The 61,302-nt window shown below is 45.9% G+C and overlaps 4 non-coding genes across 4 annotated transcripts; 3 read left to right on the forward strand and 1 right to left on the reverse strand.

Moving 5' to 3' along the window:
* The first annotated feature begins 47,880 nt into the window (after positions 1 to 47,880).
* Positions 47,881 to 47,953, forward strand: trnak-uuu (transfer RNA lysine (anticodon UUU)). The gene has a single exon. It is a non-coding gene; the product is annotated as a tRNA-Lys (tRNA).
* A 479-nt stretch (positions 47,954 to 48,432) lies between these two features.
* trnap-agg (transfer RNA proline (anticodon AGG)) lies at positions 48,433 to 48,504 on the forward strand. Its single transcript has one exon. It is a non-coding gene; the product is annotated as a tRNA-Pro (tRNA).
* Positions 48,505 to 49,877: 1,373 nt separating this feature from the next.
* On the forward strand, positions 49,878 to 49,949 carry trnap-ugg (transfer RNA proline (anticodon UGG)). The gene has a single exon. It is a non-coding gene; the product is annotated as a tRNA-Pro (tRNA).
* An 840-nt stretch (positions 49,950 to 50,789) lies between these two features.
* Positions 50,790 to 50,861, reverse strand: trnaa-ugc (transfer RNA alanine (anticodon UGC)). Its single transcript has one exon. It is a non-coding gene; the product is annotated as a tRNA-Ala (tRNA).
* Between the last annotated feature and the right edge of the window lie 10,441 nt (positions 50,862 to 61,302).

Raw genomic sequence — 61,302 nt, forward strand, 5'->3', positions numbered from 1 at the left:
GCGGGGAACCGGCGGCAGCGGCCGGCGGAGAACTGGCGGCCGACTGGGGGCCGGCGGCGGCCGGCGGAGAACTGGCGGCGGCCGGCGGAGAACTGGCGGCGGCCGGCGGAGAACTGGCGGCGGCCGGCGGAGAACTGGCGGCGGCCGGCGGAGAACTGGCGGCCGGCCGGGGGCCGGCGGCGGACGGAGGAGAACTGGCGGCCGGCCGGGGGCCGGCGGCGGCCAGAGGAGAACTGGCGGCCGGCCGGGGGCCGGCGGCGGCCGGCGGAGAACTGGCGGCCGGCGGAGAAATGGCGGCCGGCCGGGGGCCGGCGGCGGCCGGCTGGCAACTGCACCGTAAACTGCCCACCGTAACACTCCAGGGAGATCGGTTCCTCACCAAACAGTCTGCCAGGAAATGCCCTAGCTGGCCGCAGTAAAAACACCTTCCCTCACAGAAACGTCGCTCTCTCTCCTCAGGAGTCAGGTGTGGCCGCCTGACCTGTGTGGGCTCAGGAGTTGCCTCCCCTGGGGAGACAATGGAGTCCCCAGCAAGGCTCCCGGGGGTTCTCCACCAGTAGTGGCGACGGCCGGTGTCCCAGGGCCCCTCTGAACTGTGGAGGTGATGGCGTGCCTCCTGGCCTCCCGACAGCGACGACTCCGAGACAGCGTCCTCACCACCAGTGTAAAAGGCCTCACATGCCCGGGATAAGGCCAAGGAGAAACTCTCCAGGCTATCGCACGTTGGGGAGTGACGGTCCCATTCCTCCGTGGCCCAGGTCTCGGCTCTCCCACTCAGGTGCGAGATGATAAAAGCTATACGCGACCGATCGGAGGGGTAGGCGGAGGCCCGGAACTCAAAATGGAGGCTGCACTGGACAAGAAAGGCTTGGCAGCCCTCTGGGTTCCCCAAGAATCTTGTTGGAGCTGCCAACTGGGGCAGGGCAGAGCCGTTCCCAGTGGGAGAGATGGTCGCTGCTGTGGCAGAGTTCACAGGCGTGGGTGAGTCAGCAGATTGAACGAGAATCCGTTCATTGAGGTGGCTCACCTGTGAAGCCAACTTCTTTATAATGGACTGTAGTTGCCCAGTGAATGCCTCCGTCCGACCGGCGACCTGCTGCAGTCTTGTCTCCAGGTTAACGAAGCGAGACTCCCACTCTTCTGGAGCTGCCGGCTCTGGCCCCGATGCTGGTCCGCCATCCGCTGAGCTCATCTTTAGGCGGGATCGTTCTGTCACGGCAGGTGAAACAGAGGCTCAGACGCAGATAGGCAAACCGACACCGTAGGACTGGTTTTAACGGGTTTATTGTCTTGGCCTGGTCCAAGGCCCGAGTCTGAAGCTGTGGCTGCGCCACCGGCAGGCGTGGATGGGTCAGAGGTACAGGAGGCCTGGTGAGCAGGTGGCGGGCGAGGAGGTAAACGAGGTGGTCCAGGCTACAACAGAGAGGGTACGGGGTCAAGGCACAAAAATCCAACCCAGACTAGGGAAACTCACAGACAGGAAAACTGACTGAGGTGGAACAACGATCCCGCATCGGAGAGTGGACTGCAGCCAGCCTAAGTAGGCAGCATCACAGGTGTAACGGATGAGGCCACTCCCCGGACAGGTGATGCCAATGCACTGATGAGCCGCCCACACAACCTGCTCACCTACAGGAGAGAGGAGAGAGAGAGAGAGCAGCAAGGCAGACCCACTCCCTAGTAACAGGAGTGGGCCTGACATGCTCTTTCTCCTTTGTCTCTGTTTTTTTGATATGGATGATGACCTGGATTATATCTTTCCTTTTTTTTTGAGTCTGAGACAGTGGGATGATGATGATACCCCCCTCCTTTTGTTTTTTTGTTTTTTGTTTTTGTTTTTTTTATTCTATTCTAGTCGTCAGACTAAGACTGAAATGCCCTCCCCTTCTGCTTTTATTCATTTTGTTAAGCTATTGTCTGAGGGCTGGTCTGATTTGTTGGACTTAAATAAGGAGAACTATTTCTGTTTTTGGATGTTTTACTATTGGTTTATGCCATTTACTTAACGGTTCGCGGTTTCAGCTAAGTATTGGGTTGGGTCTTGCTGTTTTGTAGCCCTATGTTCATACCACTCACGGATCAACATAAAAGCATTTGTTTTCTTTTTTTTATATGTGTCAATATTATGTTGCGAGTTGTTTCTGTCTTGTCATGGGGTTTTTTGTGCCACCTTGGGGTTTTTAGTAACATTGTGAGGGATGCCTTTGTTTTATTTTTATTTTATTGTATATATATATATTTTTTTTGCTCTGGGGAACTTGCACAGGATCTGATGCTGTTTAATATGGGGAAATCATATTTTAACTTGGTACTTACCATTATGTTTAGAACAGGGAGTGATATTTGGAGTATTCTACAGATCAATGGGTGATTTATCAATTCTAGTATGGAATTGTGATGGTTTGAATATACCCCACAAACGCACTAGCGTTCTAACTCTGCTGAAACGGAGGAGGATAGATCTAGCTTTACTTCAAGAAACACACCTCTTAAAGAAGGACTCAGCTCGCATGGCCAATAAATTCTATCACACCATAGCATCATCTTCTGCGAATTCAAAAAGCAAAGGCGTGGCCATTGTTTGTAGGCGTAATTTGAAGATTAAAATTTTGGACACATGGTCAGATAATAATGGAAGGATTACGATTGCTAAAGTAGAATTGTACGGGAGGAAGATAGCAATTATCTCTGCCTATCAATCAATCAATCAATTTATTTTTGAATAGCCCAGTATCACAACAACAGTTGCCTCAGAGGGCTTCAAGATGTTACATTTGTTGGTAAAAGTAAAAACAGTGAATAAGCATAATGGTAATATGTCAATATTTACAGTAACGAGACAGAACGAAGCAACCACCGCCTTCGACCCTCACATCCGGCAAGAAAAAACTCCAAAAACCCAGTGGGAAAAGAAGAAATCTTGGGGAGAACCACAGTATGGAGGGATCCCTCTCCCAGGGACGGACAGCTTTGGCAACAGCTAGCATGAGACAATAAGAAGTAAAGCCTAGGACTATGTTGAGGACAGTCCGTTGGACGGTCCAGCACAAGAACCACGGATCCCAGCAGTAGAACCGAAGCCAGTCCACGGGCAGGACCGACAGGGGTGTCCTCCCGGTCCGGACGGAGCTTGTTCATAGGCCTTCGTAATAGTGGAGTCAGCAACTGAAACTGGAGAAGACTCCCCCTCGAAGGGGGGGACAACAGGTGAAAAGCAATGAACGGACTAAAGGGAATAACATTCAGACATTAGAGGAGGACAGGGCTCAGTGCACCGTACTTCCCACAGCATTCTAGCTCCTGGGGCAGCTTTGTGGATACTTAACTGTTTAAACTAGTATTTAGTTAGTATAGTTTAGTTTAGTTTAATTTAGTTTGGTTTAGTTTAATTTTGTTTAGTGTAATTTGGTTTGGTTTGGTTTAGTTTAATTTAATTTAATTTAGTTTAGTTTAGTTTAGTTTAGTTTAGTTTTGTTTAGTTTAGTTTGGTTTACTTTAGTTTGGTTTGGTTTGTTTTAGTTTAGTTTTGTTTAGTTTAGTTTGGTTTACTTTAGTTTGGTTTGGTTTGTTTTAGTTTAGTTTAGTTTAGTTTAGTTTAGTTTAGTTTAGTTTGGTTTACTGTAGTTTGGTTTGGTTTGTTTTAGTTTAGTTTAGTTTAGTTTGGTTTACTTTAGTTTGGTTTGGTTTGTTTTAGTTTAGTTTAGTTTAGTTTAGTTTAGTTTAGAATCCCTAGCTGACCTGATCATAGGCTGCATCGAAGAGAAACGTCTTGAGCCTAACCTTAAATGTGGAGACTGTGTCTGCCTCTTTGACACCACTTGGAAGCTGGTTCCATAAAAATGGTGCCTGATAGCTAAAGGCTCTTCCACCTAGTGTCCATTTAGAGACTCTAGGAGTCACCAGTAACCCTGCATTTTGAGAGCGAAGTGCTCTGATTGGTTGATAAGGCGTTAAAGCATCTTGGAGATAGGTTGGAGCCATCCCATTTAGGATTTTGTAAGTGAGGAGAAGGATTTTAAATCTAACTCTAAACTCGACTGGAAGCCAGTGAAGAGATTTTAGAACGGGAGTAATGTGTTCACGTCTTCTAGTTCCAGTTAATAATCTGGCGGCTGCATTTTGAACCAACTGAAAGTTTTTTAATACACTTTTTGGGCAGGCTGCGAGAAGGGAGTTGCAGTAGTCCAATCTCGCAGAAACAAATGCATGGATGAGTTTTTCTGCATCGCTTCTAGGTAAAATGTTTCTTATTTTAGCTATGTTGCGCAAGTGGAAATATGCTGTTTTACAAGCCAGGTTGATGTGTGCTTTAAATGAGATATCCTGATCAAATAAGACCCCGAGGTTCCTCACATTAGAGGAGGAGGATACACTGACGTTATCTAAGGTAATAATCTGTTTGGATAGACACTCTCTCAGTTTATGGGGGCCTAGTATAATGACCTCTGTTTTGCCAGGATTCAGACGGAGATAGTTCGTAGTCATCCAGGTTTTAATTTCTCTGATACAGTCACTGAGTCTGTCTATTTGATTAGTTTGATCAGGTTTCATAGATAAATACAGTTGTGTGTCATCTGCATAGCAATGAAAATTGATATCGTGACTTCTAATTATGTTCCCTAAAGGAAGCATATATAACAGAAATAAAATTGGCCCGAGCACGGACCCTTGAGGAACCCCATAACTGACCTGGGAGCACGGTGAGGACTGTTGGTTAACGTGAACAAATTGGTATCTATTAGATAAATAGGATTTGAACCAGCAGAGGGCTTTTCCTCTGATGCCAACCTCACATTCTAACCTCTGCAGGAGAATATTGTGGTCGATTGTATCAAAAGCTGCACTGAGGTCTAGGAGAACCAGGATTGAGACTAGACCTGCGTCAGCCGCCAATAGCAAGTCATTAGTGACTTTAACTAACGCAGTCTCAGTGCTGTGATAAGCTCTATATCCTGACTGAAATTTCTCAAATAAACTATTGTCCTGTAGGTGGCGGTAAAGCTGTTTAACCACAACTTTTTCCAGGACTTTTGAAATAAAAGGCAGATTTGATATCGGTCTGTAGTTAGCTAGAATATCAGGATCGAGATTAGGTTTTTTCAGCAGTGGTTTGATTACTGCGAATTTAAATGACTGTGGCACATAGCCATTTTCTAGAGAGGTATTTATTATAGTTATGATCGTATTTAAGATAACTGGAAGGATATCTTTGAAAAGCTTAGTTGGAATTGGATCTAGGAGACAGGTTGAGGTTTTAGAAGACATTACAATTGAAGTAATCTCAGCCCCATTTACTAATGAGAAACTATCTAGTATTTCAGGTATTTCAGGTGGAGGCAGTGGCTGGATTCCCTGAGCTTGATCTGAGGAAAGCGCTTCACTGATTTTACCTCTAATGGTTATGATTTTATCATTAAAGAATTTAAGAAAGTCATGGCAGTTTAAAGATTCTGGGATTACTGGTTCCACTACAGTATGACTGGTTGTCAGTCTGGCTACAGTGTTGAATAGAAACCGAGGGTTATTTTTGTTTATTTCTATTAAACGAGAGTAATATAATGTCTTGGCTTTAAAGAGAATTTGTTTATAGCTTAGCAAGCTACATTTCCAGGCCTTCAGAGATTGTTCTGATTTAGATTTACGCCACAGTCTTTCTAATTGCCGAGTTTTTTGTTTGAGAACACGGGTTTCAGAATTAAACCATGGAGCAACGCGCCTGGGTCGATTGGTTTTCAGCTGCAACGGGGCCACTACGTCAAGGGCAGATTTTAGTGAGTGCATAGCACTGTCAACAAACTGATCACTATTATCACCACTGGCCAATAAGCTCATTTCTGTGAGTTCACAAGATAATGCAGCAAATGCAGGCTGGATCAATTCTTTGTACCGAGCCACAGATTTTTCAGATAATGTCCGTATCAGCTTAATTTTATCTTTTTGAGCACAGTAGTCTTCAATCAAAACCTGAAAAGTAATTAAAAAATGGTCTGAGAGAATAGGGTTCTGAGGGAGAACATTTAGGTCACTGACCTCTATCCCATATGTTAAGACCAGATCCAGGGTGTGCTTGTGACTATGAGTGGATTCATCAACATTTTGAGTGAAACCGATACTATCTAATACTGCAATAAACGCATTACTCAAACTATCACCAGAATCATCCACATGGATGTTAAAGTCACCTATTATAAGGATCTTGTTATGAGTCAATACTATATTGCTTAAAAACTCTGAGAACTCAGTTAAAAAGTCAGAGTAAGGACCAGGAGGTCGATACACAATAATTAATAGCACAGCTTTTTGATTCTTCCAATTTGGACAAGTAAGCGTTAGTATTAAGCTTTCAAAAGAGTTGAATTTAACATTAGTTTTGGGTTTAAGAAGAAGACTGGAGTGGGAAATCACTGCCACACCTCCACCTCGACCTGTTGATCTAGCTGTTTGGAAATTAACATAGGTTGGAGGGGTACATTCATTGAGCCTCACATAATCATCTTGCTGGAGCCAAGTTTCTGTTAGAGCAAGGAGATCAATGTTATTGTCACCGATAAGGTCATTAACTAACAGAGATTTAGTGGAGATTGCTCTAATGTTTAGTAGACCACATTTTATGTATTTCCTACTGGAAAAGTTATTTTGTCTTGTACAGATGTTAAGCTTTTTACCCATTGACTTTTTTTTAATGCTTTGAGCACTTTGGACAGACTCAGTCTCTGTTAGCCTAGGTAAACCTCCATGCTTGACTTGTAAAAATCCGGGAGCAGGATTAGTGACGGGATCAACAAGATCAACAGAGGAGTGTTCTACACGACTGCTCTGCGCCCGGGGCTCATAGCTGGATTGTCAATTTAGAGTTCGAAGCCGATCAGCCATATTGTGAGCTAAAAGGGCTGCACCATCCAAAGTTGGGTGGATGCCGTCCCTGCGGATGAGCCCAGGCTTTCCCCAGAAGGTGCACCAGTTGTTTAGAAAAATAACTCCGTTTTCCTCACTCCATCTAGACAACCAGCGATTGAATGATGAAAGTCGGCTATACATTTCATCATTGACCAAATTGGGCAGGGGACCAGAGAATATTACGGCATCAGACATCGACTTAGCCAATTCACACACCGAGGCTACTTGTAATTTGAGCACCTCTGATTGTCTCCGCCGGGCATCATTACCGCCTGCGTGAATCACGACTCGACGGAATCTCCTACCTTCCTGTTTTAAAAGCCTAAGGTTCCCCTCGATGTCCCCCACTCTGGCCCCCGGGTAACACCTAACCTTCACCGCTGGCAGCTTCACGTCTCTAACTATAGAGCTGCCAATCACCAGCGTGTCCAGTTCAGCCGGCGTGTCGTCGCTGAGGGGAGAGAACCTATTGCAGACGTGAAGCGGTTCTTGGAGTGCTACGTGGCGGTGCTTAGCACTAGCCTTCCTCCGGACTGTCACAAACCGGTCCTGGTCTTGTCCCGGCTGCTCGGGACACGCTGCGGGGCTAGGCTTGCTAACACTCCTCTCACTGCGGGAACGGGCTGCGAGCCCTGCCGCTACCTCGCTATAGCTGGCGCTGCCCTGCCCCTCACATCTGCGCAGCCGCTCCTCTAACTCGGTTACCCTAGCCTCCAGCGCTGTCAATACACTGCACTTTACGCAAATACCCCTATCGTCAAGGGAGGCAGGGTTCTGACTCAACATACGGCACACTGAGCAGGAAAGAAAAGAAGACAGAGGGGAGGACGCCATAGCGGTCCCGGCGGACCAAGCTAGTTAGCACGCTAAGCTAGTTAGCACGCCGGTGGCGCTAACGGCGGAGAAGAAATGTAATTCACGAGAGATCGCTTGGTCAATCGGGGGCGAAGTAACCCCGGGGGCGTAAATAACCCCGATTTTTGATTGCTTCGTGAATTAACAGTAATAGCAAGAGAGAGACAGCAATGGGGGGCGCTCGAGAGCAGCAACATGTAAAGACGTGTATTCCCTGAGCTCCGCATGAAAACGACAATTTCACTAAATTATATCCTCTAAAACAATACTAGACCTACTTTAAACAAACGATAAACTTCTTCGGATAATATAGCTGCATTTTTTTTTCTCTCCGAGCGGGTTTTTTTTTCTACTTAATGCCAAGCAACGTCCGTCGTCATGTCTCACAAGGCCAAGTCCAAACAAGCTACAGCAAAAGCCCCGGGCTCCCCTGAGACGGGTCCCCCGAAAGACACGCCGGATCTGGCCGTCGCTACCATCATGGAAGCCATCAAAGCCTCTGAGCAATCGGTCCTGACTAAGATCGAAGGCTCAGTTTCTGCACTGTCGTCGGACCTGCATGCTAAGATAGAAAACCTCTCCAAAGAGCTGCGCGGGGAAATAGCCAAAGTTAGCTCCGAGCTACATGATGCGCTGGATAATGCTAACCAGGAGCTAAAGCTACATGCTACATCGATACGGAGTCTGGAGGACGGGGCCAACCATTACTCCGACCGGGTTGTTGAGCTAGAAACACAGCTCACCTCATTAAGCTCCCAAGTCAAGCAACTGACAGCCAAGGCGGAAGACTTGGAGTCCAGGCAACGCAGAGATAACTGCCGTATTATCGGCGTGGATGAAAGCTTTGGAGATGTTCGTATGGAGCAGCCGGTGGCTAAACTGCTGCAGGACTCACTGGGTCTGGATTACACCCCGACACTCGACCGTGCCCACAGAAGCCTACAGCCGAAGCCGAAACAGGGGGATTCCCCACGGCCGATTGTCATTAAGTTTCACTACTTCCAGGAAAAGATGGATATCCTGAGGAAAGCGTCAAACCAGCGCCCCATCCAGCATAATAACAAACAGATCTTCATTTATCCGGACTACACTGCTGCCGTGAGAAAGCGTCGGGCTGCCTTCAGAGAAGCAAGAGAGCTGCTGAGCCGCTGCCCCAACACCAGGTTTGGCCTCCTGTTTCCTGCGACGTTGAAAATCACTGCTCCAAACGGTGAACAGAGATCATTCGATAACCCGGCCGAAGCAAAGGAGTACATTATCAATCACCTGCAGACCGGAGACTCAGGTAACTGAGAGGATGTAACTCTCACACCTACAGGAAAAGCTGCGATGCTGTCACAGACTTTATTTGCCTATGTAACTCAGACAATTGTGTGAAACTACAGCAGCGCGGAAAGCTGACATTAAAGATGTGAGAATAGTTCCTTTGTCACAGGTCTGTTTATGCCAATCAGTTCGTAAATAATTAATATATTGTCAATCAGCTTTCTCAATCACCATGCTACTCCATTACTCTTTTTCTTCCCCCCCTTTTTTTTTTTTTTTTTTTTTTGGGAACCTCTCAGTTATTTTAATTATCATGTCCTACTATATTCATTATGTTCAACAGTATATCGGACTCATTCAGAGTGGATTTGCAACTTGATCAGCATTTTATCCACCCTTGGCTTATTTGCAGCTCTCTGTATTTTTGTAATGTTTCTAAATTTCCACTGTTCAACTCCCTTGTTCCCCCCCCCTTTTTTTTCCCCTCTTTTTTTTCCCCCCTCTTTTTTTTCTTTTCTTTCCCCCCTCCTGTTTTTGCTTAAATATTTATTTTCGATTTATGGCAGCTTTTAAAGCAATCACTTTTGGGAATTCTAGTTTTGAGGACAGTTACTTTTTTGCATTGTTCAGTTCATGCATAGCTCTCTTAGGGATTAGTTTAGTACGAAGTGTTCGTGTTGATGGTTTGCTCACCTGGAGATGGAGCAACCTACTTTGATGGGCTGATAGCCTGCTGGGATGGGTACCAAAAGTTTGTATTTATTTGCTATTGTTTTGTAGTTTTCTGTATTTGGTTTTTAAGTTGGCTTGAATTGTGCATTTGTATTGCTAGACCCAACTATCTTCTGCAAGGACTTGATGGCATAGCATATCTCTGTAAGCTTAAAAGGATATGACATCACAAAGACAGGTGAACAGAGCTCCGGGCTCTATCTCCTTCATTTCATGGAACATCAGAGGCATGGGCAATGCAATTAAACGGAATAACATTTTTAGCCATTTGAGATCATTTAACCCAGACGTTATTTTTCTACAGGAGACACATTTAAAGGTCAACCATCATTCAAGGCTGAGAAATAGCTGGATCGGTCAGGTTTACCATTCCAACTTTAACCATAACTCCAGGGGTGTTGCAATCCTCTTTAAGAAGGGAGCTCAATTTAACCATACCAAAACGATTACTGACTCCAATGGTAGATTCATTATATTAATAGGTAAACTCTGTAATTCCCCAACCATTCTTGTAAATGTCTATGGCCCCAACTGGGATGATCCGCAGTTCTTTACTAAGCTAATTGCCTCTTTACCTGATGTCAACACCCATCTGCTTATAATAGCTGGAGATCTAAATTGCGTACTACATCCACAACTAGATAGATCCAATCCGAAACCAAACAGTCAGTTATCTAAGTCTGGTGGCGTCCTTGAGTCTTTCATGCACTCTTACTGCCTCACAGACCCCTGGAGGAAACTAAACCCGGATAAGAAACAATTCTCATTCTACTCATCTGTCCACAAAAGTTATTCAAGAATAGACTATTTTTTAATTAACAGCAATCTTTATCCACATGTCACTAATTCACAATATCACAGTATTGTGGTATCAGATCACTGTCCCGTACAACTGGATATTCATTTCCCAGAAAATGTTGAGCCCCAACGAACATGGCAACTTGACCCCTCTCTGTTATTATGTACTGAATTTAAGAAATTTGTTGCAGAGCAAATTGATTTTTTTTTTGAAACAAATGACTGTTCAGGCATCTCAAGACGTGTTCTATGGGAAACACATAAAGCCTACATTAGAGGCCAGATAATTTCATATACCGCCCATCAAAATAAACAACGCAATAAACGTCTTTCAGAAATTGAGCAGTCCATTTTGGACATTGACAAGAAACACTCAGTATCTGCCACATCAGAGTTACAAAAAGAACGTGCTTTGCTTCAGATGGAGTTCAATAACCTATGCACTGATCAAGCAGTAAGAAACTTACTCAAAACTAAGCAAAAATGTTACGAGCATGGCGAGAAAGCAGGTCGACTACTCTCTCATCAACTCCGTCAAACAAACAGTAATTTCCAAATTACAGAAATAAACGTTGGCCCAGATGTAACTACATGTGACCCAAAACTTATTAACAGTCAATTCAGAAAATATTACTCAGACCTATATGCTTCAAACACAGATGCAAGCATATGTTCAATACAATCGTTCTTAGATTCCTTAAATATTCCTACTCTTAATTCAGATGCTCAATTCTCACTTGATCAACCTCTCACCGCTAATGAGATACAAGTTGCAATTAATTCCATGCAGAGTGGACGAGCCCCGGGACCTGATGGGTTTCCCAGCGAATACTACAAGATATTTGCACCCAAATTAGTACCTATTCTGAAAGCAATGTACGAGGAGACTTTAGAAAATGGCTGCCTACCACCAACTCTCACTCAAGCAACTATATCTCTGATATTGAAAAAAGATAAAAATCCGCTTGACTGTTCATCTTACAGACCTATCAGTCTCCTTTGCTGCGATTACAAAATCCTGACTAAAACACTGGCAAATCGACTGAATGATGTGATACCAACACTAATTCATCAAGACCAAACTGGCTTCATTCCAGGTCGACAACCTTTTTTTAATATGAGACGACTCTTTAACGTCATGTACTCCACTCACACATTACAGCTGCCTGAGGTAATCCTATCACTTGATGCCGAAAAGGCCTTTGATAGAATAGAGTGGGTATACCTACACGCAGTCATGAAGAGGTTTGGATTTGGTGAAACATTTTGTAATTGGATCAAAATTCTTTATAGCAACCCAACCTCGGCTGTTAAAACAAATGGTTTAATATCTTCATATTTTCCTATTCTTAAAGGGACACGTCAGGGCTGTTGCTTGTCACCTTTTTTGTTTGACTTAGCCATAGAACCTCTTGCAATAGCGATGAGAGGTGATGAGGGAATTAAGGGCATTCAGAGAGGAGACGTAATTCACAAAGTTGCGCTCTATGCGGATGATTTGCTTCTTTTTATCACCGATCCGTTTCAGTCTATTCCCCACCTTTTAGTTTTATTACAGAAATTTGGGAGTTTTTCAGGCTATAAATTAAATTTAACAAAAAGTTTATTATTCCCTATTAATGACATAAGTAAAACATTAAATTATAGTTTGTTCCCATTTAAAACTGAACATCAGTCATTTAAATACCTAGGTGTGAATGTAACCAGCTCATTTAAAACACTTAGAGCAGTAAACTTTGACAGTTTATTAGAACATACAAAAAAAGAACTAGAAAGGTGGTCACGCCTTCCAATCTCACTAGCTGGCCGTATCAATGCCCTCAAGATGACAGTATTACCAAAATTCCTGTATCTTTTTATGACAATTCCTGTCTGGCTCCCAAAATGTTTCTTTGGTAAATTAGATAAATGTATTTCAGCTTTCATATGGAACCACTCAATACCCCGAATTAAGAAAACTTATCTTGAAAGACCCAAACCTGAAGGAGGGCTCGGTCTCCCAAATTTTCTTTACTATTACTGGGCATCGAATATTTCCAAATTGTCATACTGGATATCAACATTTTCTGACAATGATGGGCCCGCTTGGGCATCAATGGAACTTTCATCACATGCATCAATATCACCAATCTCTTTTGTGACGGCTCCACTCTCATTGTGCACCAATAATAGGATTTTTTCCAATCCTGTTGTTTCAAGTTCCATTAAAATCTGGATACAATTTTGCAAGCACTTTAACCTTGATCAGATGAGTGGCCTTTTTCCTATATCCCATAACCACCTCTTCGCTCCCTCACATACTGACTCAAATTTTGCTGGCTGGCGCAGACATGGTTTGGTCTTTTTTGATGATCTATTTGATGAAAATTCCTTCCTCTCCTTTGAATTCCTTGTAAAAGATCACAATATCCAAAAATCTAATTTCTTCAGATACCTCCAAGTCCGCAGTTTCGCTTCTAAATCTTTTCACTCTTACCCAAAGCCCCCGGACAAAAATGTCTCTCATAATTTGCTAAACCTAAATCCATGGAATAGGGGTCTAATTTCTAGGAGCTATAAAATAATACAAAGCATTGACCCTCCATTGCAAACTAAAACACGAGAAGCTTGGGAACGGGATCTCGGTACCGCAGTTACAGATGATGTTTGGGCTCAATGCATTACTAACATACACTCCTCTTCTATATGTGTTAGGCATGGGTTACTACAATTTAAGGTCCTTAATAGAATTCATTACTCTAACGACAGACTAGCAAAAATATATCCATCCATTCAGCCCATCTGTCCCAGGTGTGCCAACTTAGTATCACTAGGTCATATGTTCTGGTCCTGCCCCCGCCTCACAAATTTCTGGTGCTCTGTATTCCATTGTCTATCAGCTCTATGCAATACATCTCTCAATCCTAACCCATTAACGGCTATCTTTGGAGTCGTACCTATGGTAACACATACTACAAACTCTCAAAAGAGAGCAATAGCGTTTGGTAGCCTTATAGCACGCAGGTTGATCTTAATTAATTGGAAGTCCAACAAATGTCCACCCTTTAGGAGATGGATTCAGGAGGTGCTGTCTTTACTCCAACTAGAAAAAATCAGGCATACATTAAATGGGTCAGATGACAAATTTGTGAGAGTGTGGTCTCCATTTATTGAGTTTGTGAAGAAGTCACATTTTTCCTAGATTATGTCATCCGAACGACAGGCTTAGCTGACCTGTTTGAATAGTCCACCGAGATTATAGTTCGACACTGACAGCTTTAACAGTGATGCTAGTCACCCCTTCTCTTAAATTATGCCATGCTCTGCCCATGCCTTATTGATCGTCATTATCACTCTTCCAAGATCATTATGGCCTTGCACGTCTGAAATTTCACCAGATATCAATGGGTCTCTTCTTTTTTTTTTTTTTTTTTTTTTTCTGTTCTCTCTCTCTTCCTTTAGTGTACTTTTGGTCCCACGGGAGGGTATATGGGGAGGGTTATGGGATTATGTTCTTCTTTGCCATTTTGTATGTCTGTTTGCTTACTTGTTTATATAACTGAAAACCTGTTTAAATAAAGTTATAAAAAAAAAAAAAAGAGAGAGACAGCAAGCACTTCAGTCGCTCGCAGGCTTCAGCAAGCTTCACCAACACGGAAAACACTCACCGGAGTGACGTCAGACGCTCAGCCTATGCCCCCAACAAATTTGATAAAGAATTTTACAGTACCCTCACCCAAGAAATGTTACAACTGACTGAATATTCATTTATTGTTGGTGCAGACATGAATGCTGTCTGGCAGGCATCTGAAAGATCGAGTGCAGTTGCTAATAAGGACCAGGAGATGGCAACAGCAGCTTTACAAGCCTGGGTGAAGAGTTTAGGATTGACTGACATCTGGCGTGTTTTTAACCCTATTTTGATAGATTACAGTTTCTTCTCAGCCAGACATAAAACTTCTTCTAGGATAGATTTTCTTTTCTCTTCACCTCAGCTATTTCAGAATATCCATAATGCCACTCTTCTTCCCATGGCACTTTCGGATCATAAAGGGGTTTTTGGTAACGTGTTAATTAGTGGTCTATCTAAAAAAGCAACTCGATGGCGCTTCAACTCATCTTTATTGGGGAATGAAGCTTATAAAATGCAATTTAGCGCTAAGTTACAGGACTTTCTGGATATTAATACAGGCTCAGTGGATGATCCCCGAATTCTATGGAATGCGGTAAAGGGATTCATCAGGAGTAATGCGATACTTTTTTCTTCAAACATGCGCAAAGCTAGAGCTGCTACATTACAAAATTTAGAAGCAGACTTTACTAGATTAGATTCAATATTGCAAAAAAAATATTCTAAACAGGTTGAAACGCAGCGTAATATTGTCACGAGGGAAGTAAATAATATTCTTAAACAACAGTCAGAGTTCTTGATACATAGAACTAGACAAAAGTACTATTTCCATGGCTCAAGGCCTAGTCATCTTTTGGCTTCCAGAATTAGAACCAATGAGTCCTTTGCAGACATTCCATCCATTAGGTCACATACGGGTAATATTACAACTGATCCTAAAGAAATAAATGAAACTTTCAGAACCTTTTACTCTAAGCTATATCAGTCAGAGATCCTCGCAGATAGTGATAGGTGCAATAGCTTCCTTGATCAAATAGACCTTCCTAAGCTTTCAGAAGATGATGCCACAAATATGGATGCTCCAATTTCTTTGGATGAGCTGAAGGATGCAGCAGTTGCTATGCAAAGGAATAAATCTCCAGGCTTTGATGGAATACCTCCTGAGCTTTATATGACTTTTTGGGACAAACTTGGCCCATTAATGCTAGATATGGTGAGAACATCAATAGACAAGGGAGGTTTTTCTAGGGACGTTAACCTTGCATTAATCTCTCTTCTTTTGAAGAAAGACAAGGACCCAGTTGACTGCGCCAGCTACCGACCTGTCAGTCTGTTAAATGCTGACCTTAAGATCTATGCAAAAGTACTCGCTAGACGCATCCAAGATCATATGCCCGAGCTAGTTCATTGCGACCAGACAGGATTTATTAAGGGCAGGATGGCTACTGATAATGTTAGACGCCTCTTACATGTAGTAGATTCCGCAGCAGGTAAGAACACACCATGTGCAGTTCTTTCCTTGGATGCTATGAAAGCCTTTGATAGGCTTGAATGGCCTTTTCTGTGGGCTGTGTTAGAAAAAATGGGGTTTGGTGCAAATTTTATACATATGGTTAAGGTTCTCTATTGTAAGCCTTCTGCCCTGGTTCTTACTGGTCAATTGTCATCTACATTGTTTTCTATCTCCAGGTCCTCCCGGCAAGGTTGCCCCCTGAGTCCAGCACTATTTGCACTTTCTCTAGAACCCTTAGCACAGATGATTCGCCAGTCTGCTAATATGCTTCCCATCTCAGTTGGTCGTACCTCTCATCATCTGGCTTTATATGCTGATGATGTGCTTGTATTTATGGAGAACCCGGTCCAAAGTCTTAACAATCTGCTTAACATCTGCAATGAGTTTGGTGGTCTATCAGGTTTCAAAATTAATTGGGATAAGTCTGCCTTATTACCCCTTAATGACTCAGCTAAAGCACTGCAGTTTCCGGCTTATATTCCGGTCGTACAACAGTTTAAATACCTTGGAGTTCATATTTTCCCAACCCTGAACCGCATTGTCTCCCATAACTATTTAGGTATTTGGAATGCAGTTGAATCAGATCTGAACAGATGGTCCAACCTTCCTAACTCTCTTCAAGCCCGTATTTCCATTGTGAAAATGAATATTTTACCGAGAATTAATTTTGTGTGTTCTATGATTCCCCTAGCACCACCTGCCAATTACTGGAAAAAATTCATTCTAGTGTTTCACAATTTATTTGGAATAAGAAGCGGCCTCGTTTAAAGCTGACAACATTGCAGAGGGGTAGACAGCATGGGGGTCTGGCTGTACCTGATTTTAAGTTGTATTTCTATTCCTTTGTTCTTAGACCTCTTTACGTATGGGCGAATGCTGGAGCATCTGTCTCTTGGCGTGAACTAGAGGACGACATAGTTCAACCATTAACATTGCAAGGGGTGCTCTTTTGTAATATGTCTAATCTGCAGTGCAAACTTCGTTTTGGCCCAATAATCTCTTTTCTTATTCAGACCTGGCGTGAGGTTGAGTCACTATCCAGGATTTCCTGTAAATGGCACACGCTCTCTCCAATTTTCCACAACAAGAGCCTGATGATCGGAGGTAGACCCATTACTGCATCTCCTTGGGGTAACAGAATTCGACATCTTGGTGACATTTTTAATGATTCAGGTTTATGCTCTTTTCAGGATCTGAGAGTCACTTTTGCCTTACCACCCTCCTCATTTTTCTTTTATCTACAACTTAGACATGCTCTTAATTCACATGGTATCCCACTGCAGCAAACCTTATCAATTCATCCTCTCTATAATTTGATTGCTACGCAAAGAAATAATAATGGCTTAGTTTCCAAACTATATTCTTTTTTCCAGAAATCTTCTTACCCTGAGTTAACGCTAGACAGGTTGTGGAGGAACGATCACCCTGCTCTCAATCCTGAGTTTGAGTGGCAACAGGTCTGGAGAAATATCAGTGAGGCTTCCCGCAACCCAGATCACCAGCAGATTCACTTTAATTATATTCACAGAACCTATCTCACTCCACGTAAACTTCATGCTATGAAATTGATCAATAATCCATGTTGCACCCTATGCAATTCAAATTCTCCTGGTTCTTTCATTCACATGATGTGGGAGTGTCCTCCGGTTGAGCAGTTCTGGACCCATGTGGCCTCTCAACTTTCAAATTTAACATCTATGACTATTCCAGCAACTATACCAGTTTTGCTACTGAATGATTTATCTGGGCTGGATATGTCAAGGGCTACGAGGCGATTAATACTGGCTGGTATCACGGCTGCTAAAAAGTTGGTTGCATTGCGTTGGAAGCCCCCGCACTCTCTCGCCCTCAAACACTGGATTTTTACTTTTTTAGATGTTATTTTTATGGAGATTTCAACTGGTAGAATTAATGGTGCAAAGGAATCCACACTGAACAATTGGCGAATGGCGGCCGACTCATTAAAGGTCTTATTACAATGATGGTTATTCTGAACCTGTCCAGCTATTTCTGTCCCCTGTGCAAATGACTGTGCTTAGTGCTGATTCCCTCTATATACCTTAGTGGACAATATTTGGGACTTGGGTGGGTGGGAGGGAGGGAAGGTGGCACACATGTTTTGTTTGTGTTTTTTTTTTTTTTTTTTTTTTTTTTTTTTCCTGTTTTTTGTTTGTGCTTAAGCTTTTACTTTTGTTTGTGTTTTTGGTTAATTCAGCAGCTCTTGTGATCTGAGAAATTTTGCAGGTCAGAGATTTTGTGTAATGTACGCTTGAGATGGACACTACTTTAAATTGTAGCTTCGATTTAGATCTTGAAAGGAGCTGAGGGATTTGCTGAGGCTGGTCCTGGCAACCCTACATACTCTAGCAAATATGTACTTATTTTTACCATATGTTGATATACTGCTGAATATATATTATGTGGGTTCTCTGTCTTTCATATCTTTGTAATGTAAAATATGTGTTGTATCTTGTTTACTTTGAATCATTCAATTAATAAAAATTTGATCACAAAAAAAAAGAAAAAGCACATGATGATAATCTGATGTGGCTCACACACTAAGATCTCCAAAGGGCTCGATGGCATGAAAAAAAACTGATTACTTAGAAATAAAGGAAACTATGCACACAATGTTTCTGTTATGCAGTCAGGGAAGGACAATCAGTGCCATTTAAAAAAGAGGCACAGGGAGAAGACTTTATGCACTGTGCACTGTCAAGGACTTTACTTACACAAAGCTCTGAGGTGACACGTGCACGATTGTCAACTCAAACCTGGATCAGTTTTCCCCAAGCCAGGACAGAACCGCGTTCAGTCCTTGTGAGCATACACAGGCCTGTGCCAACAACCAGAGTGAACAGTTGTGGGGAATAATTACTTCCATGAACCCTGACCTGATCTCACGCATAATAAAGATGACCCAGTCATTATTGGTTTCACTTGTTAAATAAAAGACGGACATCACCCAAGAATGAAAGTCAAGTGTGAGAGAAGATGCAAGAGTTGGTGAGGTTGATTCTAGGTGCCAGGAGAACGACGACCTGAAAAATATGGAAGATCTCATTAATCCAAAAAAAGTAGGGATGCACCAATACCAATACCAGTATCTGGTATCGGGCCAATGCCAAGCATGAGTACTCGTACTCGTAAAAATGCCTTCCATGCCCCGACACCGATACCACTTCACGGCAGTCCGCGGTTTTACGGCGCTTGATGGCAAGACGAGCAACGAGGAATCATGTCAGCTGTGTGGAGCTACTTACGGGTGACTGACACTGATAAAAACAAAGCCGAATGCAAGTTGTGCTCAACCAAACTTTCCAGAGGGACAAAACCCGCTGCTTACAACACGAGGAACTTAATTAAACATTTAAAGTCCCAGCACGACGCGGAATATAAGGAGTTCGCCCACAGCACCGACAACAAACAACCACCTGTGCAGCAGACTGGCTGAGCGGGAGAAAATGTCCAGAGACAACCCACGTGTGGTCAAAATCACAAATGCTCTTGCTGAGTGTACTGCTGTGGATGACCAGCCTCTGTCCGAGGTAGATGATGGGGATTCCGGCGTCTTCTCAGCCAACATGAAAAGTGAGCTCAGGTGATGCATTTGCATCCAATGTTCCTCCGGCTGTGGGCTGATGAGACTTCTGACCAAGGAAACGGACGAGGACCACGGCATTAAAGCACTGAAGGGGGCTCTGCAGCAATCAGGAGGCGTTTTAATTGGAGGTCGACCGATATGGGTTTTTTGGGGGCCGATACCGATGCCGATGTTTTCCAAATTTGGGCAGCCGATGCCGATATGCATAGCCGATTTTTCCAATTTGATATTTAGGCTGATTTTTTTAATAAAAATATATATATTTATCACATTTTTGTGAAATGCAGCAATTTCTGGGCAACTAAAAGAAATCTATTACAAGTCGTGTCCAGTCCTCTGAACAGCTTTCAAAACAATGAAATATGTTGTCTGAGTAAACACACAATGTAACAAGCAGTACTAAAAATTCACACTCTTCTTAAAGTGTCAAAAAAGAAATTTAAACTTTAATGTAATTTGAACAAAAGCAGTCAGAAACAAGGCTGTAAAAAAAAAAGCCATACATACAAATAAAAACATAACTCCGGTCATGCATTATGTGGAGGAATTTGCGGGTGGCTAATACATGCTTCCAAGAACATTTAGTCCACATGCTGTGAATTCAGATTCAAACTCTTCAGAAAATCTCCATGGCTGCTTCTTATGTTGCATCTTTGATGACGTGTTAAAGAAAGCAGATTAAGACACAGAGATCACACATGAGTAATGTTGAATTAGATTCATTTTTATTTTCTAAAAATCACATATTTTCAATTCAGAATATGCTACTTTTTGTAAATGGATGTTACCTGTAGCTGATATGAACTTCTGTAGTTTAAATATGAGAAATTCAAATGTGGCCATACGTATATGGTCACTCATCTGACACGACTGAACTTTATGAAGGTATTTATATCACTGAAAGGAGCCATCTGATTGGTCACTCTGTCATGACAGATGACGTTTTTCTTATCATTGATAACATCAGCAGGATGTTAGAACTCTACATGTCAAAAAGCCGCTTCCCTTTATGAAAAATGTGAAGCTGATATCAGGTCTTTCTGACTTTCTTTCTACCGCAGATTAGAAACTGACTGATAAAGATGAACAGGGCTGCTGCAACTCATTTAGGGGTCCTAAGTATGACTACTTTGTGGGACCAAGCAGGAACCCGGTGTCAGTTTGATTATTTAACGTCACTGTTGCTGTTGTTCTGGCTCTGAGAAGACTAACAAGTCCCATGAACTCATATTAATTACACCAAGAATAAGAAAAAGCTAATAACTATTGTAAACCCAAAAAACATTCTGTAGTGTTCCGGTGTTATTTCCTGGATAAATCGTAAAATAAGCTTATTTACTGGTCACTACTGAAATCAGTTTCAGAATTGCGAATAAAAATACAGTTTCATCATTCTGTATTTCATTCTTTATGAAGAAAAAAAATAACTTAAATGTATCATGCAATTATTAAAAAGATATTTGAATGAAAGGGGGCAGAAAGAAGTAAAAAGAAACATATGATGTCCACCCCTCATCAAAACAAATCAATCACGCAATCGATAACATTTTCGGTCTAGTTACGCAGTTCATGTCAAAGCACAAGACAATTTACTAAATATTTTACAATGTTTTCTGTTCCACAGCAGTGTCATATTTTAGCAGTAATGAAGCTTGTACACTTTTCTTGAAACTATAAATAGAACTTTTGGGTTGTTCCACAAGTTGACTCCCTGGAATGTGATTCATCTTTCTCTTTATCTTTATCTTTCGTTATAACAGAAACAAGTCACTGTTATTAAGAGAATCTTTGACCTTTCTTACAAGCATTTTTCAGACCCTTTGTAAAATTCGTCCTCATGGAGAGAAAATGACTGTCAACAACCCACTGAAGACAATTTTGGTCACATAAATTGATGAATGTTGTCATGAACGTACTATAGACACTATTTAAAATATTATTTCTTATTTTTTGTTATTTTATCCACAGTAGTATTTGCATTTTTATCTTTATTCAACTAAAACTGGAAATATTAAATGTGTGGAGACTTTCCTGTGGTTTCATTCGCACTGAAACACAGGAAGCTGCTGGTAGTTTGGGCCCCAAGTAGAAAAATCCACCCCCCCACCCCCAACCCCCAAACGCCACCCCTGAGGCCCTACATGCAGTGCATGATGTGTGTGGTGGAAGATAAATGTCATGAGTGCTCAAAGAGCAAATTTTCTGTAGACCAGAGCTCTCCTGAAGACGGTGTGGGTGTGCAAACACTGCTCTGGGGGAAGGTGGACTTTAGATACATTGCTGAGAATATCTCCAGTTGGTTCTGCCTTGCAGAGAGCATGAGAGCATGCATTTCAAGTCACTGTCTTGTGGAGCTACCAGAAGATGGTGAAATTGTTATTTTTAATAGGTCTTGCTTCATATATGTGCCAACGCAGTGACACTCCTGTAAATACTTGGTTTGGTTTGAGGCCACGCTACATGGCTGTGGGTTACTGACGGTCTTTTGCTCTGCAACAGGAAGTAAAAACCTCCCACATGTTGAAGCTGTTCAAATCTATATGCCCAGAGCTTGTTGTGTTTTCAGGTTTTTTCCTCTTATAAACAGTTACATGGAAAGATCGAGTGGAAGACTGAATTTTATTTATTATACCAAGAAGACCAAACACTGAACATAAAGTGAACATAAATGTAACAATAAATTGCCATAAAGCACTTGGACCAGTATTTTATTTGTCTTGCAATGAATTGGATTGAAGCAACAGTATTAATAACAAGTTTTCGTGCAACTTGTGAGATTCTATTGACATAAAAAGTGTTTGATCTTTGAGATTGTCGAGGAATTTATGGCATAATTAGAGGACATATATTAGTTATCATAGCTTCTGGAGATCACACACACACACACACACACACACACACACACATAACACAAAAAAACAACAGAAACCCAGAACATTGAGCCGTTCTCCTCTGAACCTGGTGTATTCTGACATTCCGTGACGTTCCGATTCTCAAACAAATGCATCTGGATAGAGACCCGTTTGAGATTGAGAAAAGATGATTTAGCAATGTGAGAATCACAAGGAAAATGCCGTTTTATTGTTGTTTAAATGGAAAGTCTCTCACGCTCTTAGCTGCCAATTTCCCACTCCAGACATTCCCATCTAATCCCATTATAAACTACAAAAAAATGGCAAAAATTCTGATCAAACTTAAAAGCTTGCAGTTTAATTTTGGTAGAAGATATTGAAATAAGGTTTTCACATCTGAACAGAGGACAAATACGGCAATATTTTAAAAGTTTAATGACATCTCTACGGGGAACCATGGCGAGGCATGGTGGACTTGTTTGGGGATGCATTTTTTCGTTTTTTTTCAATCAGCTCTCTTCCATTTGCATGGGTAAAAAGTTGCTGTTGCCATGGTAACCAGCCATGGTAACCGATACCATGACATCATCAGTCCTGGCTGAGAATGTACATGGCTTTCATCTTTCAACTTTGAAGCCAGTGGGGAAGGCCTTATCAATGAGCTGTCTACTCATTCCTGACGTGGAATCGAACAGTTCAGACACGCAAGAGATTCTCAGTTCAACAGAGCGAAAGAGCGGCTTGAGGAATTCATTGAATTTATTCATTCGTTCAAACACTGACAGTGAGGCAGAGATGACGCAACAGCAGAGAGACATGGCCAAAGAAGCAGCCTATTGGAAGAAGAAATTTGAAGACGTGAACGAGGAGCTGGAGGACGAAATCAGGGCCAAGACAAAGGTCCAGGAACGGCTCAAACAGGCAGAGCAGGCCCTGACGGCTAATGGGGCCGAATGGATGGACGACAGGAAGAACGTGTGTGCAGGCATTCAGGGTCTTCTGAGGAATATTGAAAGACTGGATAAGATCGTGTCCGCGGTTGGCAAAGTGAACCCAAAGATCAGAAAGGCAGAGGCAAAGAGGAAAAAAGCAGAGGAGAGGATTGGAAAAGAAAAGAAGAAAGGTACAACAGAAGAGAAGAAATGTGAACAGGCAGAGAACTACCTGGCCCTCTGTACCACAACAGTGGCCAGCGTTGAAATGAAAGTGGAAAGCCTCATATGTGCCCTGGAGGAGTCCCCCGGTAAAGATCGGAAAAAGGATAATCAGGAGACTTACAGAGTCACAGCCGACGCGACAGATACGGAGCCTATGAAAAGCCGCATCAAAACTTTGGAAGATGAACAAGAAAAGTTGAACTCTCAGCTCAAGGAAAATGGCGTCAAACTGAAAGACCAGGAGCAGCAGATTCAAACCTTGGAAAACAATCTGAAGTCACAAACCAATGAAACGGAGAGGCTGCAGAGGAAGCTGCTGGAAGTCCAGAGGTGTGAGCCAGAGGAGAGCCAGGATGAGTTGGCCAACTGTGAGACGAACACTTCCTTCCTGGAAGAAGAGGTGTATCGTCTCAGAGTTGACTTAGAAATGGAAAAGACAGTGTCAGAAATTCTGACAGTGCAAGTTCAAGAAAGGATGGACGAGCTTACAGCCATTATTAACAACCTGGAGAGTCTGAAGGCCACAAAGCTGCAGGAGGCAGAAGAAGAGATATCTGCCCTGCTGTCTGAGTACCAGGAGAGAGTCAACCAGCTCAGTTCAGAGGTCGTCACCCTGAAACAGGAAGCCTCCTCATCTCAGCAAGCCCTTGAAAATTCCATCAAGGAGCGGGAGGTGGAGAGAGAGCAGGCGGCCGCGGCAATGAGAGGTCAGGACGAGGAGAACCGGAACAGGTTCAGGCTCCTCACTGACAAGATCTCCACCCTGACTGAAAACAACGTTGACTCTGTGGCAAAGCTCGAAAGGTTGAGGACCGAAATGACCCAAAAGGAGGCCGAGTGGACAGAAACATGTCACTTCCTAGAAAGAGTGCTCTGGGATGAGGCTCTGGCCAAAGAGGAACTGCTGAAACAGTACAGAATGTTAGAAGAGGGCTTCTTCACTGAGGAGGAGAAATGGATGGAGATGAGCAAAGATGAACAAGAAAAGTTGAACTCTCGGCTCAAGGAAAACGGCGTCAAACTGAAAGACCAGGAGCAGCAGATTCAAACCTTGGAAAAAAATCTGAAGTCACAAACCGATGAAACGGAGAGGCTGCAGAGGAAGCTGCTGGAAGTCCAGAGGTGTGAGCCAGAGGAGAGCCAGGATGAGTTGGTCGACTGTGAGACGAACACTTCCTTCCTGGAAGAAGAGGTGTATCGTCTCAGAGTTGACTTAGAAATGGAAAAAACAGTGTCAGAAATTCTGACAGTGAAAGCTCAAGAAAGGATGGACGAGCTTACAGACATTATTAACAACCTGGAGAGTCTGAAGGTCTCGAAGCTGCAGGAGGCAGAAGAAGAGATATCTGCCCTGCTGTCTGAGTACCAGGAGAGAGTCAACCAGCTCAGTTCAGAGGTCGTCACCCTGAAACAGGGAGCCTCCTCATCTCAGCAAGCCCTTGAAAATTCCATCAAGGAGCGGGAGGTGGAGAGAGAGCAGGCGGCCGCGGCAATGAGAGGTCAGGACGAGGAGAACCGGAACAGGTTCAGGCTCCTCACTGACAAGATCTCCACCCTGACTGAAAACAACGTTGACTCTGTGGCAAAGCTCGAAAGGTTAAGGACCGAAATGACCCAAAAGGAGGCTGAGTGGACAGAAAGATGTCACGTCCTAGAAAGAGTGCTCTGGGATGAGACTCTGGCCAAAGAGGAAATGCTGAAACGGTGCAGAAAGGTAGAAGAGGGCTTCTTCACTCAGGAGGAGAAATGGATGGAGGCGTTAAACAACAGCACCGTAGAAATCCAGCATTTTCTCCAGAGGATCAGTGAACTGGACCGGCTGGCCTCCATGACGGACAGACAGAAGGCCAACATGAAAAAAGCGGAGAAAAAAGCCAGAAAAGAGGCGGCCAAAAAAGAGGAGGAAGACAGGAAGAAGAGGAGTGAGGAGGAATCTAGGAAGAGGAAGAGAATACAACCTAAAACCTGAAGCCACCGTGGCAGGGCGGACAGACAGCTCCACCGGGGGAATTTAAAACCAAGAAATAGTTAAAGGAGCTCCACATGCTGCCGTTCAAAAAATGAAGAAGGTCACAGAAACAGGGGGTAAGAAACACAAGAAAGAGTAAGATGCACAATTGCCCCCCTGCCCCCCTTTGAAAAAAAGAAAGAAGGTAACGGGGGGGGGGGGGGGGGGGGGGGGGGGGGGGGGGGGGGGGGGGGGGGGGGGGGGGGGGTAATAAACAGGGGGTAAGAAACCAGAGGGAGAAGGCCAGACACAGGGGTTTCAAGAACTTTAGAATGAAAACTGACAAATAAATCGCAAGAGGAGGCCTTGAGAGCACACACTACGGGAGAGAGGGAAAAAAAATAAACTTGAGCTTAATAAAATGAAAGATAAAACTAATAAATCCCGGAGGAAGTTTTACTTTGTGCCTGCCAGCTGTTGCCGACAGAAATCTCTGTGTGTGTATGTGCGTGTCCGTGTGTGTGTGAGATCAGCCATCACAGAGAGTCAGAGTCAGGGAGTCAGAGTTTGGGGATCTGGACCACCGTCTGGTGATCTGGACTGCCATCAGGGAACTGGACTGCCGATCCCCGTCAGTCCCGAAGCTGCTCGGCCTGGTGGAACCACAGCAGTTCGCGTTTCTCCACGAAGGTCCAGATCCGCTCCTGTCCGTCCCTCAAGCCTCATATTGTCCACATTGACCTGTCTGGGGTGGAGCCTGTCTTCCACTGGTGCAGGGCAGACAGACACCCCCCTCACCCAGCTGGGATGGGCTCTATGACTCTGAACAGGATGTGAAACAAAGTGAAGGAATTAAAAATGAATTTGCTGATTGGTGCATTTAATAATTTTAGAAGAAACAATTTATGAGCATTACTCCACAAAATGATTTGACGGTGAAATTAAATTCTGAGTTATTATTAATTACATATATTATATATTGAAACAACAAGGGATTACAAGTTAAATCAACTCAACTTAATAACCGATGTTGAGACAACTAGAGCATTGCATTAAAATCAGCTTGATGAACTTAATTTCCTGAGTTGAAACAAAGATGTTCTTCAGGTTGAGTTAACTTGCATTTTCAAGACAGCAGGGGAACGAAAGTTACGTAGGTAACTACGGTTCTATGAATCCCGGATGACCGCCAGAGGCGGTGCATAAAGCACTGAATGATCATCCTTTCGCATACGCAGGTCGAGAATTAATGACAACAAAGTCACACGTGACCTCCGGTGGCTGACGTGAGTCTATATAGCCACGTCACACCGGAAGCTCAGTCCCTTCCACTTCTCGCAAGCAGAAGATTCCGAGGGACCGAACGCTCTGGCGGTCATCCGGGATTCATAGAACCGTAGTTACCTACGTAACTTTCGTTCTATTTCATCCCTACTGACCGCCAGAGGCGGTGCATAAAGCACTGGATGACATATACCAGCGAAGTCACGAGGAATCGTCGAACAACAATGACCACCAACCCCACTCACCTCACAGCGTTGATGAGTGCTGTCGGAGGATCCCGTCAAGGGGGTGGGATGTTGCCACATTCACCCTGTAGAACCGTGCGAACGTTGACGCTGATGTCCATGAAGCCGCTTCACAAATAACGTCCAAAGGAACGCCGGTCATCGCGGCCCAGGAGGTGGTCAGACCCCTGGTCGAATGGCACCGCACCCCGTCCGGTAGTGAATGACCCTGGGAGAGATATGCCTGTTTGATAGTATCCACCACCCAGTGGGCCAGTCGCTGTTTTGACAGGGCCTGGCCCATGCGAGGCCCGGCGTGGCAGATAAACAGGCGTTCAGACTGACGGACACCCGTCGTAGCCCGTATGTACACTTCAAGTGCCCGAACTGGACACAGCGGTTCGTTTGAAGTCGGAGACCCGAAACGCGCCAGTCGGAGGGGGCGCGTAACAGTTGTAGAACCAAGCACTTTGGGGATGAAAGAGGCGTCAGGCCAGAGTGTCACCCCAGAGCCATCGGCATTCCACCTGCAGCCCGCGTCGCCAACCGACAGCGCCTGCAGTTCCCCCACTCGTCTACCCGAGGCCATCGCTAAGAGGAACACAGTTTTCAGCGACAGCCATTTCAACCCTGCCTGATCCAGGGGCTCGAATGGAGGGGCCCGCAGGGACTCGAGCACCAAAGACAGGTCCCACGTCGGCACCCTTCGTTGACTGAGGGGGCGGAGACGATGCGCACCCTTTAAAAAAGATGAGACCGTCCTGTCACTGCCCACAGAACGGCCATCAAAACCCTGGTGCCAGCAGGAAATCGCAGCCGTATACACCTTAAGTGTAGATGGCGAGCGACCCAGGTTGAACAGCTCCTGCAAGAAGTCCAATATGGATGGCACTGGGCATTGAACCGCAGTCAGACCTCTTTCTTGACACCACCTGTCGAAGAACCTCCACCTGCTGGCGTACAGCTGTCGTGTGGAAGGAGCCCGGGCATTGGCGATGGTGTGGCCTATGTCCCCACTGAACTCGGAGAACGAGACCCCCGGCCCTCCAGCAGCCACACCCATAGCTGGAGGCGGTCTGGACTGGGGTGCAGGATCCTCCCCCCGAACTGGGACAGAAGATCCCTCCTGGATGGCAGGCGCCTCGGCGAGCTGCAGCAGAGCCTGCGCAGCAGAGGAAACCAGGTCCTCGCCGGCCAAAAAGGGGCTATCAGGATCAGTTGATGCCCCTCTCGAGAGACCCTGAGTATTGTAGGAAATATCAGGGGAAAAGGTGGGAAGGCGTATAGCAGCGTTTGGGGCCAGTCGCGCGCCAGCGCATCCAGGCCCAGAGAACCCGCGTCGTCCGTTATACTGAACCAGCGGGGACAGTGGGTGGACTCCCTGGACGCGAACAGGTCTACCTCCGCCCTGCTGAAGGTCTGCCAGACCCAGTCCACGACCTCTGGGTGAAGGCGCCACTCCCCTGGTAGCGGTGACTGCCGGGACAGGAAATCTGCTGATGTGTTCAACACTCCCGGAATGTGCAGTGCTCTCAGGCTGGCCAGATGTGGAGCCGCCCAAGTCAGGATTTGAGTGGCCAGCCTTGTCAAAGCCACGGACCGAGTGCCCCCCTGGTGGTTGATGTGAAAAACCACGCTGGTGTTGTCGGTCCTGACCAGCACATGTCGGCCTCGTAGATGCAGGAGAAACTGCTGCAGCGCCAAAAGCACAGCCCTCAATTCGAGGACATTGATGTGCTGCCCTTGTTGCCATGGCAACCATTTCCCCTGCACCATGCGCCCCTGCCATGTTGCTCCCCAACCCTGGAGAGATGCATCCGTATGAACGATCTCCCGACGGCTCGGTAGGGAACCCATAGGAACCCCTTGTGTGATGAAGCGCCTCTCCCGCCACTGCGAGAGAGACGTCAGGCACTGCGTCGACACGCGTAGGCGCCTGCGCCTGTGGCTGTGTCGCTCGGGGCTCAGGTGTAGACTGTTCAGCCACATCTGAAGTGGACGAAGAGATAGAAGACCCAGGGGAACCACCGCAGACGCCGCCACCAACTTGCCGAGAAGGCGGAGGTAGAGAACATACGGCGGGGCTCTGCCGCGCCGGAAGTGTGGGAGCATGTCCAAAATGTCCTGAACCCGCCGAGGTGAGGGGCATGCCATCATGGTCCGAGAATTCAGGACCATCCCCAGAAAAGTGGTCACCTGTGTGGGGACCAGGTTGCTCTTGGCCGTGTTGACATGCAAGCCGAGAGCGGCAGTGTGCTCAAGCACCGCCTGCTTGTCCCGAACGGCGTCCTCACGAGACGGGGCACAGATCAGCCAATCGTCCAGGTAGGGCAAGATCGTCAAGCCCCGAGTCTGCAGGGGGGACAGAGCTGCAGCCACGCACCTGGAAAACACCCGAGGAGACAGGGAAAGCCCGAACGGGAGGACCCTGAACTGATAGTGCCTCCCTTGAAACGCAAACCAAAGGAACCGCCAGTGTGACGGCGCAACAGGGACATGAAAGTAAGCGTCCCTCAAATCGATCACTGTGAACCAGTCCCCCGGCGATATTGTGTGGAGAACCTGAGGGATGCGCAGCATCTTGAATGGAATAACTTTTAAAAAGTCGTTTAGACCCCGAAGATCCAGAACGGGGCGCCAGTCGCCTGTCTTCTTCGGTACGAGGAAATACCTTGAATAAAATCCCCCCGGGTCCCGCAGGGGATCAACAGGAACCACAGCACCTTTGGCTGCAAGGTGTGAATTTCCTCGGACAGTGCTCATGCCCTGGCCCGGTCGTGGATTACAGTCATTATGACCTGGCCATGCACGGGAGGCCGGCGGCGGAACTGAATGCGATAACCCCGGGACAGTGTGGCCAGCACCCAAGCATCTGGAGCGTGGGTAGCCCAGTGTCTGAGTTGACCCGAGGTAAAAAAACCGACCGCCAGCCGTGGAGTCTCATCTGCGTGCCCCCTGCCCTCTGGAGGGCTTGGGGGGGCGCTGGTGTGGCTGCCCCATCCGTGATGAGCGGGGGGGCAGAGATCCAGGCTGTGGCCTCCGGTCCGGAACCGTTCTGTAATCTTGGCAGCGAGTTTCCAGAAGAGGGTGCGATGGCCCAGCAGAGTACCTCCGTGAAGATGATGAGGCAGACCCTGGACCCACCCGAGGAGGGGGACGTCTCTGGAGACCCACCAATTGCTGCCGAGTACGGTTTGCCTGCGCGGTGCGCTCCAGGGCTCCTAAATTGAGTGTCCGATGCCGCCACCGAGATCACGTCCTCGTGCGATGCCAAATCATGGTCCGGCTGAACCGTCGCATGGCGTCCTGTGTCGGCCTGAAGGTCCTGGAGCATCGCCTTTATCTGCGCCAATTCCGATGACAGGTTTTCCACTCTACCAGACAACCCGTCCCCGGGGTCCTCCTTCCTGCGCCTCTTCCTCGGACGCGCTAGTGCCTCCGAAGAAGAGTGCGTCCGCGTCCGTGACTGTCCAGCAGGCAACACCATAGACGTGGGATCCCCCTCCGGGCGACCCTCAAACTCAGCCAACCGCGCAACCTTCACGGAATGCGGCATAATGAAGCAACTCGGGCAGTCTGTGCCCTGGAGGGCCTCCCGTAGGTGGTCCACACCCAGGCAGGGGGGACACAAATCATGGCCATCCTCAGGTTGGAGTGCTGCCAAGGAGAGTCTGCAACACAGCTGCTCCAACATGGCGTCAAAAAGAAAAACCTTCAGCTGTCCTACCTACTAAGAAACTCAGTGTTCAGAAAAGCAACTACAGAGTCAGGTCGAGCAGAGAACGCCACTAGTGACTCCTGAATGTCCGAGCGCGGGGTCACAAACCGGGTCGAGCAGAGAACGCCACGTGCGATTTGCGACAGGCTCACAATGAGGGAAAACAATCCTGCAGTTGGTTTTTCTCCTTGTTTTTTTTTTTTTTTTTTTTGTGTTTTTAATTCAATTATTATCAACTTCCTTCCTTCAAACAACTGAAGAGACAGTATATGAATCACAATCAGACAGAAAACACGAGCTGACAGACAGCCGTCTTCAATAACAACGGGGCGAAGTAACGCCTCCTAATCAACAAATTAACAATTAAGCCGCACAGGCAATAAATCAGAGCAGCGCGCACCACACGGTGGGCTGTTACAACAGAAAACAACCGTCTAAAAGACACGGCGATAAACGATACCCGGTTTACGGGAAAGAAGAAAAAGAGGAGATGGAGTGCTGCTTGTGCAGCCCTTAGAGGGCGAGCAAGCTCGCAGCTCTGACTTACCCAGTCGCAGGGCTATCAGTCACAAACAGCACATCAATCGTAAGTGGAGTTAAGCTCAAAATGCTCACCACCAGACCCAACCAACCTGCGCGCGAGAAGGTTTAAAGGGACTGAGCTTCCGGTGTGACGTGGCTATATAGACTCACGTCACCCACCAGGAGGTCACGTGTGACTTTGTTGTCATTAATTCTCGACCTGCGTATGCGAAAGGATGATCATTCAGTGCTTTATGCACCGCCTCTGGCGGTCAGTAGGGATGAAATAGAACTTTCATTTCCAAGTTGAATCAGCTTGAAATGTCTCACAGTGTGTGTGCATGTGTGTTTGGACTGTGTCTTGTGTGCCTTGCGCATATTGGCTGCAGCAGCTTGCAACCTTGAACAGAATAAGTGGTATAAAAGAGGAACAAAAACAAATTCTTTGTTTCTATTCTTGTTTTTAATTCTTTTGATTTACTAATTGTGTTCTGACCTCTTTTTCCAGAATGCAGCCGAACTCCACGTGGTCACTGATCAGGTGAGCCAGACCCGTGTTCGACGCAGCATTAGCAGCGTTAGCCCCGCGGCACGACACGGCACGCTCCCCGGCCAAACTTTTTTTTCTGCAGTAAACACTGATAAGCTGCAGACTGGAGAGCCAGAGAGCCACAAAAACGTTGAAATGTTCAACAAATCCATTATTCATTGCAGATGCAACAGATGCAGGTTTTTCCCACAGCTTGGAATCCACCGGGCACGCTCCGCTCTGACTAACTGAATGCAGCAGCGTGCCACAGGGGTCCTTTCTTGAGCGGCAGCTTTAGCTGCCCGCACATGTGCCTGATCAAAAATTGCGTCATTTTATACAACGGATCAAAAATCGGCTTTTTAAAAGAAAATACGGCCGATGGAGAAAAATGTCCAAATATCGGCCTGATATATCGGCCGGCCGATAAATCGGTCGACCTCTAGTTTTAATGATGGGGAAAAAACCCACTGGACTGCATAGTCACTCTTCTCGATCCGGGTAAAGTCCAGTGCAGTCCAGTAAAGTCCAGATGCAGTCCAGTGGGTCTGTCTGTTTGTGGGTCTTTTGTCTGTGTTCAGTGTGTGTGTGTGTGTGTGTGTGTGTGTGTGTGTGTGTGTGTGTGTGTGTGTGTGTGTGTGTGTGTGTGTGTGTGTGTGTGTATGTGCAGTCTGTCCAGCTGTCCACTGCCTCCCTTCTCTGCCCCTGGACTGTAAAACATGTAAAGCACAGACTGCCTCAGCCAGTCTGCACATTAAGACCAAGATATTCCTAAATACAATACTATTTGTGAAATATTATCTCTCATAATGATACTTCTTTTAACCCTTTAGATATTACACAAAGTGAGAGAGAAACACTTTTAGTTCCTCTGTTAGTCCTGGACTAACAGAAAATCTCTCTGAATATTTTTCTATCTGTGTAATTTATCTGTGTCTCTGTGAGTCTCTTTAACCAGCTAAATATTATTACTGCCATTTCAGGTACAAAGATTTCTTTTTCTCAAACACTTGCAGCGCTTCAGAGGCCAAGGAAATGCTGATGGAAGACCACAGGAGAGGCAGACAAGCAGGAGGATCTTGAGGAGCTACCAGTCAAAAAGCTTCATGAGCTGCACCCCAGCAGCAGTCTGGACAGTTTGACAAGAGAATCAACATCACCCAGCCGAGCACCAGCTGGAGCTGCCGCTCAGTTGGAGACATATCTGGCGGAGACCACGACTGCTGGAGGGGAAAACCCTCCACGGTGCTGGGAGGCTCACACAGTGCGTTTCCCAATGCTGGCTGAACTGTGGAAGAGATACCGTCAGCCCCATGCAGCAGCGTGGACAGCGAGCGGCTGTTCAGCTCAGTGTCACATCACTGATGAACAACGGAACAGGCTCTCAGCTGAAAATGCTGAGAAGCTTCTTTTCATCAGAAACAACCTGCTCCTCATTCACACAAAATGAGTCGGATCGTCACAGACGTTGTGTTGACAGTTTATGTTGAGTCAGTGTTGAAGTTTAGCCATTTGAAAAAGCTTTTTGTTTGTGTGTTTAGAGCACTTTTGTTAAATGTACATACGACGGACAGTATTTGATGTGTGGCAGTGCCACATTTAGAGCACTTTTGTTACAAGTCAGCAGCCTTGTGTTTTGTACTGCTTTGAAACTTACGTCGAGGGCTGTGATTGGTCCGCTTTTGTGTGGTTTATAGAATGAAGTAGAACTCACCCCGACTGCTTTTCTGATCCAAACAGTGCTTCGGGAGAAATTTAGATCCAAAATTGAGCGGCGGATATCCCTATACTGTTAGCAGACGGGGCTATGTGCCGCACTAAAATGGCTTTAATCATCCAAAAACTCAGTTTCTCTATGGATCTATGTCTCGGTAAAGCCGGAGCTACAGAAGCCGCATTGTTGTTGTGACTGCTGATGGCGAAACGACGACACCGCCACACCCGCCTAGCGGCTTGGCGGTGATATTGCAGAGGAGGACGTTCCCTTGACGCTGAAGCAAGATGTGTTCAGTGACGGTGTGGGGTTGCCGGCGTGGGGTTGCCAGCGTAGGGTTGCCAGCGTAGGTACGGCGTCGCTGTGACGGAGAAGCATACAAAGGCCTTTACACACTACTCATTTTGGAAAAAAGTGATATTGCTGCATTGCTACTCACAGCTCACTGCACTGCCAGTGTCTTTACAGTATCTATAAAATATACAATATGAAAAATCATGCATGGAATGTTTTATCAATTTTTTGGATTAGGCTGAGTTACTGAAATCTGTGCACGTGTCAGGTTCGGTGTCAGTGTCCTTCAGTCAGTGTCCTTCACCCTCCCTCAGTATCAGTGGTTCTAAAGAGTCCCACATAGTTTTAGTGGGAGTTACTACTGAAATCTTAAGACATCTAGAAAAAAGACATGAAAAAGACACATCATCCCATCAAGAGGAACTAACTATACACCAGTAAGACACCTGAGGGCGGGAAGTGACTTCGCAAGGGCTGAACAGAATCCTTGCTTCAGGACCACCTTGCAGTCACTGAGGGGACTGAACGGCTTGATGGTGCATTTGGTTGGTTAATTCATAACGTTTCAAGAAAATACAGGTCGTGTGTTGGTAGCCATTCAGTCCACATAGTCATTGTGTGCGTGTGCGTGTGTGTGTGTGTGCGTGTGTGTGTGTGTGTGTGTGTGTGTGTGTGTGTGTGCGTGTGTGTGGTGTATATTGATTGATGGTGTGGTTTTTATTCTTTTTTTCCCGTTTTTATGACTGTTTTTACTGTTCAGCACTTTGCGTTGTTTTTATAAATATGAAAAGTGTAGTGCTGTCAGTTTTAATCGCATTGATCGCAATTAATCGTGATTAATTCATGGAGAACTGTCAACAATTAACTTTTTTAAAGTTGAGATTAATTGCAATGAAGAATCTAATCCTCATAATCAGTCCCAATGTCAGGAAAAAACACTATTATCCTCTCGTTCTTTTCTTTGACCCAATTGGCAGAACTCAATGGATTAATCGCGATTAAAATTGACAGCACTAGAAAAGTGCTTCACAAATAAAGTTTGATGTGATTTAGAAGAGGTGCTGTGATAGGGCAATTTATGCAAAATTTTAAAATCAACAGATGATTTATGTGAAAGTCAGAGTCTGGTGAAGCAGCACGGTTATAGAAACCAGTGATAGAGACCAAAACATGTTGTGAGACCGGGCGCTTTATTTGCTTATTTTCACTCTGAAAATCAGCATTTTTGAATGGTTCCAGTGAGACTGGGGCTCTTTTTGAAAGCAGCATCATCGCCCCCTGCTGGAATTTCTCCAGATTTACAGTTTTTTTGCACTTCAGCATTCTCTTCATGTTTTATGAGCGGAGGTTGGCGCCTGGTTTCAACATGACTGTGTGTGAGCTGTGCATGAGCCAAGTCAAGAAATCTGTATAGTGGTCTATTTTCTGAACAGTACAAAACCCACATTGTCTTCTTTGTCATTTGTAGAGCCACCCAAAACTACAGCGAGAAGACCATGGAGGGACGCAGAAAGGATGGCAGTGAAAAGACACCTGGGAAAACGTAGGACAGAGCAGAGAGTTCCTGGCAAAGAGGAGTGTGGGCTGGCTATACAAGCCGAGGAAGCCCTGCGTGAGAGGTCATGGGAAAATGTCAAAGACTATGTGTACAACCAAATGCACACTTTAAATCGCACATCGGCTACAAGACAACTGAAGTTTTGAAGACTAGAGATGTAGTTTGTGATGATGAAGTTGGTGTTAATTCTCAGATCCAGATTAAATAGCATCACTGCTGATGTGTTCTACATGCATGTACTGTTTCAACATGCAGTGATGATGTCTTCACTTAATGCTGAAGAACTTTCTAGGAGAAAAAGTGTTTCTGTTTAGCCACCAGATGGCCCTGAGTTAAGCTTTTATACACCACTTGTTCCCGAAATAGAAGAGTGAAATCACATGAAACCAACATTGCTTTCAACAAAAAGGGTAATACCCAGGGATTCTTGCCCCAAAACGTGTACCAAAACCTCATAGTCACCCCGAGTGGTTCATTCTGTCATGTGGAGGGTGGCGGTAATGCGCTTTTATAGTCCGCGTCTGCCGTACAACTACTAACGAAGAAGAAGAAGAAGAAGAAGAAGATTTTGGGCCAATCCCAATTCTGCCCCTTACCCCTCCCCCTCAGCCCTCCCCCTATGATATGCGCGTTCACGAGGCTTCAGGGCTATCCCAATTCTACTTTTTGAATAGGGGTAGGGGAGAGGGGAAGGGCTATTTCACCCCTTTCAGAGAAGTCTGCATCGATGCTCCCTATTCTCTATAGGGGGAGGCGGAGTTTCACATTGGCCAGAAAAAAACAACATGGCGCCCACCACGGAGTCGCACAAATGTAAGACTGCTTTCTGTATACTATTTAAAAAGCTATAAAAAGTGTATTTGCTTCACTGAATTTCTAGATATACTAGCGTGACAGTGTCCCAGTCATGGATTAACGTTTTAGCGCTGCGTAGCTCCGTTTCCGATCGTAAATGTGTAACTTCTGAAGAGCACTAATCGCTGTATTAACGTCGTCTTTTATCACGTTTTTAATGTCATATGTTTGACACAGGGACCCCGATGAAACCCGACTTCCGATTCAGTTTAGAGGTGAAATGAAGAAAAGTTTTTGAAATCAAAATACAGCGCCAAAACATAATGGGAGTAAATTATATTATTCGTCTGAGCTCTACTATGTTAGTAATAAAACGTGTTTATATAAATATATATGTATTACTTCAGGAAATTCATAAAAGAAAATGGCTTGAAAGGGGAAGTTACAGCCCAGCAAGCTTCAAAAAAGTGAGAGAACCTCAAAAAGAAATATAAGTTAAATAATAATACCATTATTAAAAAAATAAAAGTAATTTCTAACGTAATTTCTATCATTTCTAATATCCATAATTTTTTGTTGTTATAGGAGCGCGGCGGGTCGGCCTGTCACAATAACAAATTTTGCTGGACGATTAATTGTCCAAGAATTTATTGTGATAAACGATAATATTGCCGTTTTTTTTGTTGCAATTTTTTAATTAATGCAACAATTAGGGACGCACCGAAATGAACATTCTTGGCGAAACCGAAACCAAAAAATGAGGAAACTGTTTTTCTGAAGCAAATAAGGCTCTAACAATGACACACATAATATTACAAAGCATTTATACCTCCAAAGGCCAACAGCGTCTTACAGACTGATGATAAAAAAAAAAAAAAGACTCTCCTTGCAGGGCTTTTTTTCTGCGATTGATTTGTTTTATATGGCGCATCTGAACAGGGAGCTAGCTCTGACAGCAGACAATCAGACAGACGGCCAAAAATATCAACCAAATCCCAAAAGAAAGACAATGAAAAGAGGCATAATGAAGAGATATAAGGTGGAAGAAGCTTTAGCAGTGATTCAGGAGGTCAGTGAGGGGGAGTCGGATGGTGGAGACGTGTCGGACATCAGCGATCTTGACTGGAGTGAAGAGGAGGAAAGTTCAGAATCAGAGTCAGAACAGCCACGGGCCAAACAGCTAAACAAATTTAATCCTGATGCCCCAAAAATACCTGACAGACCTCCAGCTGCTGTACAGTCCAGCAGAACCTGCAGTGGAGCATGAAGCGCTCACGCTCACCTCCAGGTATAGAGAATTACTGTTGGCTGCTGTCAGTTTACAACTAAATAATAATGACATAAAATGGTGTAAAAAATAAATAAACTAATGTAATAAATCACAACACAACAGTGAACACGGTAGTTGACAGCAGGAGCACTGCAGCGTCTCCAGAGGTGCCATTTACCATACCATACCAGCTTTATTTATAAAGCACTTTAAAAACTTTACAGCCGGCCAAAGTGCTGTACACAAATATAAATCACAAATTTACAGATTCAGGTAAAATATTATATCCTCCATCAAAGTACAGCAAACCATGTGTTTTTCGTTTCCAAAAATTAATTTCAGAACGAACATATTTTCTGAATAAATACCTTTGTCCTGTGGAGCCTGCAGTTCCAGAGTCAAATGAGCAGGGTGGACGGACCGTGTGGGGGGGGGGGGGGGGGGGGGGGGGGGGGGGGGGTGTCCGTCCTGGTGCGCAGCCGGGGAGACTTATTTTACTCATTTTAGTATGTTATTGATTATTCTTGACGGTTAGTAATACATAAATTTTGTATGTGTGTCAGTGTGTGTGTGCGTGTTTGTCAGGGAAATGAGTGTGTGGAGTGTGAGAGGTGACGCTGCGCAAATGTGCACTGTAAAAAGTTTCAAACCTGATTTGAGGCATTAATAAAGCAGACATGAGGCATTAAAAGGTTTGCTTTAGCATTACCGCCACGTCATCACCATTTTTTTTCGGCAGTGTTTTGGTGATTTTTTTCTTTCGGCCGAAAGCTGAAAATACACTTTTGAGACATTTTCGGCCGGAAATTTTTGGTGGCCGAATTTTCGGTGCATCACTACTGTTTGCTGAGACTGATTGAGACCTTTCTTCTTGCCTTTTGAAGAGCGATTTGTGTTTTTTCACCACCTGTGTGGGAACACTGTCTGGGCGTTCCGTTTCTGAGTTCTGGTGAATTTATTTTTGGGGACTTTAAAGACTTTTGGGGCTAAAAGGGGGCGGGCAGGACGGACCACATGGCACAGGAGCATGGACACACTATGGAACAGGAAAAGACACCAGACCAGGACCAGGAGAGGAGGAAGGTCCAGATGAGGGATCGAGGAGGGGGAAAGGAGGAAGAAGCGCCGGCTGCAGCAGCAGAACCATCGCAGCAGGATGAGGGAAAAAAAGAAGAGCGGGACGACGACGAGCAGCTGATGTGTCAAACTGAGCTGATGTGTGAGGAAACAGGAACTGGTGGAACTGGTGGAATGTGTGGGAGCTGTGTGGTGGGCTGTTGGCGTTCCGACAGCTTCCAGCAGTAAAGTATGAAATAACACTGATGAGTGACGCCGGGCTGAAACGGCTGCTGGATGGATTTAGGATTGGGACGACGGCTGTGATGGCCGAGAAGCTTCAATGATCAACTGGTGTCTTTTCTCAAAGTGCCACAGTACATTAAAGGGGCTGCATCATGCAAAATTCACTTTTGGTATGTTTTAACCTTGTTATATAGTTACATACTCACCAAAAACACCCCAAAGCCTTTTTTTCCTTCATGCCTGCGTTTTTGAGCTTTCCTGGTGTTTGTGCTGCTCAGAGAGGAAGCCCCTCCCACATCCGTGAAAACGCCCCCCCCCCCCCCGCAGGCCCTCGGCAATCAGCGTTGCTGCTTTTTTCTAACTCTGATTACGGATATAAACTTTAACCATCGTCTGAAAGCAACAGTCAAGCAAGAGCAAGAGTCTGGAGGGTCTGAAGGGTCTGGAGGGTCTGGAGGGTCTGGAGGGTCTGGAGGGTCTGAAGGGTCTGGAGGGTCTGGAGGGTCTGGAGGGTCTGGAGGGTCTGGAGGGTCTGGAGGGTCTGGAGGGTCTGGAGGGTCTGAAGGGTCTGGAGGGTCTGGAGGGTCTGCACTTGGTGAGTTTCTCACAGGAAAAGCCGTTTTCGCGTGTCTTTGTGTAGAGAAGCTAGAGCTAAAGAGCTAAAGCTAGCTAGCGTATTTGTTTTGAAGCTCTGATTGGTTGAAGCAGCTGTCAGTCAAAGTCCACAGGGGGAGAGGCGGGACTTCAGTGAAACAGAGTGTTTTCTCTTCTGGGTTTCAGAATTAGCCCCAGAAAATCTTTTATTTCACACAAAATGACTTTTCCTTAGCGCCAAAAATAAACTATGACCATGTTAATGCCATTTCTAGGGTTTGGACTAGCTAAAAAAGCAGGATACAGCCCCTTTAAAAAATCTGCAGGTTTCGGATAAATTGTTGTGGTGGGTGTGACGGCAGTCTCACCATCCAGCAGAGGGTGTGTCCAGGCACCAACATTTATGATGGAACCAGATATGTGAAAGTTAAATTTACCAGCCTAATCCAGTCACTGCTGTATTCAGCCAAGCTTGTGACGACTGCAGGGCCAGAGTGAGTGTGTGTGTGTGTGTGTGTGTGTGTGTGTTCCATGACAGGCAGATGAAGGACTGTAGAATGTGTTCAGCCAGGTCACATCCTCCCTGAAGGTCCTGACTTTAAATGTTATTCATGAGGACAGCAGGGACATTACGCTGAGGAGACAGAGTTGAGAAGCAGGAGAGAAGGTGTGAGCTCTGTCACAACCAGCTGGAGAACTGCAGGAGCACAGGAAGTGACAACGAGGCTTCAGACGTGACAGGAAGCTGAAGTGATGGAGGACGTCACAGTAATGTGGACAACACGTCTTTCCCAAACAGTTTGTGTTTGTCTCAGAACATAACTGTTCTGCAGTCCTGAGGAAGAACGAGGACGATGAAGACGGTCTGGTCAGTGGAGCATGGAGCAGTCATGTCAGTTTAACAGACTGAAACATTTCCTCAGGTTGTCAAATTTGATGAGGAAATGCGTACGCACATCGCAGACTGCAGGAATTCTTCTCACTGGGAGATTTAACAACATCGTCAATGGAAGCAATTTTCACTTCTGACTTCAGGCACTTCAATGAAAAAGGGATTTACAGACATGAACCTGCTCTCTAGCTGGAGACCAACAACCAGAGACAAAGACCAAGAGGTTTTCCACTCTGCCCACCAGATGAGAGCTGCTTTAATATGGCCCATAATCCTCTGCTGCCTGCTGAACCAATACTCTCTGACTCTCTCAGTGTTACGACCCGAGGAGTCAAACATATTCTTCAGGGACACAGGACAAAACAATGATCAGGGTTCAATTATTTATTGAATATTCTCCACAGAGTCGGCGTCTTCGTGTGGTGAGTTGACGGAGCTCTGGGGGAAAAGGAACCCTCATCACCCGTGCCCCGAAAGTTACATCAAAATGAAACAAAGTATCAAACAAAGGAGGCCCAGATGCGCCAGCCAAACTGAAGAAAAAGACGAGTCCACAGCCCAGCTGCTATGCAGCCGTCGAAGCTGATCCCTCGTCCAAACTAAAGACAAAACCCCAACTAAACCCGATCAAAGAAAGGCGAAAACGGGACGGCTGGTCACACCTGGACGGAAAAAGACAGCGATCCAAAAGAAGGAAAAAACCGGAAAAAAGGGAACACAAAGCCGGCTAGTGGGCTAGCATGCCCTGCAGCAACATGCTGCCTGTCGGAGCCGGAGTCCAAGGCGCGCCGGCGAGCGCACCTGGCGACAGGTGTAACGAGGTGGGTGAGCGAGCGAGCGAGAGAGAGAGACCGAACGACCCGACCAGGAGCGCCGCCTCCACGCTGCTATTTATAGCGCGGCGGCGCGACTCGCTCCAATCAAAACCGGAAAAAAAGAAAAAGATAATTACTTCATAAAAGTAACAAAACACAAAACAGGATAAATATTCCCTAAATATCTGAAAGGAAAGAAAACGAGAAACTGTCCGTACAAACAAACCACCATGTGCTCGCAGCACATCACACTCAGCCTGGTCTTCATGCAGGCTGGTGGCGGGATGGATGAAGCACCGAGCCCAGGAACCCGGTTGACTCTTAGCCAGCTAGCAGCCACCTGGACAGTTCTGGAGTGCCCCCGAGCAACAGCTCCAACCACCTGCTGCACAAAAACAACTGACTGAAACAACAAAAGGCTCCATGTGGACATTAGTGGCCCTCATTGCTGGAACCTGCAGGAAGATGGTTCCCAATGGACTAACAGCCCTCAGCCAGTCAGCAGAGCAGGAAACAACCTCCTCAGCAGGACACACACCTACACAAGTCCTCCAGTCTGAGACAGGAACTGTGGGAAACACCGGCCTTTCACTCTGAACCTGCTCACACACAACACGGGGTCAGAGGGGCGGAGCCTATCCTTCACTGCTTCCAACCAGACACACACACACTGCTGAGCTGCTAATGCTTTTTATCCATACACACACATCTATATTATCTAGAGCAGTTCAACACACACCTGCTGCTTCACACACACGGTCCACCTGGCCTCAGCAGCCGGTCTGAAGCTCCTGATGGTCACACGCCTCCTGGGAGAGTGAAGCACATGGCATCAGGACCACAGCCAGCAGTGTCCTCAAAGAGAAGCTGAAGAACCAGCAGCTCTCTACCATGTGGCGACCCGGTGGAGCAGTGTGCTGCTCTGCTACAAGGCTCTGAGCAGCAGCTGCAGTCTGGGGGCCCTGCTCCAACCCCAAGTCCACACAAATGAGGAGGATGTGAGAGAAAGCGGCGGTGAGGAAATATTTGGGATTTGGAAGGAAAGACGCTTCACAGACATAACTCAGCCGTCAGCAAACAGAGCCAGTGGGAGTTCAAATACTCGGGAAACAACAAACTGAAGCAGCAGCAGGGACTCCACCCCCATGCTGGCTCCGACGTCACGCCAGCTTTAACCAGTTTCTCTCCACAAACACTGAGCAGAGCCTCAGAAAGAGCGCTGAGGAGAACAGACGCCGTTTCAGATTCCATCTGTAAAGATATGAGAGCTCACAGTGTGGTCCAGAATGACGGCTTTCTCCAGCTGCTACATCCTCTGGACCGCCAGATAAAATCCCTCCAGACAGACGATGTGAAGAAGACATCAGCAGCTGAAGACTCGGTTCAACTCCTGGACCAGTGGAAAGAGCCACGACCATCATGTGAGGAAGAGCAGCCACAGTGTCTATGACTGCTCCTCTCACAGCTCAGTGATTGGAGCGCTGCATGATCTCAGAGGAAGACTCCGGTTCAGTCAGAGAGATGAAGCAGACCATGTCCCAGGAGCTCCAGCAGCCATATGTCCTGCAGAGAGCCTCTGCCTCAGACACCAGCTTCAAGAAGCTGCCGTTCCTCAGTGATGAGGAGAGAGATCAACTTTCCAGAGTGTCCAACACGAGGCTGAGAGCTGTGGGACCAGACACTAAGATCACATTCTGCTTCAGGATTGCTGCTAGAAATACTGTTGTTCATGAAGAACAGATCAGCTGCTGCTTTATGATTAAAATACTGACATTTGTTTTAATGACCTGCAGAAGGGCCCAGAGCCACAGCTTGAGAACCAGCTCTTCACTCTGCTGCTGATCAGCCTGACCTGGTGACGGCGTCTCAGGTTCAAACCCTGGACCAGGTGTGTGTTTCCCTTCTGTGGGAAGTGTGTGATTCAGTGTTAGAGAGCAGTGAATGAGTTCATGAACAATCAGCTGATCAGTGTGAGGAGTGAACAAACCAGAGATTTCCCTCTGAAACATTAAAACATTGTCTTCTCTGTCATGTCAGATGATGTCCTGCTTTCTAAAAGTCTCCGGCCCTTGAGGATCTCTGGTCCTCCTTCACTGTGGACCCAGCCGGACTGTCCAGACCTCCAGAGAGCTGGCCCACACTGAGGCTGCCAAGTCTATCAGCTCAGCATCTCTGGTCCTGGAGGGAGGCTGCTGGAGGCTCCCTCCTGGCTAAACCTGGTCCCAGTGGACCCTCTGAGCCTGGATTCAGCACCAGGAGACACTGTGCCTTCAGAGCAGAGTTTTGTCTCCTCAACATGTTGATCAGCTGCTTTTGGAAGAAAAACCTTCCAGAGAAGAAAACTACAAGACAGCTGTAGAGTAAAAGCCAAAGAGCTGCTGATCATCACCTGCAAAGGATCTGCTGAAGGATTTACCTTTGTTCAACTGCTTCTCAGCTGAAATGTCTCACTTTGTTTGGACTGAGAACTAAATCAAAAGTTCCTCCAGAAGAAGAGGCTCCTGGATCTAGTAGCTCTGATGCAGGATGAGTGAACTGCATCTGGAAGAACAGGGTGAGGAGGGATCTCCGCTCACTTCTCTCAACACTCTTCTGTTTGACACACTAAAACATGAGTGAAGCTTTCCACTAAAATCCTGCTTTCATTGATGGAAAAAGGACTTGAAGCTCTTTGAGTCTGGTTTTCCAGGATGGGAATTGTTCTGTATGACTGAAAGCTCATCAAGGCTCTTTAAGCTCACTGAGAAAAAATGCTCTGAAACATCAGAAATGTGAGACCATAGTGCTCTATTTTCATTTGATTCATTTCTTTTTAACTCCAGAAGAATCCTGTTTGCTCTGTTTAACTCCTGACACCATAAAGACCTTAGAAATAAAATGGTTCAATGGGATTTCAGTGTTTTCAGTGAGTTCATATCAATGTAAATGATGGTGAGATGAGCATCGTATCGACTGCAGGCTGGAGAATCCAGTGGAATTCGTCTGGTGACAGACTTTGTGATCTGGGCAAACATGGTGTGGTGATCCAGAAATATGGACATCATATCATCTGCTGATGAAGCTGGGATTTACTCCCCTAATGTCAATATAAAGAGCTCTGATATGGACAGAGGACCCAGACCTGATCCTCCAGACACAATGAGAGCTGCTGATCAGAAGAAGACAGGAACCAGGTAGAGACTCCCTGCTTCCTCCTGGACGCTCTTTCTATTGAGGAGGCTGATCTGAACAGTTGCTGAGAGCATCAAGTTCCTACCAGCACCCTGGATCCCAGCAGGACGGAGGAGACCAAGGGGCTGGAGGACATGAAGACCAGGATGGAGGCAGTGGAGATCCAGGGCCTGAGGAGAGGAGGATGATGATGAAGAGCAGGACTGACTGGAGGAACAGTCTCAACAAGATTCACTCCCTGCTCCACATCTACTGATTCACTCTCACATTTCTCTCAGCACCAACATATGAAGCTCATATCAAACCATTTCACATTTTAACAGCATTTCTTCACATTTCTCTTCATCCTGACTGAATCTAGTCTGTAGATCCTGATAAAGCAGTTTACTGAGGCCAGCAGCAGCATCAACACACTAAATATACAACACTGCTTCACTTTAACCTCCCTGCAGCCTGATTTAAGGCTGGAAACAGCTTCACCAGCTCACTGCTTTCATTCTCAAGGTCAACACGTGCTAATTAGCTGTTAGCATGCAGCTAGCTCACCGGAAGTCCTCCAGAAACGTGGCTTTGAAGGAGCTGCAGCTCCGTGGCTGTGGTTCAGCTTCTCCAGCAGCTTCCAGCAATATTTCCACCTTATCAGGACTTATTTTCTCCTCCAATCCAAGAGCTTCACTTTCTTCCTCTGGCAGCAGGACGCTGCTCGCGGGGGTTTCGGATTAACTGGTCTCCGTGTTAACTGGTGCCCCACTTCCTGTAGCGTCTCTGCTGCTGCTAAAAGCAGATGTTAAAAACCGACAGGAATCAATCCGGAGCTTCCTGGAAAACTCACTTTAACCGCTCTGAACACAAGTTTAAAGAGTTGGACCTTTACTGAGTCTGGATCCTTGTTGGACCAGCACGTGTCAGACCAGGACTGGCATCAACTGCAGCTGCAGCTTCTTCTTCTACTGACTTCCGGCAGGCTGGACGCTGGATCAGCGGAATGCTGCCCCCACCTGGTCACTGTTCATACTGAGAGGTTGGGGGAAGAAGAAACTTTACAACTGCCTGATCTAATGGCGAGTTCAGCCCAGACAGAAATATCCTCTTTAAAGAAAATGAATGAAGCCGAGGCCTGAAAGCTCTTTAAAGTCCCGCTCCAGTCCTCTTTTGGAGCTGTTTTAAAGTGTCCTCAGGAGTCTCTACATTGTGACCAGGAAGTTTTTAGCCAACATCACTAAACCTGAGTCATTTTCCAGGCCTCTGTATCTGCAGAGCTCCAGAGATCATTAACTATTTGCTGCTGGGTGAAGACCGGCTGTGGGGGGACTGTCCCCCAGTGTCCAGACTGAAGGCTGTGGGGGGACTGTCCCCCAGTGTCCAGACTGAAGGCTGTGGGGGGACTGTCCCCCAGTGTCCAGACTGAAGGCTGTGGGGGGACTGTCCCCCAGTGTCCAGACTGAAGGCTGTGGGGGGACTGTCCCCCAGTGTCCAGACTGAAGGCTGTGGGTGGACTGTCCCCCAGTGTCCAGACTGAAGGCTGTGGGGGGACTGTCCCCCAGTGTCCAGACTGAAGGCTGTGGGGGGACTGTCCCCCAGTGTCCAGACTGAAGTCATTGTTGACCTGGGTTCCTGCTTCCTGAGAACCAGAATGAAGACTGATCTTCTCCAGAGCTCTGCTGCTGAATGACTGTCAGTGGCAGTGGCGGACCGTGCATTTCACACTGAGGCCTTCAGAACAGATCCGCCTGAACCAATCCACCTCTCAATAACTATTTTATGTCTATAAAAAAATCTTATTATGCAGATATGCACATAAAGAGTTGTTGCACAGCAGATAGATACTTGTGCAGCCAGAATAAATGTCTTTGCTGAAGTGCACACGTCTCCTACTACATCTGTGCACATACAATGAGCATCAACAACTTAATAAAACAGCAATATTATTAGGAAAAGAGGAACATTTTACTCACCAAAATCCCGATTATTTGTAAACAAAATCCATCCTCCTTTCCTTCCTCAAAAAGAGTTCATTTGCTCTGTCATATAGATTATCCAGCGTTTCAGTTCCATCAGCAGATCCTTCTGCACTGCCATCAAAGCCAGGGCTGAAAGTCCAGCTTTCCCTGAAGGATTTCTGGCATTAATTTTAATTCTCTTCCAAGTCTTCTTCTTCTTTGGAATAATGGCGGGTGGCGACCAACAACTTAGGTGCATACCGCCCCCTACTGTATCTCTTGGTGATTGAATCTCTGCCCACTGTTGGACTTCACGAAGGACCACGATCTTTTTTTTTTCTCCTGCCCACTTAAACACGAACAGTGATTGGTCAATTTCTTCCATCTCTCTCCACCCCAAAACACAAAGCCTGGTCTTCCCGGGATTCGTGATGTCCTAACCAATAAATGAGCCAGCTAGCCGGGCTCTGACAGTGACGGACGATTCTGATTGGATGACATGTGTCTGGACAGTAACCCTTTCATTGCTGATGTGAACTTTACAGGAAACTTAACTTTCAACTTATATGATGTACTTATACTTGTATTAACTGTATTTTATCAAACTAAATGAGATTATATAATGACAATATATATAATATATATATTCTCATTATATAATCTCATGCAAAAAATATGAGTTTTGATTAAAACTCGTATTTTTTGGTCCTTCTCTGAAGGCCTGAGGGTTCTCCTCTGGTCAGTGGAGAGCTGGAAGAGTTGATGCTGAGCTGGAGTGAGTTCCTCCGCTGAGGTTTTACAGTCAGACACTGACATAAAGCTGGAGATGCTGGGGATTGATCCAGGACCTCTTACATGCTGAGCATGTGCTCTACCACTGAGACACATCCCCTCTAGTTTATGCTGCTAGATTTCTTCTTTAACTGAATCGTTTCAATCAGTCAGTGAGGAAAACTCCTGAGAAGCAGATCTTCACCTTCACTGTCAGAGCTTTGATTGTGTTGTGTGTCTGGTTGCTGCAGGTGTGTGTTGGTGGAAGGCTCTGGGTTCACTGTTAGCAATGGGAGGATTGGACATTCGTCTGGACAGACCACCAAGCTGGACTGTTGCTACTGTGAACTGTAATGAGAAAGCTCTTTATAATGAGAAGACTCCCTCATGGAAACACAAAATACAAAATAAAACAACAAATTATCTCTGAGAGATGACCGAGGAGAATTGAAGTGATCTCACAGCAGAGGAGTTCTCTTTGTTGTTGTCGGTCATTGCTTCTTGGCTTCCAGAGGAAGGTTTCTCGTGACGTCATGTTGGTAAATTTCATGCCCATGAAAGGTAAATGGTTGTTAGACACTGACTGGTTTCCAGGAGTTGCTCTATTATTGTTGCTCTATTTAATCTTTTGTTGTTGTTTTTTTAATGACTGTTTTTTACTGATAAGCACTTTGCGTTGTTTTTATTATCATGAAAAGTGCTATACAAATAAAGTTTGATTTGATTTGATTTGATTTGATATTTTACATGATATTAAAATAAAGTAGTCTGGACCATCTGCTGCCACTGCTCCACATGTCAGCAGCGCCCTCTTGTGGCCACATCCATTTTGACAGGAGTAAAATTGGGGCTCATGAAATGAAATGAAATGTAGTTTTCTAAAAGTTTGACAGGAGATTGATGTAAATTTAATGATTTTTTTATTGACTTTCATAAATTGCTGTACTAAAGTAGGCTAACCTAACATCTGGAGTCCTGTGGCTTTGAAAGAAAGAAAGAGAAGTTCACCACATACAACAAGTGACTCTAACAAGTGGTTTACTGCTGAAGCCCAAAGTAAATATTTTTTTTCCAAGACAGTGCTTCTTGCAGATCATCTTATTAAACTTATGGCAGAAACCTGAAACATTTCTGGTCAAAAGAGTCAGTCAGTCAGACAAGGCTCCTCTTTGTCCACCATGGAGGACAGGAAAGCTGTCTGCTCTGTCTCACTCATAAGTGAGAGGTATAGAGACACAAAAGGCCCTGCTGTCAGGCCTGGGTGGCTCAGATGGTAGAGCATCAGACTTTTAATCTGAGGGTCCAGGGTTCAAGTCCCTGTCCAGGTGTTACAAGTGGAGACACTTGTTCAGGTCCAAATCCTCACAGCAGAGGGTCACAGTGCTTTAAGGTATCTGTGGCCAAAACTCATGTCCTGGTGAAATACTGTGCTTCATCTTGATGTTGTCAAGCCTGAGAAGTCTCTGAGATTCTCCGGAAAGAATCTTCCTCTGTGACTTCTTTGACTCCCATGAGCTGGATGTGACGTTCCTGACAGAGACGTGGCTGCTGGAAGGTGAACTGGTCCCCTGCTGGAACTCTGTCCCCAGGACTGTGGCTTCTTCAGCTCTCCCAGCATGCCGTTGGGCTCACTTAGGGCCCATTGATGTCCAGGAGGACTTTTTGAAGTGGTTGAGGTCAAACTGACCATCATTCAAGTCATTAATGACACATGTTTTCATTTCCTTTAGCCAGATGTCATCAGGAGTCTTGATCACCTGACTGATTCATGACAATCAGTTGAATCTTTTTAAAGAAGGGCCATGTTGGCTCGTTGGTCGAGGAGTATGATTCTCACTTAGGGTGTGAGAGGTCCTGGGTTCAATTCCCGGACGAGCCATTAGAGTTATGACTGCACTCTCCAACAAAGCTCTCAGCTTTGGTCATCAACCAGGATCCCTTTGAGTTAAACTTCAGAAGCTTCTCTGACTTTGTGTTGGAGGTTTGTCTGATCTCATGTTCATGACCAGCAGCAGCATTTCCACTGTCAACAAGGAGATGGAGCCTGAGAGCTCTCAAAAAGTTCCACCTTGGGAGCAGTTTCTAAAAAGTAGTGTTTTCAGTGTCTCCAGCTCTGTTGTGGTGTAAACAGACACCAGAACACAGTGAGAGTTTAGTGTTTCCTCTTGAAGCCTCTGCAGTGTAAACGGCCTTATTTTCAGGCAGCAGACCAAAACAGTGTTGTCAGACAGAAGAGCTGGAGGACATGGTTCCTGGAGAGAAGCAGAGCTGAGTCCTCCAGTGGTTTCATTTAGGATGTGAGGGACTCAGCAGCACAGCGGCCCAGCAGGAGTCATGGCTGTGAGACGCTGCAACACTGGAGGAAACTCTTTTCTACACTCACTCTTTGATCGGGGAGCAGTTTGGACTTGATCTTTTAGATTTTAGCTTCATAATCCATCATATTGTATTTAAATTCCCTGAAGTTATCATTTAAATACCCAGTAGGTCTCATCCACATGCCCCAAAATTCTTATCTGGGAGATTTTTTCTCAAAATGACAAAATGCAATATAAACCTGATTTGTCAAGTTTTACCACAAACACCCTTCTGGATCAAAGTCACTGACAAACTGCAACACAGGAACTTTTATTAACCAGCAGCTGCACAAAATCAACATGAGAATTCTCCAGAAAAATGGTGGAAAAAAGTGGGATGCAATAAAAAACTGTGTAGAGTTTAATCAGCTGTCAAAGTGATTTTAGTTGAGAGAGAAACTGGAGGAGGTCAGAGCAGAGAAATGACAACAGAATGATGAGCAAACATCCACAAATCCAAATGTTTTAGTGTGAATAAATAGAAGAGCTGCATGAAAATGTAATATCTTCAAAATCAGTTCAGCTTCAGCATCATGTCAGCTTTAAACTTTGTATCCTGGAGCAGCGTCCAGTGAAACGTCTCTTTCAATCCTGCTGCAGCTGAAAATGGAACAATGACTCAACTCTCTGCACAGTCATCTCACCGGCCGGACTGGAGCCTCTGGAGTCCCTGGTTTGGCCCACGGACCAGATGTTTGAAAGAGCTGTGCACAATGAGAGAAAAGCTGAAGGAAAGCCTCCCTCCTGATTGGACGAGACAGAGAGAGGACAAAGGAGGACCTGAGGACGCTCAGCGAGGACCAGCTGAGGAAACACACTCAGGACAACCACCTGAAGACTGTCCAGGCTGTCAGGAGGCTTCAGCACCTGCCTGGTTTATGACGACCTACGTGTTGGCTCGTTGGTCTAGGGGTATGATTCTCACTTTGGGTGTGAGAGGTCCCGGGTTCAATTCCCGGACGAGCCCTTCAATTGTAACTGCTCTCTTCTACCGATGGTTTTCAGGTTTGGTCAAAGAAGAAGTCTGTCCACCAGAGGAAAATAATCTGATTACTTTGATATATTCCAGTTAAAAGTGAGGGTAACGAGTGTGGAAACCCTCCTCAGATTCAGAGTGATGATCTGGTTGGTGGAGGAGCGACCGGCCCCCAGTGACGTGGAGGGAAACCCCGTAGCGTCAGCACAGGTTCAGACTGCTGAACGAAGCCACACCTGGCTTTACCAACGTGACACAGCTGCTGAAGGAGCTCCGGCTCCATGCTGCTCACTCAGAGGAGGAAGAACCAGATGTTGGACTCTGCAGGCCAGGGGCCTGGTTGATCACACACTGTGGAGGATCCACACTAAAAGTCCAGCAGCACCAAGAGCAGAAACATCCTCTGGTTTATAAAGCATGCAGCTCTTTCCCTTTATAAATCCAGTCCAGCTGGAAGGCTGTGCAGGTGGATTCACCTCATATCACCCTCCACACACACACTTTCTACCAGGAATGGTCACAGTACCTCAGGAAGATTTGACCTCAATAAGCTGCTGATCGCTGGAGTTTTACTCTCAATCATGGCAGAGAAGACGAGGAGAAGGAGTTTCAACAAGTTCGACATTGACTTGTTGAGGGAAATATGATTTTTTTCAGAAATTCTGTATGCAAACACAGAAAGATTTCCCCAACAGTTTTGCCAGCAGCACTTCTCCATTTGATTTGGCTGGAAGGATCCTCTGGGATGTTCAGAGCTCTTTGTTTTGAGATTGATTTTCACACTCAGCCTCTGTTCATGAGTTTGATGATATTGATGTTGGACATAAAGCCTGGAGATGCTGGGGTTTGAACCCAGGACCTCCTACATGCAAAGCAGGCGCTCTACCACTGAGCTACATCCCCTGTTTCCTCCAGCTGTTCTGCTGGTTCTGACTGAAGTGAATCAGCTCAGTGAGTCCAGGAGGAAAACTCCTGAGAACCTGTTCCTCTCTCAGCAGGACAGTCTGGACTGTGGAGTGAGGCTGCTTGCTGGAGGTCAGTATTGATGGAAGTGGATCCATCTCTGGTCCAGGTCAGGTGGTTTCTGTTCATGTGGGTTTGATGGCTGATGGTCCATCTGACAGCCAGGTAGTGCAGCACTAAAACCATGCTGAAGGAGGCGCTGTGGCTCAGCTGCTCAGAGAGCCTGTCTCATCAGCAGGAGGTCCTGGCTTCAAACATCATCAGTCAGTTACTGCATCTGGAAAGTGACAGCAGGGTGACTGTCTGCTGAATAACCAGGAGACTGAATTTTATCATGACATCTATTATGTTGAAGTGTTTTCTCTTTTATTGTCAAAACACATTTTACAGTAAAAGAAAGCTCAGAGTGGAAGAATCATGATGGTGTGTAGATTTTGGAGTACCAGGGGTCTGGACATGGGGTGGGGGTTCAGAGGGTTTAGTTTGTGTTTAGAGCAGGTACCCAGGTGTGGTTGGAGAGCGGGGCCTGGGCTCCAGGAGGAGGGGGTGGTAATCTGGTGGACGGTGAGTCCAGTCAGGGTGAATGTTGCTGACTGACCAATCAGTCACTGTAAAACACATCTGGCAGTCCAACCCAGTGATCCTGATCCACACACTGCAACATGTCCTGCTTCTGCTGCCAGCTGTGGACTGATCCTTCATGGCTGCTGTCCAATGTGTGTCCAACACAGGGACACCGCCAGCCGCCCTGATGCTCCGATGCACCACTCCTCGGTGAAGGATGGAGGTTTTTGGAGCTCAGTGAAGCAGGAAGAGGTCTTCACTTAAAGCAGAAGATATTTGTCCACAAAGAGCTCCATGCTCCAGATGCTCCTGATCCTCCTCTGCTGGGATCTCTGCTTCATCTGCTCTCTGGCTGACAGCTGCTGCTCCAGAGGCAGAGGAAAGCCTGCAGAGGGGGGTGGACAGGAGAGACTGTCTCTCAGGGACGGAGACACAGGAGCTGCTGCTTTCTGTCTCTCTGGGATGTGAAGAGTTCCTCACCTGGAAAGGTCTGAGTCAGTGTGACGGTGTCTGCAGCTCTGAAGGTGTGAACAGGGAACAGAGGAGGGATTTAAAAAGCCTCTTTGAGGAAGAGAGGAATGGAAAAGTAGTGAAAATGATTTAATTTACAGTCAGTTAAACCCTGATGTTCCTTCATTTCTCAGCAGCTAAAACCTGAGACACAAAGTCACAGCAGAACCACAGAGTAACACACACACCCTCATCAGTCAGTCTGACTGTGTTCATTGATCATTTGGGCTGAAATGGTTCTGATCACAGCCACTGAATCAAGTCTTTTCTGTCCTTCTAACAGTCAGAGAGAAGCCTGCAGCTCCCTCACAACACTCAGTCAGAGAGCAGTGAAGTGACTCCAGGTTCATCCTGCAGCGTCACATCGATCACTGAAGACCTGCCTGAGCTCTGATCAGTGAGCAGGAAGTGTGTGAAGGGTGCAGTGTGTCTCTGACTCGTCTCACTGACCCGTGTCTTCAAATGTCCAAAAGTAACGACGTCCAGCTTTTCACAGCTGAGAGCAGAACCAGCAAGCAGCAGTAGACAGAAAGAGACATGGTGACCAGAGAGAATGGAGGAGGAACGGTTTAGAGCCGTTTAGCTGAACAGGAGTCTTTGTAGGAACACATTTTATACAATCTGCTTCCTGAATTAACTCGTGTCTCTCAAGCAAGCTGACCATCTATCAACATTCGACCAGCGACTCAGTCTGGCCAGGACGACAGTGGAGAGAACATCTGGCCGTCTGAAGGGCAGATGGTGATGCCTCCTGAAAAGATGTGATGCACAAACGTCCCTGTTCAACCACATCGTCTCAGCATGTTGTGTCCTACACATCTGTGAAACATCAACAAAGCATCAGTGTGACTGTGCCAGAGAATCCCCATCAGGCCATGGGGCAACATCAGAAATGCTCTGTGAGCCCGCGTTATATAATGTGACCTGAGGTCTCAGAATGAAAGTGTTGAATCTATAATAAACAGTCCTGACTTCCATCTGCCTCTCTCTTCTTCTCTTCAATTCCCGTATGAGCCCTTGAATTACCATTGCCGTCCTCCTGACCTCAAACCCCAGCATCTCCAAGCTCAAATCAATGAAAGTGGATCTGACATATGCAGAGGGTTGCTGAAGTGTTTTAAAAACAGCTACTTTAGAGTTAAAACAGCTACTTTAGAGTTAAAACAGCTTCACTCATCCAGGTGAGAGTCACTGGTCTGAAGTCATTGCTGACCTGGGTTCCTGCTTCCTGAGAACCAGAATGAAGACTGATCTTCTCCAGAGCTCTGCTGCTGAATGACTGTCAGTGGAGAGCTGGAAGAGTTGATGCTGAGCTGGAGTGAGTTCCTCTGCTGAGGTTTTACAGTCATACACTGACATAAAGCTGGAGATGCTGGGGATTGATCCCAGGACCTCACACATACTGAACATGTGCTCTACCACTGAGCTGCATCCCTTTCTTTCACCACAGTGCTTTTTCAGTGAATCATCTCAAAGTCAGTGAGGAAAACTCCTGAGAAACAGATCTTTGTGTTGTGTGTCTGGTTGCCATTGGAGGGTTGTGGTGGAAGGCTCTGGGTCTCTGGTCCAACAGTGGTGTTGTCTCTACATGGACATTCTGTGATGAAGACATTGATCCTTTGGATAAAGATTTGAAAGAACCAACAGTTTAACTTACAGAGGAAAGTCTCACCTCTGTGACAGCTGGGAATCAAGCCGAGGTACACTGCTTGGAACACGGTCATGCTTACCACTGTTCCACCTTTGGTACCCAAGTGTCTTCACCTGTGCAACATCGGTGAAAATATGGAGTGATACTGAAACCTAAATGAACCAATGAATGTGATGGTGACACAGTGGTAAACTCAGCTGCCAAACACCAGTTGACCCGGGTCCTGACTAGCTAACTAGAGGTTAAAGACCATTTTAACATCATGTGGAGTGAGAGGACACGCAGACATGGAAAGCATGGACGATCCTTTAATCCTTGAACATGAGTTCCCCTCACAGCTCCTCTACACACTGGAGTGCTTCAGAAGTTGATCATGGAGTTGGATCCACTGAACTCTGGAGAAAAGTCCAAAACCTGAAGACAAACAGCTGCAGTCAGAAGAGCTCACTGCTGCTGAACACATGAGGCTGCTAGTTCCAGTTAGGAAGACATTTAAAGTTCACTCTGGCTCTGCTGCATTTCCAGGTGAACAACCAGCCTCAATAAATCAGTGAACATTGTTGTTTATTCTGAAGGCCCAGTTTGATGCAGTATGAAATGCCATCCTCCACTCTGCTGACAGCCACACCAGAATGGTTTCATAGACAATATTTTATTTACAATAAGTGACCAAAATAAGAGACAATGAACAAACTTAAAGCAAGATTGAGAGCAGTTGTAACATTATACTGTTATTCTATTATGTTTTGAATTGCTGTTCAGTAACTGCCATGTGGATGGAGCCAGTTTTACACCAGCAGGTAATCAGAAAATAACGGAGTATTAAGTGATCAAAGAATATTGGAATAAAAGACATCGGATAGTTTTGGAATAAAGTGATAAAACTGTGAAGGAATAAAATGTTGAAAGACCTGAAATTGTTTCACTATTTACATTGACATTTCAGCAGTACATCTTACAAGCTTGGTGCAGACGGCACAGCGGCCTGATGTTCAGTTGATATGACTATGGACTCTATGCACAGCTTCACCACTTCCTGAACTTCAGGAGGCTCCTTGTTTCCTGTCTTTCATGATACTACGAGCTGATTAATCCAGGTGTCCCTGACCTCTGTAACCACAACAGTAATGGTCAGACACACCTGCAGTGATCAGCTCGTCCTGTCATGAAGGACAGGAAACAAGGAGCCTGCTGAAGTTCAGGAAGTGGTTGAGTTGTGCACAGAGCCCATTCCCTTTACTCATCATGACAACAGTGGAAATAAAACTTTAACAACAACAAACCCCTTTGATATGATTTTATCATGACATTCTGTGTGTGTGTGTGTGTGTGTATGTGTGTGTGTGTGTGTGTTCTCGTATTTCTATCCTTGTTGGGGCCAAATGTCCCCACAAGGATAGCAAAACGTGGAACGACGCCTTGTGGGGGCCTTTTTCCGGTCCTAAGTAGGAGAAACAGTGTTTTCTTGACCATGTTGTTGTTACTGAAAAAAGTAAAAGTGCAAAACTTTCTTTAGGGTTAGGCTTTGTTGTGTGGTGTGGGTTAGGGTCAGGGTTAGGAGTTAGGGTTAGGGGCTAGACATGAATGGGAGTCAATGGACGGTCCCCACAGGATAGAAATACGAGACTGAGCGTGTGTGTGTGTGTGTGGTGTGTGTGTGGTGTGTGTGTGTGTGTGTGTGTGTGTGGGTGTGTGTCATTCACACCAAGTCCCTCTCAGCTGTATTAAGTTGATACTCCAGCACCATGGACAGCTCTATCAGACCTGCTTACCTGGTTCCTTCTCAGTCTTGCTCCACTCGGTTCTCTGCTCGGTTCTCTCGGACCCACTGCTGGGTTGGTCGGTCGGTCAGTCGGTCCGTCTTTCTTTCTTTCTTTCTTGCTGCTGCTCATTTTCTGTTTAATGTCATTCAGAATAATGCTGAATCTTCTGGACTGTAATAGTTGGGCCCTTGTTATCTCAAATGATGATATATGACATGATCCTGATCAGACCTACAGATTCACTGTTAATAAGTTTGTTTGTGTCTTAACAGTCTGTATCTGTGAACAAGTGAGAGTTTAATTTGTGTTCATGCAGAAATGTTAAATGTAAAACTCTGTTCTGTGGTCACAGTGTGTGAGCCTCTGGAGACAGTACTAATGGATAAAAAACATGACTTATCATGATGAAACAAGACACTTTTTCACTGTTACTCATTGAATTGTTGTGGAGACAGTCTGGATCTGTGAACAAAGCCAGAGTTTAATCTGTTGAAGCTGAAATATGAAGTTTAACAGTCTCTTTGTAGAGTGTCTGTTACACATCAGTCACTACTTGGACATTAATATTCAGCTTTGAGTTGAACAGGTGAAGCTGCTGCAGCTTTAACATCAATGATGTTTCATGATTCAGTGACTTTCTTTCCTTGCAGACATTAGAAAAGCCTCAGAGCCAGGGGAACGGCCACTCTGTGGAAAAGTCCTGCTGTGTGTCACCAAACACTGGATGGAGATCCAGACACTCCAGAATGCCAAGGAGAGGGGGACGGTGAACAACATGGGGGAGGGAGAGTCCTCCTGGGGGAGGACAGTGTCTGCTGCTGCTCTGCAGTGCCCGGGGATTGAATCTAGAGAAACAGCTGAGGACAACAACAGCTGCAGTGGAAGAGTCGGAGGAGGAGAGCTGGAGAGAGCGGAGTGAGATGCTGACTTCTTCACTCATCAAACACATTTAGTCTTCAAGTGAGGAACCCTGAGGGACAGGAGGACACCCAGTCATGGAGTCTGGACATTTAAAGAGCAGCTGCAGCCTTTTCATTCCACTGTGACTGGAGGAGTCCTGCTGCTCAGACTTCATGATACACTGCTGGATTAGTTGTGTTTCAGGAGGAGGCCAGAGGGGGGCGCTAAGAAAGGCCATGGAGAGGATTGTGGAGGAGCAGCAGCAGGTCAGCTGACTGACAGCAGAGAGAAAAGTCTCATGTCCACAAAGAATCAAGGCCTTTCTCTGAAGCAGCGGTCTGCTGCAGTCATTTGAATCCAGGCTGAACTGTTGTCAACACAGCTGTCAACAGAGCAGGAAACAGATCAGGAAGAAAGTAGGAACAGAGCAGCAGACAGACCACCAAGAGAAGATCCAGGAGAGTCCAGGAAGAGCCGGATTTTCATCCTCTGCTTTTCAACAAATAAACCATCAACTAAAGAGAAACTAACCTGACTGGAAACTCTGTTTGCTGCTCTGTTGGTTCACTGCTGCTCCACCTGTGGAGTCCTGATGACAACTGGAAAACTCTCTTTACTGCTGTGACGCCAAAGAACTGCTGACTGCGGCTGTTTCCTCCGTTTCCATGGAGACCAGCGGCAGCAGTTTTGTAAAGGTTGTGTTTTCAGAGGCTGTGAGCAGCGTGGTGGTGGAAAGAGGACGGAACCAGAAACAGTTCAACAGACTTTATTAGAACAAACATTGAACATGTTCCCTAATCAATCCAGTCAGGAGGGAATTCTCTGAGTTTCCTTCTAAACCAATGAAACAAAGCTCTCAAACAGGAAAAGAGTTCTCTGACTATCAGCTGACATCAAGACTTCAATCAGGAGTTTAAGCTTCAGAGAAGATGAGAAGAAACAGAAGAAACAAGAAACCAGCTTCACTAAATATTGATCAAAACAGAGTTTTTATGAACAAAGAGGACAAATGAATCTGGACTGTTTCACAGATTGTGTCTAAGATCTGTGTCTCAGTAGTTTGATCATTTTTACTGAGCTGCTAAACAATTAGAAATCACTGAAAGTTGAGGATTGACTTTAAAATGTGATTCAGAGGAATGAAAAACTTCACCAAGCAGAGAATTACATGACTGAACAATTCATCATTTTTCTCCTGCAGTCAGTCCAAAAGTTCTCCTGTTTTCTGTCACATGACTCAGAAATGAAGAGATTTAGTCTGGAACCACTTTGAAAATCAAAGCAGAATGTATCTGAGAGCATGAGGAGAACATCTGGACAGTTGTTTCTACACCAGTCTCACAGAAGCAGCAGATGTTGTTGATCTGAAAACGTTTTCTGAGTGGTTCTTTGGATAAATCTCCTTCAGGATGGTGAAATGAGGGAGAGCAGCAGGGCTGAACGCTGAAGATCTACTGATGCTCCACGGTTCCATGCTGGACTCTCACAGCTCTTCACACTGCACCACTGACACTCAGCAGCTCTTCTGCTGCTTCCTCTGTCACTCAGTCAAAGAACAAGTTCCTCTCCCAGCTGCAGAGAGATGAGAGGTGGAGGTCAGAGTGTGTGAAGCAGTGAGGACTTCAGTCCTGTTCAGAGCAGCAGTCAGCAGCTCAGAGCTCATGAAGGACCACCACTGTCAGACCAACACAACAAGCCTGTGGCTCCTCTGATTGGCTGACTGTGTGTCCTCTGCTGTCCAATCCTGAAGCTGCTCAGCGTTCTCCTCTCACAGCCTCACTGAGAGTCAAACACTGGATCTTTGTTCTCACACTGACTGTGTTTAGTCCAAACCTGCTGAAAGCAGCATGGACTCACTCCAACCATCTACTGACCTCAGAGTCTGCAGGCTGCAGTCTGGACTCTGCTGGAGAGCAACCAGCTGCTGCACATCTGGAGAACGCAGCTGGTTTTCATCCAGGTCGAGCTCCTTCAGGTGGGAGGGGTTGGACTTCAGAGCTGAGGCCAGAGAAGAACAGCTGATCTTTGACAAACTGCAGAACTCCAACCTGAATAAAGAGAGAAAGCAGCAGAATCAGTGAGGAGGAACCAATCAGATGTATTGATGGAGAAATGAGCAGCTCCACATTACTGAGTCCTGATCAATGAGCTGCTCTGTTGTTGTGGATCTTCATCACACACAACATTCACACTCCTCCTCATGTCCACACACAGCAGTCAGCTGCTGCTGAGCTCAGTCCACTCTCTCACTGCAGGATCAGAGTCTCAGATCACAGCTGCTGACAAACATTTCTCCTTCTACAACAGGAACAGACAGTCAACTGACCTCAGAGTCTGCAGACCACAGAGTGGACTCTGCAGAAAACCACACAGCTGAGAAACTCCTGAATCCTGCAGACGGTTCCAGCTCAGGTCCAGATGTTCCAGATGTTTCTGGAGGGAGGGGTTGGACTTCAGAGCTGAGGCCACAGAAGAACAGCTGATCTCTGACAACCTGCAGCCCTCCAACCTGAATAAAGAGAGAAAGAAGTGAGATTAGAGGACAGAGTTCACACACACACACACACACCACACACACACACACGCTCACACACACACATGCACACGCACACACACACACGCACACACACGCACGCACACACACACACACGCTCACACGCACGCACACACACACACAGGCACACACACACACGCACGCACCACACACCACACACGCTCACACACACACTTCACACGCACACACACACACGCACGCACACGCACACACACACGCACACACACACACACACACACACGACACACACACACGCACACACACATGCACACACACACACACACACGCACACACACGCACACGCCCACCACACGCACACACACACACACACACACACACACACACACGCTCAGTCTTGTTTCTATCCTTGTGGGGACCGTCCATTGACTCCCATTCATGTCTAGCCCCTAACCCTGACCCTTACCCTAACCCTAACCCACACCACAACACAGCCTGACCCTAAAGAAATGTTTTTGCACTTTTACTTTTTTCAGTAACAACAACATGGTCAAGAAAACACTGTTTCTCCTACTGAGGACCGGAAAAAGGTCCCCACAAGGCACGTCGTTTCACGTTTTGCTATCCTTGTGGGGACATTTGGCCCCAACAAGGATAGAAATACGAGAACGCACACACACACACACACACACACACACACACACACCATTTTCTTTCATTGTAACTGCTTGACCCTGCTGTTCCAGTGTGAGTGTTTAGCTGCTGCTTTCTCTCCAGAACTCAAATCCTTCAACATTTTGTTGTGAATCTTTTCTAACTCTGGTTGTAAATGTGAGCTGAAATGAGGAGTTAATCCTCTTTAGATGAGACTGATCAGACTGATCCTTGGTGTCCATTTCTTCTTCTTCAGAAGGTTGGAGCTCAGAGGAAGTGAAAGAAGAACTGGGCTTCTCTCCTCCCTGATTTAACCTTTGACCTTTGGAGAGCTGAACTGATGTGAAGACCAAACAGAAGCAGAGCCCAGGAGGACATGTCACAGCCAAGCTTACTGGACAGAAAGCCAACAAGCTGCTGAGAGTCTGGAGCTCCAGCTGGGAGATCAGTGACAGCTGGATCCAGGAGAGATCAGCCTGCTTTGAAAGCTGAAGGTCAACATGGAGCGTGTCAGAGGTTCACAGTCCATGATCCACTGCAGCTCCTTTCTTCTTCTAGAAGCTTTGAAATGTGGAGCTGCACACGGCTCTGCCACAGTCACAGGACTAAAGAGCAGAGAAGAAGCTCCGTTTCCTGGAGATCCTCAGTGTGGATCACTCTCAGATCAGCCTGATGTCTGACCTTTAGTGTCAACATACTTTACTGAAACACACTCAAACATGGAGTCTGACCTCAGAGTCTGCAGACCACAGAGTGGACTCTGCAGAAAACCACAGCTGAGAAACTCCTGAATCCTGCAGAGGGTTACAGCTCAGGTCCAGATGTTCCAGATGTTTCTGGAGGGAGGGGTTGGACTTCAGAGCTGAGGCCACAGAAGAACAGCTGATCTCTGACAAACTGCAGCCCTCCAACCTGAATAAAGAGAGAAAGCAGCAGAATCAATGAGGGAACCAATCAGATGTATTGATGGAGAAATGAGCAGCTCCACATTACTGAGTCCTGATCAATGAGCTGCTCTGTTGTTGTGGATCTTCATCACACAACATTCACTCCTCCTCATGTCACACACAGCAGTCAGCTGCTGCTGAGCTCAGCCACTCTCTCACTGCAGGATCAGAGTCTCAGATCACAGCTGCTGACAAACATTCTCCTTCTACAACAGGAACAGACAGTCAACTGACCTCAGAGTCTGCAGACCACAGAGTGGACTCTGCAGAAAACCACACAGCTGAGAAACTCCTGAATCCTGCAGAGGGTTACAGCTCAGGTCCAGATGTTCCAGATGTTTCTGGAGGGGGGGTTGGACTTCAGAGCTGAGGCCACAGAAGAACAGCTGATCTCTGACAAACTGCAGTTATACACCTGAATAAAGAGAGAAAGAAGTGAGATTAGAGGACAGAGTTTGATGGTGAAGTGACTGAGAGCTGAAGAAGGTTCAGACTGGAAGAGTTTAGAAATGTAAGTCCAAACAGCTGAAGCCTCCAGGAGGAGAAGAGCTCTCATCAACATGCTGCAGAGCTCAGTCCACTCTCTGTCCACACTACATCTGGAATCCTCCTGATCTCCTCTCAGTCCTCCAGCTTCAGACAGTGAACTGACCTCAGAGTCTCCAGGTGACAGTTTGGACTCTCCAGTCCAGAACACACAATCTTCACTGAGGAATCCTGCAGCTTGTTCCAACTCAGGTCCAGATGTTTCAGATGGGAGGGGTCAGAGGTCAGAGCTGAGGAGATCACTTCACAGTGAGGATCAGAGAGTCCACAGCCAGAAAGACTGTAATGAGACCAGAGAGGACAGGACGCTATGAGAGAGGACACTTTGATGGAC

Source organism: Salarias fasciatus, unplaced genomic scaffold (assembly GCF_902148845.1).
Source record: "Salarias fasciatus unplaced genomic scaffold, fSalaFa1.1, whole genome shotgun sequence".
Taxonomy (NCBI): domain Eukaryota; kingdom Metazoa; phylum Chordata; class Actinopteri; order Blenniiformes; family Blenniidae; genus Salarias; species Salarias fasciatus.